We start from the raw sequence: 72,089 nt of genomic DNA, 5'->3' as shown, positions 1-72,089 counted from the left end.
TTCTTAGTTGTTTATTATTTAATTGGAGTTCATTATTCATCTTTTTCTTAGTTGTTTATTATTTAATTGGAGTTCATTATTCATCTTTTTCTTAGTTGTTTATTATTTAATTAGAGTTAATTATTCATCTTTTTCTTAGTTGTTTATTATTTAATTGGAGTTCATTATTCATCTTTTTCTTAGTTGTTTATTATTTAATTGGAGTTTATTATTCATCTTTTTCTAAGTTGTTTATTATTTAATTGGAGTTTATTATTCATCTTTTTCTTAGTTATTTATTATGTAATTAGAGTTTATTATTCATCTTTTTCTTAGTTGTTTATTATTTAATTGGAGTTCATTATTCATCTTTTTCTTAGTTGTTTATTATTTAATTGGAGTTCATTATTCATCTTTTTCTTAGTTATTTATTATTTAATTAGAGTTCATTATTCATCTTTTTCTTAGTTGTTTATTATTTAATTGGAGTTCATTATTCATCTTTTTCTTAGTTGTTTATTATTTAATTGGAGTTCATTATTCATCTTTTTCTTAGTTGTTTATTATTTAATTGGAGTTCATTATTCATCTTTTTCTTAGTTGTTTATTATTTAATTGGAGTTCATTATTCATCTTTTTCTTAGTTGTTTATTATTTAATTGGAGTTTATTATTCATCTTTTTCTAAGTTGTTTATTATTTAATTGGAGTTTATTATTCATCTTTTTCTTAGTTATTTATTATGTAATTAGAGTTTATTATTCATCTTTTTCTTAGTTGTTTATTATTTAATTGGAGTTCATTATTCATCTTTTTCTTAGTTGTTTATTATTTAATTGGAGTTCATTATTCATCTTTTTCTTAGTTATTTATTATTTAATTAGAGTTTATTATTCATCTTTTTCTTAGTTGTTTATTATTTAATTGGAGTTCATTATTCATCTTTTTCTTAGTTATTTATTATTTAATTAGAGTTCATTATTCATCTTTTTCTTAGTTGTTTATTATTTAATTGGAGTTCATTATTCATCTTTTTCTTAGTTGTTTATTATTTAATTGGAGTTCATTATTCATCTTTTTCTTAGTTGTTTATTATTTAATTAGAGTTCATTATTCATCTTTTTCTTAGTTGTTTATTATTTAATTGGAGTTTATTATTCATATTTTTCTAAGTTGTTTATTATTTAATTGGAGTTCATTATTCATCTTTTTCTTAGTTATTTATTATGTAATTAGAGTTTATTATTCATCTTTTTCTTAGTTGTTTATTATTTAATTGGAGTTCATTATTCATCTTTTTCTTAGTTGTTTATTATTTAATTGGAGTTCATTATTCATCTTTTTCTTAGTTATTTATTATTTAATTAGAGTTTATTATTCATCTTTTTCTTAGTTGTTTATTATTTAATTGGAGTTCATTATTCATCTTTTTCTTAGTTGTTTCACGACGTTTCATCCAACTATTCCTTCATTAAACAACTGAGAAAAAGATGATGATAATAGTCCGCAATAAATAAAAAAAACCTTTTTAATTAAAAATCGTATGAGTAATTTTATTTATGTAATTCTTATATTCGAGCTTTGTTGTGATATTGATTGATATTTTGATAAAATTTATATATTGATTGCATCAAGGGACTAGAAAACCGTATCATTAACATTGTAACACCAGCCATAATTGCTGACTTAAATGCTTATTGGAATCATCATATCTTGTCGCTTCATCTCTTCAACCAGTGGCATGCGGTTTCATTACCAACACTTAGGTCTTCGTCCGTGCAGTTGGGCCCCAGTGGGCAAGATGTTAAACTGTGCTCGATGGTCTGAACTTGGGCACCACAGGGGCATTCAGCAGTTGAAGAGTAACCCCACATGAGGAGGTTGTCGCCAGTTTTTGCAACTTTTGCTCTTGCCCTATTCAGAGTGACCCACTCCGAACGGGACAGGTGTATGCCAGGTGGTAAGGTTTCACTGGGCTCTGGCAGTGCTATATTTATAGACTGAGGGTCTACCTCTCCCCACATCTGCAGCCGGTAAGAGGATGTAGGAGTGTCCGGTAGTTCCTCCACTGTGGCAAAGCTTCGTCGGGACACAAGTCGTCTAGCCACCTCTGAGTAGCCATAGAGAGGGTGTCTGGAGTCTTCGAGTTGTTTAGTACGCTCAACTCTCGCAATTATATCCCGGTGGACTTTAGGTGGTGGTATGCGACTTAATCGGTATAGGGCTGGTAGAGGTGTGCTTTTTTAAGTTTCTGGTTATGATCCAGCAAGCTTTGTGGAGATCTGCGTCAATGTGGTGAGCATGGGCTGAGCGAGACAATACTGCAGCGCCATATTCAGCCGTGGAATAACATAGGGCTTATTGGAATAACCATGATGATACTCTTCGTTGATCTGGTCCCTTTGTAACACACTGCCCCCATCTGTCTTAAACTCTTTTCAAACGTTGAAGACTGATCTAAAAAATAATACTATGCTAATAACACGGATAAGGAATTTGAAATACAAGTCATTACTGCATAGCTGCTTCACTAAACCAACAAGGTCGACCTGTTATATTCTTTTCATTCTAAACCTGACGAAATATAACATCACGCTGTGTAAAAGGAAGCTGCTATCGTCGAAGCTTTCCAAAAGTGTCAACACTTTCTACTCGGAAGACACTTCAAAGTCATTACAGACTAGAAGAGCATTAATTTCATGTTTGATAACCGTAGAAAATCAAAAATCAAAAATCAAAAATGATAAGATATGTCGTTGGCGGATTATATAAAATATGTTATATAATATTCAGTATTGTCTACCATCCGGGAACGGAAAATGCAACTGCTGATACATTCACTTGCATCTCTGCTTTAACTCACACTCTACAAGATCTTTGTGATTTTCATGTTAGACTATGCCATCCTGGTGTTTTTTTTTTTTTTTACACAGTGATCACCACTTATCAAGGCCCGGAAGCCACTCAGGGATAAGGGTTATTGCAAGTACATTACGTTAGTGTGGAGATTTGATGAAGTGTTTACTTAAGGGGCAGTGCATTAGGAATTTGTTAACGTTGGACTTGAAGACATCCAAGTGTTTACCCGGCTCAACCACTTCCTCAGAAAAAAGAACCTTCCATCCATACTTTTGGAGACAAGTTAAAAACATTGACTCCTCGTCCTCCTCCTCCTCCTCCTACCAGTATCTTAAGCCCAAATTTGCCAGTTGCAACAAAGGAACACTCGTACAGGCTAATCTTTCTTTTCAACGATTAAACATTGGCTTCAAATGCCCCAACCTACTTCACGCTTTTATTTTGCCTTTCCCAGTAAGGACATGGCAAGCAAAACCGTTACCTGCTGTCTAAACCAGCTATTTTCAGTTTTTGGTATGGCTGATATGATGATACAAACTGACATGGCTGCTGACTTCCTTTCTTGTAAAACTAGACACTGCTTACATGGAAAAGGTATTGCTATCTCGTAAACTAGTAGATATAACCTCGAAGATAATGGGTAGGTTGAGAAACTCAATGGAACTTTATGGAAGGCCATCCAGACAACCTTACACTCTAACAACATGAAGCTGCTCTATAGGGACTGAAACAAAAATGTAGTAGGCAAAAAATAAATAAATAAATGTTCTGTCAGCAACAGTACAACTTCAAAATAGTCAATATCGCCCACCTCCAGAAGAGAGGGAATTCCTGTCCGTGATAACCGTGGTAAAAGAAGACACACTCCAATCGCCAGAAACACCCACACACACAGTTTGCAGGACACTGCCGACTCGTCTCTAGGCTCCTGCTTTTATAGTGGCCGGGAATTATCAATTTGCATAATCACATAAGACAGAAACGTGATTTTCCGAGAGTTGCATGGGGTAAATGCTAATAAAAACCCCCGGAGGCCATCTTCGAATTCTCTTTTTCCCCCCAACTGGTGACAACAGACGTACCCGAGGTAAGCTCTTTTTCCCCTCATTTTAGTTATTGCTACTTCTGCTACACTCCCCCCTGATCTCATGATCACAAATGGGGCAGGGGGGCAGTCGTCTCTGTCTGGTACTTCTCCGAAGAACCGGAGGCAGCACTTCCTCCCTGCCATCCTCCTCATCGCCATTATTGCCACCAGTCTGCTCCATAGGCGGTATTTCACAATCAGGGCAGGGGGGCAGTATTCGTTTCTGTCGGGTACTCCTTCGTAGAGGCAAGACGGGTGGTCCTTCCTCCGCTTCTTCAGTATGTACATTATATGGCTCAAAATCCTCTTCGTCGTCCTGCATCATACTCTCTGTTTTTTCCTCCGATGTAACAACATAATGGCGAGGGCGCAAATCCTTCACGTGACGAGGCACACCGTCCACCAAAATCGACTGAGGGCTGATCACCTTGGTCACCTCACCCTTGCCGAACCTCGTGGTACATCGATTTTGCGGTCTTCTGACCCATACGCGATCTCCAACCTGGTAAAAGCTGTTCTTGGGACCTGGGGACGCAGTTGCGAGATTGGTCTCCTTTACTCGAACTTCGTATTGATAAATCCTGTTGGCAGGCGCAGTGGAGGGAGATGTGTCGTCTCTTGGTGTGATGTTATACCAGTAGACAGCCTCCTGTATGGGACAACACATTCTAGCCGCTATTCGTTTCACTGTACGATGACATCGCTCCGCTATGCCATTCCTGGCTGGAGCGTATGCACAACGGAATCGCAAGTGAACTCCCCATTTACATGCAAATGCTTGGAACATATTACTGCAGAAAGCTGTGTCATTGTCTAAAAGGAGTTCATGCGGCGCGCCACGCTCGAGGAACACTGCCTCCAACTGATGAATCACGCTTGCCGAGTCCTGCCTTGCCAATTTCCTCCAAATGGAGAAACGCGATGGACCACAGTCTGTTAAAGTTAAAAAATGGAAGGTGCCATAATGCGTGATATCCATTCCAATTCTCTGCCAATTCTCATTAACTTCCAGCTTTCCCTTTTCCCACCTGACTGGCGCTGGGTCAATGAACTGACATTCCTCGCATTTCTGTATGACCGTTCTGACAGTTGCTTTTGTCGTGGTTGGACATCTTCTCCTGACAAAGTAGGTAGTGCGTCGCACCCCCGGATGTCCACTATCTTTGTGAATAGCCATGATTTGACTCTCATCCAGCTCGTCTGTGTGGACCGCGCCTATCACTGGGTCAAGACCGTTTTTCTTTTTCATTGCCTCAAACCACCGCTGTGGCACTCGTGTCAGTCGGTCAGCAATGTTTCGTGCTGATGGAACCAGCGTCACATTCACTGTCAGCCCGTACTCTTTCACGAGCTCCTTAAGAGTGCTTAATCACCTCCTAATAAGCATCTCGCTTGCTGCTTTGGTGCGTACTCGCACCTTTCCCGTTAGCGTGTCCGAGACCTAATGGTATACGCAAACAGAATCTGTCTTTATGTGTAGCACCTTGCTCTGCCACTGGAGAGCCAAATTGATGCCTTTCAATACGGCATCCAGTTCAGCCAAGTTGATATGTTGAGAGTCATCTTCAGGTCGCAGCCAACATGCATCTTCCAGCACAGTTTCACACATCTCCAAGGCTGCCCCAATTGCTAGGGAGCTAGCATCGACCCATACATTCAGCTCTTTGCCGTCCACACACCAATTTCCCTGTGCTGGATCGTTCTGCTGTGCAGATTTTAAGGTTTCGAACATCATACGATGTAGTACGGCGTCCCTTGCTTCATCATCCCAGCCCTTCGTTACCGAACTTACTCTCTTTCTGAGTATTCCGCAAGCCACACGAAGCCAACCGCACACCGGAAAGTGCCCGACAAGTCGACCACACAGGGAAAAGATTGTTCGTCGCGTAACAATACTGGGAGCCTCCGGAATTGCATTTCCTCGCTTCCACCGCAGTTCATTGCGTTCCATCCTGACTGCCAATCCCAGCACCCGTGCACCGTCCTTCAACTGCTCCGGGTTCTTGCACTCCAACCCGAACTGCGCGAGGTGTTCTCTCACATGGGTCGCGGGCATCACGTCTTCATTGACAAAAATGTCATCAATGTAAGCAGATGCTGCGCGGCTTATAACTTCTTCCTGAGATAGTACTTCACTGACAATTGCTCTCATTATCAAGGGAGCCACATTCAAACCAAACCCCAGACGGGTCAGACAGTATTTTTTCCCATCGATTTCCACAGTCTGGTATGGCCACAGTGTCTCATGGACCCGGACTTGTAGGTATGCTCTTCTGAGGTCCAGTAGAGACACGTTAGCACCTTTTTGTCTCCACTCACGCAGCTTAGCCGCACAAACATCTGCGTTGGCCGTAAATGCGTATACGTAATGATTTAGCTCCCGGTAGTCCATTACTGGGTGCACTTTGGCTTTGTTCTGCTGTATCACAGCCATCAGGGGAATTAGACCTTTGGGGGGTCCCAATTTATCCTCTGGGTATGGCACGAGCCAACCATTATCTATCCAGGTGTGGAGCTCCTGCGTGTATTCTTCACGAGTTTCTGCTGGCACTGGGTACTCTGACACTCGATTATGCAGCCTTTCAGGGGGGTGGTCCACAGACCATTTCCACGATGCGGTCCACGTTCGGTTTTGATGGTCAAAGGTTGCAGTGAAATCTGGTTCATCGATAGAAATGGCTGCGCATTTAATACTTTTCCTGGCGCCCAGCCGCACTGATCCTGTAGGCTTGACAACGACACCTCCTAGAGCTTTTATGGCGTCGATACCTAGAAGCAAGTCAAATCCCAGTGGCTTGCCATGCACCACCAACACATCGACTCTGGCAGACACACCTTCATCAGTGGATACAGAGACCGTTCCAACACCGCAGCACGCATGGGACATTCCACCAATTGTGTTAACATTTACGTTTGTTTTTCTCCAAGACCGGCACCGGTCTGCATGTAAAATTGTCCTGGAGCATCCTGTATCAATAAGCGCCAAACATCGCGTCCCGTCAACATGGATGCTTATCACCGGGAGCGTCGTGTTCACATCTTGGTTGGGAAGGAGACTGGCGCTTATGCGTCCTCCCCTTGCTCGTTTCCCGAGCAGTTCCGAGCCCAGTGTCCACTCTCACCGCAACGGTAACACCGTGTTCCACGTTTTCGACAGTCCCTTGCAAGGTGGCCTTTAACATTGCATTTGAAACAGGTCACGTTAACAGGATTATTCTGGGCCCTGTTGTTGGGTGAGCGTGTGGCCGCAACCACATCCTGATTTTGTTCGCCAGTCGTCGTCAAAATTCTCGCTCTCGACATTAGCTCCCCCATGGTCAGGGCTTTGATGTTTGGCACCTGTTGAAGAGCAATTGAGATGGTGTCAGGGAATCCTGTGACAAAAATTAATTTTGTGAGTCTCTCTGAGCTTTCTCCTGTGAATCCGGCCAATCCAACCAACTGCCTGATCTTGTTGGCGTACACATCCACACGTTCACCAGCCCATCTAACCATAGTTATTTTTCTATATGCTGCAAACGCGTCATCAGTAAATGCCTCCTTTAATCGAGCCTCAATCTGGTCTATTTTCTTTTGATCGTCCTCCTCCATTTCCATGTAGAGGGCCAGCGCATCGCCTTCCAGGTATAAAGGTAGCAGACTCGCTACGTCATCCACCTGCTGAAGTTGTGCGACAAGTCTCACTTTTTTCAGCCACGCTACAACGTCTCCCTCGCCAGAGAACGGCTTGATAATATCACTGCTTATCCGCACCTTTGCCATATTCGTGCCGAAATAGCTTGAAACAAAAATGTAGTAGGCAAAAAAAAATAAATAAATAAATGTTCTGTCAGCAACAGTACAACTTCAAAATAGTCAATATCGCCCACCTCCAGAAGAGAGGGAATTCCTGTCCGTGATAACCGTGGTAAAAGAAGACACACTTCAATCGCCAGAAACACCCACACACACAGTTTGCAGGACACTGCCGACTCATCTCTAGCCTCCTGCTTTTATAGTGGCCGGGAATTATCCATTTGCATAATCACATGAGACAGAAACGTGATTTTCCAAGAGTTGCATGAGGTAAATGCTAATAAAAAACCCCGGACGCCATCTTGGAATTCTCTTTTTCCCCCCAACTGGTGACAACAGACATACCCGAGGTAAGCTCTTTTTCCCCTCATTTTAGTTATTGCTACTTCTGCTACAGGGATCCCAAAAATAATGTAAAAAACGGAGCGCATGTTCCCGTGACGTCATACTTGTATTAACAATACGAACTATGGAAAAGCAGAAGCGACTTAATGATTTTTTAAAACCTTTGTTTATCTTCTTCAAACTGCAATTGATGATTAATCTTTGTTATAATTTTGTTAGGTTTTAAGATTTACAGTTTAATGATTAATAATATTATGAACATTTGTATATTAAATATGAAATACGGTTTTACTGAATGTTCATTTGGTTACCTACGGGTTTCCATATTTTGTTCGGTAAAAAGAGACGAACAAAATATGAGGGGGGCTACTAAATGCTTAATATTTGTGCAATAATATTTTCAAATCGGTTTTAATCTGACGATAAAATAGCTGACAAAAGCCATGTTTATGTAAAAACTTAATATAAAACAAATTAAACACAATTAATTAAAAATCTATGTTGTAACGGAACATTTTGAAATAATGGAATTTTAATCGTTTTAATCTTTTAAAAATTAATTAATGCTTACGAAGTTTCTTTTTCTTTTTTTTTTTTTGGCAATTCAACTGATTATAGCATATATTAATTCGAAAAACCGCTATTTAAAAAAAAACATAATAATATTAAGTTTATATAATTTTTTTAATTGCAACTTTAAGGTAAATTTTTGTTCAATACGTGTATTTAAACTTTTAAAAAATAAATATTTTTTACTTATTTGAACTCTTATGTTTCATAATAAATAGAAATTTCGATAGATATAAATATTTTTTGTTCAAATTTCGAAAAATTAAATAAATATGGGGGGGGGGGATACGCACTAAAAAAATATTTCCCCTCATATATTTTACGGAAACTGCATTTTATATGCAATTTCATTCTAAAATGGATAAGTATCGAAAATTTCACGAAAATCTGACCATTAGTTGATTTTTGCTAGATGTATTAAACACGGATATGTTTTCACGTTCAGAATGTCTTCTACATGGGAACCTTATTTTAAAGCGCCAATTATGTAAACACGGTTTTCGTCTCGCAATTTCATTATTTTCGTTCGATGAAACAAATTTTTAAAAAATTATTACTGGTTTATTTTGCCCTTCTTCTTTTAAATGGCACAAAAGTTATACTAATAATATTAATTTATAATAAAGTTACATATAGGGTGGGGTAATTCTGTGGTGAATTTTGGCAATCCCTACTGCTCTATTGGGAAGACATACTACCTGACACTCTTCACTCAATCAAATCGCTCTGCACTGCCACTAATATGACTCCTCATGACAGGCTACTCAAATATAGCCGTAAATCCTCCTCTGGTATTTCAACTCTGTCTTGGGCAAAACCTGGCTCAATATATGTAAAAAAATCATGCTAAGTCTAGTAAATTCGACCCTCCTATAAATCCTGCTACCCTATTAGATATCCACCCCTACTACGCTCATGTGCAACTACCTTGCCGTGCCAAAACGTCTGTTAATGTGCGAGACCTAGCTAGTAATGAAGAAAACCTTCGCACTGAAAGCAATCCTACAAGTCCTGACACCTCTAAAGGGCCGCCTCCTGATGGAAACATGACCAATGTGGAGGAAAAGAATCCTTCGCCGATCCTGAAGAAATTAACGCCTTCCAAGAAGTTGAAGCTGGGGATCAAAGTCAGCAGAATATTACGATTCCCAAGTAAATATAAGGACTTTGTAAATTAACGCTGGACAGACTAACTTTAATTATCCTCTTTATAACTCGATACTTAATAATCATTGAAGGGGAAAATGTTATAATTTAAATTAACTTTGATTCGTTAACTGTCATTATTATTGTAGTTATTCCCCTTGGCTGGAAGTAGCTGTTCCACCATATTAACTCGATTATTGTCAGATCACGTGTATTTATTTTAAGCTGATAAAATATTTATCAAAGGCATTCCTGTTTTCTTTTACTTCATTTTTCTTTACACGTCACTACAACTATCGCATTTTAATTTGGGACAAACAAGTAGTTTTCTGGATATGTAGAATTTTTTACTTAATAAATGTTAGTGGCGTTCGTTCACCATTTTCAACATGGGCGTTATATACATCAAGTAACACGAGTGGGATTACTCCCACCATTGCCATTGCCTGCAAACCTCCCACCACACAATCACGTTGCATATCATAGTAGCAAAAACTACTACTCCTTCTTTAGTGTTAATAAAGATTCTGTTCACACGTGTGTCTCTCTCTTCTCTCCATGTTATCGCTAAGCCTTTACTAATGTAGGCCACATAATACAACAATGGGAAAGGGGATGTTATTTTTAACACGCATACGCGTTAGTAATTTTCAGTTGGAAAAACATCGCCTCTATTAAAAACATAATCGATAACAAAGGTTTTAATACCCAGAAAATTACTTGTCTGCCCCAAATTTAAATTTTCAGCATACTTGAAAATTCTTATCCATCAGTAATCACTTTAACGGTTAATGCTGTGGCGAAAAGAAAGTAAAAACTACTTTTTTTATTTAATTATTTTTAATACACAATCATTTATATCGGTGAGAAGCAGCGCATGCCGCATCTCACGAACAAATTTAAAATAGGGCCATCAGCAACCGTCGATTTGCTGGAATTTAACCAAATTTACCGTCAAATAATTGGCCGCTTAAGAATCCGTTTTCAATTTTATCGATATTTAACTTGTTTGAATGAAATTGGTTAACCTAAAATTTTATTTTTAACTTTGCAAATCGAAAATGTCTTTCTTTAAATCAAATTTGTCATCGGAAATAAGAACAAGACTTAAAGTAATATTTTTAAATTACATTTTCATCCCAAACAAGGCACAGTGCTACTTGGATGCAGGGGGCTACTATTAGGAACATAAGTTGCAGGGATACTATGTAGGGAGTTGAGCGCCAAGGCGTCTGGTTACATTACATATGAACTTCTGCATGTCAGTACAGTTTGGGAAGCAGGAGCCTGGTATGGAATTCTATAGTCTAGTAGGTCTGGTGAAGAAACTATTAGAGTAGAAGACTTTCTTCTATCTAGGGATTTCTACTCTGTAGGGGTTGAATTATAAAAGGAAACAAGCTTAGTCTTAGTAGCATTGAACGTTACCATCCATTTTTGTCTTCAGTTCACTACAGACCGGAGGTCTTTCTCTAGGCTTTTCGCACTTGGATATGTGTTCCTTCGTTTTCACTTTGTGCCTATTATTAAGCGTTGGCTCATCAGCAAATATGCTCATCTCAGAGACAATTTTATCAGGGGGTCATTTTTGAATATCAGGAATAATAAATACCCAAGGATCGACCCCTGAGTTACCCCCCGCATTTATATCATATTTTTGACGTACGACCATCAAGGACAACCTGGAATCTTCTCTTATTTAGGAAAGATTTTATTATGTAAAGTATTCGTCTAGTAATATGATAGAACCTGATTTCCAGAAGACCATCGTGCGGTTATAAAACAGAAATACAAATCTCAGGCGATTTACGCGCATTTCCGCAGGCATTGGCAAAATAACATTTATATTTTTCGGCCAATGACAATGCCTCCCGCCTAAATTAAACACAGGCTTTCTCGAGCCACTTTTTCATCGCGCCTCGATATAAAAAAGGTGGCAGCATGTTCAAATCGGCAGTTTAGACAGACCGACCAGTCAAACACATCATGCTTCGCGTTCGTTGCTGCCTCCGCCGTCTTCGTCACCGACGCCGTCATCTTCGCCTCGAACGCTGTCAACATCAGCACCTTCCTTTTCTCCGACGCCGTCAACATCAGCACCTTCCTCTTCTCCGACGCCGTCTTAATCGTCGTCTTCACTGTCGCCACGACTGCTACTTCACCGACGCACGAGTCAAACATCAACCACCTCTCTTCTCACCAACGTCGCCACGGCCGATACCTTATCGTCGTCCCAGTCAACTTCGAGTAAATACTAACAATCCTTTCTTTTTTGTTTTTTTTCTTCTAACATCTCGTTTGTCGAGAATAAATATATGCATATATATGTATATACACAATCTCCGTGTTCACGTTTTTCTTGCTACCATACGCTTCTCTTAATTATAACAGTGCCATACTGTCAAAAGCGTTAGTTATATCTAGGGCTACTTCCCTCCCTTCTTCTGCCTTATCGAATGCATGGAATATAAGTTCAGAGTTACAGTTAGGATATTTGAACTAGAATGGGCTAGCCTAAATTCATATTGTTGGTTGGACACTAGTTTAGCAAAGGTGGTGGACTAGAGCTTGATTAATTATAGACTCAAATATTTTGGTGAAAAGAGAGAGGAGGCTTGTAAGGCGATAATTCCATGGATCAGTTCTTTCGCCTGAATTCTTGGACACTGGTGCCACAGAAGCAGTTTTCCAGCAGTCAGGGAAGCAAGATTCATTAAGGCATTTGTGGCAAAGTTTAGAGAGGACTGAAGCAACGTCAGTGGAGCATCTTTTTAATAGTACAGCCGGGATGCTTTTCAGGTGTCTAGATTTTTCTTTTTAATATCATCTATTTGAGAAAGGGTAACTTTCAGATGCTTTCTTTCCACAAAGGAAAATCAGGGAGGGAGTGTAGAAAGAATAGGAAATGTGTGGTCATCTCAAGTTCGGGTCACTATCGTTTGTTCACGTGTGGGAAGAGAAGTGAGTGTTGTAGTGGAAATTGGAATGATAGTCCAGCGTGTAGACAAAGAAGAGGATAGAGGGTTGACATCAGTTAGCAGTCAGCTACGCGAAGGTGTTCTCAGGGACCAGTAGTAGATAGAGAGAGAAAGAGTGAGAATGTGTACATACGGTCGGTTAGCTCGTGCCCCATACATAGTAGTAAGTGGGTGTGATGCACGTGGTCAGTCTGTAGACTGACCAGCACGAAAGCTGGGCCGAAAAGAAGGAGCCGCTTATTGCTCTCTCTTTTATACTCGTTTCCGGTGGTCTTTTGCGCATGTGTGTATTTCCTTAGAAAGCGGAAGTGACGTCGTCCATGTGTGAGCATGTGTGAGTACATGTGTGTACATTAGCGTGTGTGTATATACACGTGAATGTGAGTGTATGTACGCGAACGTGAATATATGTACGTGTGTGGACGTGGGCGCGTATGTTTGTGTGCGCATATGTATGCGACAAGTAATGTAGTTTGAAATGTGAATGTGTGTTTTTGTGCTAGACTAGAAAGACTCGCAGGAGTGGGTTGCTGGTTGCAAAGTAGAGTTTGAAGCTGTTATATTTTCATTTAAATTGTTTTGTTCTTACTGTTTAAAATATTTTCATTTAAATTGTTTTGTTCTTACTATTAAAAAAAAAATAGATACGCGAATTAAGTTTCCTGCCACGTGATTTTGCACGCGTTCCTTTTTCTTTAAAAGACGGAGTTCTTTCTCTCTTGCTTTTGTAGCTGTGAAATTTGGAAAGATGTTTTGTTTGCGTCTTCATTTACTTACAACACTACATACATACATTTAGTGACAATAAAGCGTTTGACGCAATTTATATATATATATATATATATATATATATATATATATATATATATATATATATATATATATATATATATATATATATATATATATATATAGTTTTGATTTGTGTCACAGCCTTATCCACTTCCTCCATTGGTGGAATTTTATCCATTGTCACGTGGCGAGGCCTGGAAAACGCCGGGGGACGAAAAATAAGATCCAAGAGTGAACTTAAGCGGAGCACTGAGCAGTGGACGTAAGTCCATGGCAGAGCGGAAAGAAACCGAACAACCGTAACGTTGTTAGGGTCATGCTATTTTTAGAACTGACGCCAGCCGGACACCATGCACATAGAGGACATCAGGAGAAAAAGAAGAAAAAAGAGTCTGAGTTCATTATTTGAAAGTGATGGCTATGTTTTTTCTTGACTCCGAATTGGCCTCTCTTGGTGCATAAAATCAGAGGCGATGAAGCGAATGAAACTTTTAAAATATTACGCGATCGAGTCTGAGTTCGCAATGGAAAGCGACGGGTGTTTTTCACTGGGAGCTTAAAGGAAAAACGTGGGGAAGAGAATGGAACTTTTAAAAAGTGTTATGTGGTCGCATCTTACTGCAAAATGGAAATAATATGATCTCCAAATTGGACTCGCATGAGAAACAGGTTTGCGAATTTCTCTTCATCCCCACCAAAACGACTTTTATGTTGTTTGCAACCCAGCAGATAAATCGCCTGCATTTTATCGGCGCAAATGCATCATTCAACAAATTGTTGATTCTATCTCAGAACTAATCCCCCCTCTTTCTCTGGAACTAGCGGTGACCGCCTTTTTCTCTCCATCATCATTGAACTTTTTTTTTTTTCGTTGCAGCTTTCATTTATTGGTTATTGTTTTTGTTGTTTATAAAAAATGAAATAAACCCCCATATATATATATATATATATATATATATATATATATATATATATATATATATATATACACTATATTTCTGCCTCCTGTCTTATTATTATGTGTCGAATGTTTGCCTCATATTTTTCTTTGCATGCTTCGCTTTTAAGTGGAGATCTGGGAAAATTTGATAAACAATTAAATTTGCTTAACTCCGACTGGATTCAGGCGATGAGCTTAATGGGGAACCAGCCGACTGGACGCCTTTGATGGTAACGTCCCTTACCCTTCTCGAAGCCACGGCATGTAGAACGGTGTTATCCTGAAGATATCATATCATACTGGTGCATAAGTGTGTGAGGTGGAGTCAAAATTACTTCTGTGCCTTGAAACCAAGACTAAAGATGTAATACCATTGAGTGCTTTATCTCTAATTGGGGTAAACCTTCAATCACGACCTCATCAACAACAGACGGATTATGGAAGAGGTCATGGGAGTGTTCCTGCCTGCGCTCCAAAATTTTGAACGGGTCCTTGATGAGTGACATATTATCTTTTGACTTCAAAGGAACTAACGAGGACGAAGAGGGGCCAAATACCCAATGAAAAAGTGAAAACATTATTTTTGAATCTTTTCTGTCAGAGGCAGGCTGTATTTCTGATGTAAACACCACTGTCTTAAATGGCCACATGATCTCGCTGATCTGGATCTGTAGGTACACTTTTCTTAGATCCAGCAGGGATACATTGGAACCCTGCTGGTGCCACTCTCGTAGCTTGGTGGCAGAAACGTTACCATCTGCCGCATCAACATGCGCATTTAGTTTGTGGTAGTCCATCACTGGCCTCACCTTTGATTTGTTATGCTGAACAACCGCCATTAGCGGGATTAGGCCATTGGGGAGGGTCCAAGTTTCTCATAAGGGTAAGGAACTAACCAGCCATCCTTGATATATTCTGAGAGTTCCTCTTTGTATGCAGGCCTCATTTGGTTGGGTCACATGGTAGTTGGCTACTCCATTCCGCAGTTTAGCTGGTTCCTGGCTTTCCGACCATTTCCATGAGGTGGTCCAAGCCTTCTGATGCTGGTCAAACTCAACACTAAAGTCTGGCTGGTCAATCCTCAGTGCAGCACACACTGGAGCCTTCTCCTGAAATTGTACCGCCCCATCTGCATTATGTGAACACCACCTAGGGCTCTGACGTGATCATAGCCTCGAAGCAGGTCAAAGCTCAGCGGTTTTCCAAGTACTACCAGTACCTTGATGTTAGCCAAGTTTCCAGTTCTTGTGCGAATGTTCACAGCTGTGACCCAACATCTTAGGAGGGCAAAAATAGCAACATTAAAGGGTGAAATTGGCACTGGATTGAGGCTTTTGTATGAAAGCTCTCCCAGACAGCAGCGGATGACCTGACGCGAATTAATATATCAAATAGAAAAGCGAGTTAATTATGACGAATAACTGGCTGATCGCAGGTGTAGGATTGAAGACAAAACAAAACCAGTTTTGTTTTGTCTTCATCTAAGGCCGGATGTAGCCTGAGATCAGTGGATTAACCTTTATATCATGGGAAAGATATGATTCACACTATTCTTTTGCTTACAGGAGTTAGTTTACTCAGGTTGGGAGCCCTGCCAGAAATATGCATGCCAAATATCACTCAGGCCATCCACTGAACAGCACCGTCAACTTCCTCAGCTCAGCCAGATACACATCAACAGTTACTTCTGGATTATTGCCTCAAATTGCTCCCAAGCAGTGGCCAACGCCTTATATAGTGACTTGATCCTCTCATAATCCTGTTTTTCCTCGGGACTAAGCTGTTGATACACTGTGAAAGCCCTTGCCAGACAGACTTAGAGGAAACACATATTCAATGCTCTTCATGCCAGACAACAGGCAATGCAGTTCCACCTTTTGCACAGAGTCAAGTACCGGGGTCGAGCCATCGAATTCTGGTATTAAGTTTAGGTCGAACTTGTCCCCCATTATCCCAAAATACCTTGCAGTTAAATGGGCTGGTATTTTGAGGGGAAAAAACGTTCACAGATAGAATTCGTCACTGTATTTCCTCCTCCTCCAAATTTTCTCTCTTAAATTCCAGCACATGTTGTTCCCTCTCACCTCTGCCAGTAGGCGTTTTATTTAAAAAAAAAAAAAAAAAAAAATTGACTGCATTTCATTTGCGTATGTGTGTGGTGGGTGGTGTGATCTCGTGCAATTCCATGAGACCACATCTTATAAGGTCACAATCGCCATCTTTAATCTCTCCCCCCCCCCTCTCTCTCTCTCTCTCTCTCTCTCTCTCTCTCTCTCTCTCTCTGTGTTCGATCCCACCTGAAGGTAAGTCACAGAGCCACACAAAGCACACACATGTGGGCGCTTGCTTCTTTGACTATGTGATTCAACTCCACAGTATATATATACATATATGTAGTTTCTCAAAGCTGTGTTTATATAAACATGAGCACGGGTACCAAGATGGTCGCCAGAATTAAGATAAAAAATGACATTAATACCCGGAAAATTTCTTATTTGCGGAAAATTTAAATGTGATATTCGTTTTCAGATCGTCATTTTAAGGAAAGTGTTAAGGTGGAAACCTGATAAAAAAATTTCCAAATAAATAAATAAAAGGGCAATCAATAATATGCAATTGATTATCATCGTCCATTTCCTATGGCATTGTAATGACTCGAGTAAGTTAATATGCGTGATCACCAATAATTTTTAACAATAAAAAATATTTTGCAATTTAACTTAACACACAAAAAACAATAAAATCAAAAATTTTAATTTAATCAACAGAATTTGTAATTTAAAAAATGGTACTTGTACAGTTTAATCAAGATAAAATGAAAATATCAAAAAAGAGTATATTGCACGTATCCGTTATGGAATGAAGTCCTCCGAAAATATTTTTACCAAATTTCATTAGGTAGTTTTCTTTTTTTCTTTTTTTACGCCGAAAAACAAAAGCAATTTGTTATCAGACCGAGCAAATCGTGCGATTTTTTAGGAAGAAAAGGCTAAAAGCTAGTATTAAAGATGGGGTGGGAGTGTCGGCGCTTTGAACTGAGTTATCTCTCATTGGCGTGTTTAAAATATTCAAAGATGGTTACCTACAACGCGCTGTCATAAAAATCTGTTTTTCCACTGGAAAAAAAAAAAATACTCGATTGAGTATTTTTTTCAGTCCAAAACGGATACGTACAATATAACCTTTATTTCGATATTTTCATTTTATTAAATGTATTGATTAAACTGTACAAGTACCAAAATAGAATAAAACAACACTTGAAATCATAAAAAAATTACAAAAAACAAAACAAAAACAAAAAAAAAAATGAAATCACAATAAAATGGAAAAAAAAAAAAAATTTCAATTTTCTGCGAACTTGCTTTTCCGGTCGCCATCTTAAAATGTTGACTTCCACCCGTCAAACTCGTCTCGTTTAAATTAACTAATCTTATAATCGTTTCTTTGTTAAAAACAGATTACCAGACAAAAAGTAAGTATTTATTCATTCAAATATTTTTGAAGCTCTGGGTTTGTATTACTGTACACATAGATTCGAAAAAGTTGTAAAAAAAAGAAATATATAACAAATAAATATTATCAAAGGCAAGATAAATTACTTTTCTACCAAACTGGATATAATTTTCGTGTTTTTATTCAATTTAACATGTTTATTCAGCTAGGAAAGCATACAGTGTTTACCGATGTATTGGAAAATTCAAAATGGCGGCTGACTCTCTCTTTAACACGGTAAGTTCGGGAAAAGGTGTTATAATTAATAAACTAGACAAAATACTATTAAAAAACCACCGAATATATGTCAAGTTATGTCACAGTAACATATATTGAGCGAATTTCTAACAGTATTTTGTCTAGTTTATTATTTATTACACCTTTTTCCGAACTTACCGTGTTAAAGAGAGAGTCGGCCGCCATTTTGAATTTTCCAATACATCGGTAAACACTGTATGCTTTTCGAGCTGAATAAATATGTTAAATTGAATAAAAACACGAAAATTATATCCAGTTTGGTAGAAAAGTAACTTATCTTGCCTTTGATAATATTTATTTGTTATATATTTCTTTTTTAACAACTTTTTCGAATCTATGTGTACAGTAATACAAACCCGAAGCTCTTTTTTATTACATTTTGATTCCCTTTTTTTTTACTACAGAGACGCGTCGAAACCATTATGATTGCCTTTGTTTTAATAGAGAAATGAGTCAACATTCCATGGTTGCATATAAACGAAGAATGGTACTATAGAAATCACTCTAATCGGGTTTTTATTGTTTAATTTTGTTGTTAAAGTTTCTTTCTTTTCTTTTTTTTTTTACGTGCCTTGAAAATTATTTGTAGATTGAAAACCTCGCAATTACCTAACATTATTACGTACTCTAACATAATCCCTAACGGCCCATAATACATGAGACGTGCCTGGTTTGGGGGGGGGGTAAAATGAAAACAAAGCGAAGTCATAACCCTGTTTAAATATTATGAAAACAAACAATTTTAAAACTATTTTTAGAAAAAATACTGTAAAAAAAAAAAACAATTAAAAATAAAATGAACGTGATGCAATACGAACGGTCCGGCGCCGGCGGTGCCGGTGCCCGTGTGTTTGAAAAACCCATAAAAATTTGAAGGTGGGTGGGACTCGAACTCGAATCATTGAGGAGAAAGCGCAAAAAAAAAAAAAAGAAAAGAAAAGAAAACGTGATGAATTAACTAAAAAGTGGGTACTAGTGCACTTATTGATCCATGCTGAAATAATAACATTAGTATTTAAAAAGCCATTCTTAACTTGGAGAGGGTTTTTTGTACCTTGTGGTGTAAATGAAGAAAAAAGAAACAAGAACAACCGACCGCGTTTTTGTGTGGCTTACCTCGTGTTCATAATGAAGAAGAAAGAAACAAAAATGGCTGCCCTGTTTCTTTATATGCCTACAGGGTGACCACAAGGTATGCAAATGAGATGCTCCTGATTGGAGATAAAAGAGGAGTGATTTGGGGAAGAAGGGCATTCTGAAGTTAGATTGACTCTTGTCCTGTGCGTTATTCAACCAGCGATTTCTACCTTTTATTTTTATTACCGTCGGTTTTTTTTCTACACGACGCTTTCTTTTTTCCCTCCTTTGTCTTTACTGTTATTTTTAACAGTTGTTTCTTTTTTCTTGGACTTTTTTTTTAACCGTCTTTTTAACGGTTCGGCTATGGCTGCTTCGGCGAGCCAAACGCCTATTGTCGTCACCATGGAGATGGAGAACGTCGCAGCTGCAACGACGAACCCGTGGACAAAACCCCCAAAAGTCGATATTAACGTCACTGAATTCGTTGAGAAAGCAAAACAATGCCTTGATCAAGTTACTGACTCAGGACTAATTGTCAACATCCCGAAATTGGATGAAATAAGGAAAAGGTGCCTAACAGTTTTCGTGGTAGACAGGAAGACCAAGAAAGTGATAAGAGCAACCGTGGACATAATCATCAATCTACTGGCAACCGCAGGACTTAGACCTTTACGCGTCATGAAGTGCAAAGGTTACAATACCTGGAGTGCACTCTTTAACTCATCACAAGAGTGCCTCACTATTTCCCAAAAGGAAATAATTACCCAGTAATTCATCCTGAGGACGGAATACCTAGGGAAGCGACGCACGACAGTATCGGTCTTCCATGTACCACACCACGTAGATGGCGAACACCTCGGTGCCTTTTTCCTGAAGTTTGGGGAAATGGTACACATTGAAGTTGACGAATTCCACGGGGTCTGGTCATTCGACATACTGCTGAACAAGGAAGATTTCGTAAGCATCCCCTTCTTCCTTGAGGTGGGTGAAGAAAAGTTGCCCATCATAGTGGCCGGCAGGCGACCTACATGCTGGCACTGTGGTGAGATCGGACATCTCACATCAGATTGCCCATCAAAAAAGCCCACTCCTAACACAAAGAAAATAATAGGTGAGCATTTGGGAGCCAGCACACCAAAAAGTGTTCCCAACCAAACTACCAGCGAAACAACCAACACCAAAGACGAGACCCTCAGAGGAGAACCATGGCAGATCGCCCCTGGGAAAAAGACCCCCGGACGTGTTTCCCTCGAGCAGATGAGAGAAGAGGCTATGCTGCAACATGACCCAGGCAGAGAAAAATACATAGAAATAGTAAATCTGAAGAAAAAACTGGACACCAAAAAACAGACACTCCAATCCCCATGCAAGTCACCTCCTTCCAAAAATACCAGACTCATCACTACACAGTCCCCCGCAACATCCAAAACTCCTTCCCCTTTTAAAATGCCTCCTCCAGTCACAACTCCTGTCCCCTCCAAAATGCCTAAACTAATTCCACTAAGTCCTCTTAAAAAACATAAATCCCCCTCTCCTGTACCAGCCACCTCTAAGTCCCCTCATAATACTCCTCCTGTATCTCCAGTAAAAACCCCTACTAACCCTACTAACACATATACTGACATGGACACTACCCCCTCACCTGATCACAAAAAAAAGACCCTCTACCTCCCTGGAAAAGACATTTGCATCTTAAACTCAGCTGCCATAAATAACAACAAGAACTTTAAAGGTGCAGACCTCAGCAAACTAATTGATTTCAGGGAGGTAGGGGGGAAGCTAATAGACATCCCCACCAATTTCCCTAAAGCTAGACGCATACTAACAGTAATTAAAAAAAAAGAAGAGGCAAAAGACCTATGGCAAATGCTGGAGGTGGCAAATAAGGCTTTCAATATTTCCCCTCCCCTAGCCATATTTAAAGACACAGATATTAAAAATCTAAAAAAATGTTTTGTTGGGAGGGTCCCGGTAAAAATGCACCCCTCCCTGTATAGGATAGTAAAACTAACCTATCCCCTGCATGTCGGCGGTATCTCTCGTGACGGACTCATCGATACTGCGATGGGTACTTATTTCCTCACGAGAGCCGTCGGCATGCTCACGACCGCGATCTTCGTTCCTGGTTCTCAACCCTAAGGCACAACCATGGATCTCAAGCTTGCTAGTTTAAATGTCCGAGGGCTAAGGGCCAACTCGCGCAAATGGCGCTTGAGTTTGGACCTGCAGCACCTCGGAGTGGATATCTGTTGTGTGCAGGAAACCCACCTTATTCCTGGTGACCATTTGAGTGCATTGTCTAGGACCTTTGAGGCTTACTCAGCGCACTATAATTCTCGCTCGAGAGGGGTTTCCTGGCTAGTTAAAAGGTCTCTAGATGCGTCGTGTGACCCGTGTTACTTGGATCCGGAGGGAAGACTATGTGTTTTGGATGTTACCATAAAGGGTAGGGCATTACGTCTTATTGGGGTTTATGCGCCCAATAGCCATTCTGAGCTGGCTGTTTTTTTTCGGCGGATCGAGCAGTTCATAGATGTTTCCAGAACGGTTATCTTAGCGGGAGACTGGAACGCCGTCCTGGATCCCGAGTTAGATCGATTTGGGTTAACATCTAGGGGAACTAACAGAGATCGGGATGCTGTTTTATTTCGTGAATTTGTGGATAAGTTTGATCTTATCGACAAATTCCGAAATGAAAAGCCCCGTGACTTAGTGTGGACTTGGACAGGTAGAGGCGGCTCCGATTCGATACAGCTCTCGAGCTATATCGACCGGTTCTTAGTTAGGCGAGTCGACGTAGGAGTATTGGATTGTCCAAGTTTCCACAACATAGTTTACTCGGATCACAGACTTGTTCGTGTACGGGTAAACTTAGATAGACCTAAGCCTAGATTAGCCGGTTACTGGAAGCTCAACACGTCGTTGTTCGATGTGAAGGGCTTCCTTGACGGGCTATTACTAACCCTACAGCGGGAATTGACGAGGGCAATTATTGGGAATAAGTGGTGGGTAAAAGTTAAGGAAGCCATTAGGTCCTTTGCTGCTGACTTTAGCAAAAGACTCAATCTAGATTCTAGGGCAGTTAAAGTGACACTAGAGTCTAGACTAGATCGGGCGGTGGAGGAGGGGGATAGTGCTAGCGTTAATATAATTAGGGCTCGGCTTGCCTCCCTTGCTGAAAAGGAGCACCAAGCCTTAGCGATTAGGGCTAGGTTAAAAAGAATGCCCCAGGAAGCAACAAACATGGCCGCTGAACTGCGTGCAGAGGAGCTTAGGCAAGCGGCTAATAGGCACATCGCTCGTGTCACATTGCCGGACGGGCGTACCGTGACCACAAAGCAGGGTATTCTGGAGGCGTTTAGATCCCATTTCCAGGAGCTTTTTTCCATGGAACCCGGTCTGTCATTAGAACAATTTGACACCTATTTGGCTGACTTTTCTCGTCTTTCGACGACCGAAGCGGCTAGGTGCGAAGGTGGCATAACGGAGGATGAAGTCATTGAAGCCTTAAAGCAGGTCGGCCTTAATAAGTCACCGGGGATCGATGGTCTTCCCTACGAAGTGTATTTGAGGTTGTCGCACATCTTTGTCCCTCTACTTACGGTTTTGTTTAACTCATGGTTTAGGAACGGCTCAATCCCCAAGTACTTTATCATGGGTGTGATAAAACTTGTCCGTAAAAGCAAAGATGGTGGGGATGGGTAAGGTAATTTCAGGCCCTTAACAATGCTTAACGCTGAGTTAAAGATTTTGGCCAAGATTCTCGCAAATCGTCTGCAGCTTGTCCTGGCGCATCTTATTAGCCCCGAGCAAACGTGTGCCGTGAAGGGCAGGACAATCCAGGATAACTTGCACTCGATACACCTGATGATAGAAAAAGTCGACACTGAGGCCGCGCTGATCAATTTAGGTCAGTCCAAAGCCTTCGATAGGGTTGACCATCGGTACTTGGGGGCTGTTTTATCGGCGGCCGGTTTTGGCCCGCAATTTCGCTCTTGGGTTCATCTTCTCTATGCTAACCCCGCGGTGATGGTGGAAGTAAATGGGAAGAGGTCGAGACCCTTCAGTTTGTCACGTTCTATTCGTCAAGGGTGCCCGTTATCACCCATGCTATATGTGCTTGCGATCGAGCCATTTTTGCGCAGGCTAAGGGTGAATCTAGTCCTAAGCGGAATCACTTTGTCAGGTGTGGATGCCCAGGCGAAGTACTCCGCCTATGCCGACGACGTAACTGTGCTTGTAACGAGCAGTGCTGAGATTAGTGTCGTCGGTGTAGAAATCAGATTGTATGAAACGGTAACAGGGGCCAAAATTAACTGCGACAAGTCTTCGGGTTTGCGCATTGGTGCCTGGAGGGGTATGCCCCTTCAGGGGCCCTTTAGTTGGAGCGATGGGCCTTGCAAGATACTTGGCGTCTGGTTTGGTCCTGACCTCCAGCTGGAGAAAAATTGGTCGGAGGTTCTGAAAGCGGTACGGTCTGCAGCTTCACGGTGGATCAGTAGAAACCTTTCATTAAAGGGGCGAGCGGAGGTGTGTAATACTCACATCTATCCAATCGCTATTTATCGTCTATCAGTGCTTCCAATCCTGTCAGATACACTGCTATATTTGCAGAGGGCTCTTTTCAACTTCTTATGGCTTGGAAGGGCCCCTAAGGTCTGTCGCGATGTCTGCTACCTACATCCTTCTGAAGGCGGTCTAGGTATGCCAAACGTGGAGATTCGGCTATACACGCTACGGCTCTACTACCTAGATCGAATATGCACATAAGATAGGGAAAACGGTGGCCTCTGGATGGAGGACACCAAGAAAGCCTTCCCGGCTTTGAGAGGGGTGCACTACTCCGAGGGGGAGGCACACAGGTTGCCCCGAGGTGAATGTCCCTTCTATCGCGAGTGCCGGCGCGCACTGAAGTCCCTCTTAAGAGTGAAGGAAAGCCTCTCTAACACTCTGCTGTTGTCCCGAAAGGCATTATATCGGGTTTTAGTGAGGGGATCCGTAACGGATGTCATCGGTGGGAGGCTCCCTTTGATGAAGGAGCAGCTCCGCTCAATCTGGCCTTGGGCGCCTGGGTCAGGATGCCTCACTAACGACGAGGCTTCCCTGACCTGGCTGGTAATTCGGGATGCTCTATGGGTCGGTAAGAGACTCCACTCAGCTGGCTTGGTGGATTCGCCTGTTTGTAAACGGTGCGGCGATGAGAACAAGACTTTATGTCACGCCTTCGTTTATTGTCGCATCGTGGCGCCGCTGATTGAGTTTGTTACAGGTCTCATGGTCCGCATACTAAACACATCCTCATTAACCTTGGTTCCTATTAATGTCTGTAGCAATTGGGCTCCGACAACGGATAGGCTCAGAAAAGATTTGTGTTTGACCTTGCTAGCTGTGATGAGAGGTGTTATCTGGAACACACGTATGAAAGTGGTCTATGGATCTGAGGACTTCGCTCCCCTCGACCTTATACGACTCTTCCGTCATTATTTAAAGGATCGTATCAAGGCCGAGAGAGTTAGACTCTCTCCGTCAGACTTTGTTGAAAGGTGGGTGTCAGTTGCGCGTGTGTGTCGGGTGAGAGAAGCAAGTCTTTACTGGTTCTTGGATGTTCCTTAGGAAAAAGAATTTTGGGTGACAGGAACGAACGTCAGCCCTGACTCGTTTTTAGTCCAGAGTAGGTCAGGATATAGGCAAGAGTAGGACCATTATTTAGGCTTCTTTGTTCATAACCTAGCTAGTGTGTGATAGCGATCATTAGGCCCCTTTTAAGTTTGTCCCTGCGTTTTTTTTTTTTTGTTTTTTTTTTAACCCCACTCCCCTCCCAAATTAGGTGACAGGTCGCTTGATTCGCCAGAGATGCGGGTTCCCTTTCGAAGTTTTCGTAAGAGGTTTTTTAAATAAAGCGTTCGGACCCGCATCACCCTTTCGACTGGCGAATCGGTGCATCTGCCATAGTTTAACAACGGGGGGTCTTTTGTTACTAACATTGTAAATACCTCATTTGTATCTTGTATATAAAAATTTTATCTTCCCAAACCCCCCCTTTCTTATGGGTTTTAATTAGGTTATCATGGTATGATGTTCTTATGGTGATTGATGAAGGATGTATACGCTGATGGATGTATAGTATGAATGTGGTATTATGGTGTAAGTAGAGTGAAAGTAGGAACTAGTTAGGTTAGATCAGTTAGCACTAGTCAGAGAAGACCGTCCTTTTCCCTCCCCCATCTTCGGCCTTGTGCCAAATTTTTCTGTAAATTTTCTGAAAATAAATACCATTCTGAAGTTAGATTGCGAGCAGAGAAGTTGTATTTGTAGAAGAGAAAAGTCGGATTCGGGGAGAGAAAAGCTAAAGTTGCAGAAGTTCGTTTTGGAGTGGAGAGAAGACGCGTCAAGTGGTAACCAGAAAGTGAAAGTTCAGACAGCAGTGTCACGCAACCGACATACCTATTCTATACTTTAACCCTACAATTGAATAAAAATACATATAAAACTTTTATTAAACTTGAAAATACGATTTATAAAATAGCGCGGATCAGTAAGTGCACTAGCACCAAAAAGGAAATTCGGTCAAATATCAATGCCGCTTCCACATTGAAGTTGGTTTTGGTTTAGTTTCAGTAGTCACATCACTAAGTGTGTCAGAAATTTCGTGAAAATAGTGAATGATTCGACCCCGTCTTTCCAAGCTTATAACTCCTCGAAAAATGTCATTCAAGCCCTATTTTTTTTTCAATTAAAGGAGCAAGGTTGCATTAAAAAAAGCAAAAACAAAAAAAAACGGGGTTTAAAAAAAAAAAAAAGGTTTTAAACTTCTGACTTTACAGGTAAATTTCTAAAAAAAAAATACTTTTTTTTTGTTTTAAATTTGAATATATTATTTATTGACCTTTTCTCTTCAATTTGTGATATATAACACTTTGGTGAGTAAATTAATTATGTACTTTTTAATAGACATTTCAAAATTGGAGGCGTGAATTATTCGACCCCCCCCCTGTCTTTCCAAGCTTATAACTACTCGAAAAATGTAATTCAAGCCCTAATTTTTTTTTTGCAATTAAAGGAGCAAGGACCAAGGTTTCATTTCAAAAAAAAAAACAAAAGAAAAAACAAACAACGTGGTTTAAAAAAAAAAGGTTTTGAACTTCGGACTTTACAGGTAAATTTCTAAAAAACACTACTTTTTTTGTTTTAAATTTGAATATATTATTTATTGACCTTTTCTCTTCAATTTGTGATATATAAAACTTTGGTGAGTAAATTGATTATTTACTTTTTAATAGAAATTTGAAAATGGGGGGGGGGCGTGAATTTAAAAAAAAACGTTTGTCTAAAATATTATATTCGGTTTATTGGAAAGAGCATAAAATTTCACATTGACCCTGAAAATATCGTAAAAATAGAATCAATAGAAAAATATTGATAGATTTTTAAAGTTTAAAAATTGAAAAATATTGAGTTCGTAAAATTCATTACTGTTTTGTTAAAAAATAAAAAAAATATTTCTATTACTTTTAAAACAACTTTAAAAGTTTATTTTGGAAGTATAATCCATAAAGAAAATAAACAACCCACTTTTAAAAGAGAAATTACGAGTTTTTTTATATTTTATTCGCAGTTTCGTGTTAGGGGTGTCAAAAGTACCTACAAAAATTCTGATACACCTTATCACATCACACTAAATGAATGTTTTTTTCTCGAATTCTAAATGAATTTATTTGTTTTAATTTTAATTTAAGTGTAATGCAAGTGAATTCACGATATCGTTGCGTTGTAATCTTTGTGTAAAAATAAATGTTGAGTTGAAAATACTACGAAATAAAGGTCATAGTTAGATTTCACGGTTAGAGCCGTTAAAACCGGAAGTAAAAGCATCCTACACTAACGAAAAGAAAACAATAGTAATCACGTTTTTGTGTTTTCTTGTAATTTTTTTTATTTCTATTTTATTATGGAAAAAACAGAAAGCGTAAATCAGGGGAAAAAGATTGAAAAAAAAACGGCATAAGTAACCTTGTACGATTCCAAACCAGTGTGTTTCCTCGTACTGTTCCTTGTAAACGCATCTGCTGCGGTGTAAATGGGGAGAGGAGAAAGGAGGATTCTAATAGAGAAAAAAAGACGTTGCAACTTCCATTGAATCTAAGCGATTTTGGCAGTGGACTCTCACTGGAAAAAATATAGGAATATACCATGTGCGACAGTCTGTATGCATTATATTTGCATGTAATCTCATGATTTTTAATCCTATTAAGGTCAAAGTCGGAGGGGAAAAAATGAGTTCATTTTATTTATATAGATAGAATAGAGATCACAGGATATAATAAACATTTTCTAAAGATCTATTTTAAGTACTAAAAACGCAATCTATTTGTTCCAATTCATGTTGCCTGTTGATGTTATGCTGATAGTTTAAACGAAACCAGTTCAGCAATACATGTTACCAGCTATTTATGCCTCATTCCACCATAGACTACCAGTAATTTTCTAAGGTTTTGTACATTGCAGCTATTTATGCCTCATTCCACCATAGACTACCAGTAATTTTCTAAGGTTTTGTACATTGCATGTATATGTGGAAATTAGTTTTCCTATCATGTCTATAATAACTATGGTGTCCACGGTAAATATATTAATTTCAGACACAATTTTATCAAGTTCCTAATGAATATCAGAAATAATAAAAGTCTAAGGGTCGAACTCTGAAGCACACCTCTGTTTATATCATGTTGTGTAGACGTACAACTGTCGAGAAGAAGGAGCTGATTATGTTAATGATTCACCCAGTTACAATGTACGATTTAATTTTCATGAGAAAACTTTCATCCCAGACTCCATCAAACGCTTTGAATTTATCAAGGCCTACTGCCTTAGCTTCCCCTATGTAGCAAAATATAGTCGGCAAAAATCACGAACAAAGATAGGAAATAGTCTGTTTCGCCCTGCACCGGCCACCTCTAAAAAGAGGGATTTCTTGGCTGTAATGACCGTAGAGAAAGAAGAAGGGGACAAAAAAGGAGGCAGAAGAAAACTTGCTTCTCACAGATTCGTGGTTCGTCACAAAGAAAAATCCAACCGCCAGAACCACCTACACACAATCTGCAGGACACTGCCTGACTGCTTCCCAGCATCTTGCCTTTATAGCGGCAGGAAATTATATATTTGTATAATCGCGCGAGAGCAGACATAATTCTGCAAGAATTGCATGGGGTCAATGCCAATAAAAACCCATGGACGCCATCTTGAAACTCTCTCTTCCGCTCAGCCCACAACACAACAGATGTATCTGAAGTAAGCTCTTTATTTCTCCCCATTTTGGTTATTGCTAATTCTGCTACACCCTACCTTATTCAATGCATGATATATGCATTCAGAGATGACTATTAGAATACCTGCAGTTGAATAACTTTACGTTAATCTACCATTTGTCAAAAAATATTCAGCATTTATTAACCACTATTAACCTGTTCCTTTTTATTGTGATTCTCTTACTACATGCCTAAGGATTATTCACTTGAAAACTACTGTGAACCGGTTTTTTGTTTTTACAAAGGAGTCACCACTTATCAAGGCCCAGAGGTCACTCGAGGATAAGGGTTATATGTATGCAGTGGTCAATGGGATAGTAAGGTAGTAATTGTAAGTAGTGGAAATTTGGTAAATTGGATTACTTAAGAGAACTTGTTTTAATTGGACTTGAAGACGACCATATTATAGTCAGCCGGAAAGCAGGCAAATGGAAGTGAGTTCCACAGGTGTGCAGATCTAAAAAAAAAAAAGCTTTGTTCATGGATTCTATGTTTAGATTTAGGCATGGATAAAGAGTGGGGGAAATTATTGATAGTGTTTTCAGCTAGACGAGTGTTTCCTGTGAAAGTTTGGCGATGAGGGGCCATAGATTGGAGCTCAGACGAACACTTGCTATGAAAGTAACGATAAAGCTGAGGCAGGCCACAATTTCTCTTCTGTGAGAAAGACGTTGCAGGGAAGAGAAAAGGGCATTCCTCATTAGGTTACGAAGTCTATTTTGAACTCTGTCAAGGCAGGATAAGCTCTTTATAGCAGCTCCTGCCCAGATGTGGCAACAGTACTCTATCCTTGGACGTACCTGGCTCTTATATAGGTAGAGAATTGCATCAGCAGTAAGATATCTACTGGATCGATAGACGGATCCAACCATTTTTCCAGCAACCTTGGCAACAGATTTCATGTACGTTTCCATTTCAGATTAGGAGTAATAGTCTAGCCCAGGAACTTGTCAAAACATGGAGCCTCCCCAAGACGAGAGCCATTCATTTCAATTGATGCTAGATGGGCATCAGAGAGTTGATGATGTAAAGACAAAAGCTTGGTTTTAGATGCATTAAAAGTAAGCAACTACCTCTTTCCGCATTCAAGATCAAGATCAGAAGAGAGAGAATCAGAGAGAACTTGGTCGTTTACAGTCTTTGATGTACTGTCGTCGATGGTAGTGCCATCAGTATAAATATCTCCAGATGATCTAAGGATATGATTTGGAAGATCATTGATGTAGAGTAGGAAGAAAGTTGGGCCCAGAATGGAACCCTGAGGGACTCCAGCATTAATACTTCGAGCTTCTGATTTCTGATAGAAATGATTTAATAATTGAAAAAACATTTCCAGCTATCCCATAACTGGAGATCTTGTGAAGTAGACTTTTATGCAATACTCTATCAACAGCCTTTGATATGTCAAGAGCAATTGCCCTAGAAAGGAAGCTCTGTCAAGATATTCCCTAATCCTATGCGATATAACCGTAAACACATCTGCTGTAGATCTAGCAGAACAGAAACCATATTGTATGTCACTAAGAAGTTGTTATTTGCTGAAATGGTTGACTACTTCTCTATCAAACATAGATTCCAGCAATTTACTCATGACACACAGGAGACTTATAAGTCTATACTGAGAGGGAGATGACTGATCACCTGAATTCTTAAATATTTGGCATACTGACGAGGTTTTCCAGGGTGTTAAGAAGCAATTTTCCTTAAGATAGCGCTTAAACAGCTTTGTAAGTATGGGAGCAAGTTCAGGTTGAAGCTTTTTTAACACTATAATTGGGATGCTGTCAGGGCAAGTTGCTTTACTGGAATCCAGGTTCTTGATTACCTTGGCGACCTCATGCACAGATATTTGTATGTTACCTAGCGTGTTCTGTGTTATAGAAGGAAATATGGGGAGTTGATAGCCTTCGTTGCATAGGGTAGGATTAGCTGTAAAGTTCTTGGCAAATAGTTTGGCCATGTCTGATGCTGATGAGATGAGCTCAGGTCTATTGATAATGGTTGGGATAGAACGCACACTTCTGTTCAGGATCCTATTTGTTATTTGCCGAAACTTGTGGGAACCAAACCCCTGATCAGCTACTTTGGATTTAACGGACTGAGCATATAGCTCTCTTACATTTTTTATTACTCTTTTACAGTTCTGGTGGAAGCTTTTTTAGCACTATAATAGGAATGCCGTCAGGGTCAGTTGCTTTACTGGAATCAAGATATTTGATTAGCTTGTTTCTGCTATTATGACTTTAAGTTGATCCTTTCAGTGCTAACTCTACCCAATCTCATCTGACCATTTTCCTGCCATGCAAACGATTAAGTTTATTGAGACCAATATTATCTATCCTATCAATTTGTGGAAAATGCAGTTTGTCAACAGCAAATTTAAGTGTTTATATGCAATATTTGCTTTTTTATTATTAAAGTTTGTTGTGGAAAAAAGGTGACAGGAAAACAGCAAAAATTATAAAAGAAATTGAGCAGCTTTCTTTTAGTAATTTATAGTTTTTTACGACCCTTCTTTACAAGCATAATCATTCAAATCAGCATTGCACCCCATCTGTCAGGTATGCAGCATGAATAATATTTCATCATCTAAGCCGTAATTGACTACATCTGAATATTCAAACAAATTGAAATGATGTCTCCATCTTCATTTTTATTATTTTTATTCTTTAAATGACATAACGATTGATTATTTCTATCAGGAGCAGATACCAAGATGAACAGCTTTAAATACTGAGGCTACTGAAGGAGATTGTTGTTCGTCATTTTCTACTAACGATCTTTTAATAACTTATTGGTAATATGAAGATGTCACCAGCACAATTAACGATACACAATTAATGTAGACTGTTCGAAACTTCTACTATAAACAATTCATCTCCTAATGTTTTGCAGATGTTTTCGGACAAGAAATCTGTAAAAGTTTAATTGATTTTATTTCATGTTAAATTGATTTTTTAACGTTAAATTGATTTTATTTTATGTTAAATTGATTTTATTTCATGTTAAATTGATTTTTTAACGTTAAATTGATTTTATTTCATGTTAAATTGATATTATTTCATGTTAAATTGATTTTTTAACGTTAAATTGGTTTTATTTTATGTTAAATTGATATTATTTCATGTTAAATTGATTTTATTTCATGTTAAATTGATTTTATTTCTTGTTAAATTGATTTTGTTTCTTGTTAAATTGATTTTATTTCTTGTTAAATTGATTTTATTTCTAGTTAAATTGATTTTTAACGTTAAATTAATTTTATTTCTGTTAAATTGATTTTTTAACGTTAAATTAATTTTATTTCTGTTAAATTGATATTATTTCATGTTACATTGATTTTATTTCCTGTTAAATTAATTTTATTTCATGTTAAATTGATTTTATTTCCTGTTAAATTGATTCTATTTCTTGTTAAATTAATTTTATTTCATGTTATTTTTATAACGTTAAATTGATTCTATTTCCTGTTAAATTGATTTTATTTCCTGTTACATTGATTCTATTACTTGTTAAATTGATTTTTATAACATTAAATAGATTCTATTTCCTGTTAAATTGGTTTTATTTCCTGTTAAATTGGTTTTATTTCCTGTTAAATTGATTCTATTTCTTGTTAAATTAATTTTTATAACGTTAAATAGATTCTATTTCCTGTTAAATTGGTTTTATTTCCTGTTAAATTAATTTTATTTCTTGTTAAATTGATTTTTATAACGTTAAATAGATTCTATTTCCTGTTAAATTGGTTTTATTTCCTGTTAAATTGGTTTTATTTCCTGTTAACTTGATTCTATTTCTTGTTAGTTTATTAGATTTTATGTTAAATGAGATTGTAAGTAGTTTAAGTGATAGACGTTCACGTAAGCTGCTATTAGCAATGATAATAGCTTGTAAAAATAATTTCTCATAGCTTTTAAAGGAAAGTAGCTTTTTCTCTTAAGCAATAAATCTCATCTATTTATCGGCTCATTCAACTAAAAACTAGACGTAATTATTGAGTATTTGGTCATCATTGCGGCCTGCTAGTATTTTTTATAATCATCATTAATGAATTTTAAAAAAGCTAACATATTTCCTACGCATTTATTGATGTCCGAGGCTTTTAATTACTTGCTGTAGTGTTGGTCAAGTCATCAGTCAATTTTCGTCCACAACTAAAATCTCAATTCGATCATTCAGGTTCCAATAAAGAACAACCTACATTTTCTCCTTGATATCAGAGTCACAGAATCAAATGTTTCTTAAAATCATCTTTCAATTGGCTGAGATGGTTGTTGCAAATACTGTCCTCCCCATCCCCAAATGAACTATACCGCTCATGAAATCCTTAATAAAATTCACAATCGGTTCTGAAATCCAACCATATTTTCTAAAACTGAACTTTAGTCTAAACCTGCCTTGTCCACCAAAATGTTCAACAGTCTATTTGATTTGTATCAAATACGGTTGGATTGCAGAAAGGATTGCAAATGCTATTAACTATTCTAAGAGTGGCATATTTTGGAGTCACCCTATACTTCCAATTTCTTTGTAAAGACAGAATTTTATAGAGATTTTATGCAAATACCGGGTAATATTAGTAATTATGCAATTTTAATAGAATTTGTATAAACTAGATGTCAAGTTATAACCTATTAGTGTGAGTGTTTTATGTGTGAATTTCTTTTCCCCACATGTCGAGAATACAACATGGAGTAATTAGTAAATATTTATCTGAAACTCAATTGCATCAAGGAATTCGTTAATAAAAATCTGGAAAAATAAATATCCAAAGATGAACACTTTGGGTTCACTTGCATTAATGTCATGTTGTTTATATATATGGTCAGCAACAACACCCTGGATTATTGTTTTGTCTAAGAATAATTTAATTATATGGAATATTTTTTAGTAATACTGTAGTAATTAATTTGTATAATACTTTTATACTAGACATTTTTTAATATAGTTTTTACATAATTCCTCACATCTTATATTAAAATTATTTGATTTATTACTTTTACACACTTATTTACAAGTAAATTTTAACTGCATATAAATTTCAACTGCATATAAATTTCAACTGCATATAAATTTCAACTGCATATAAATTTTATCTGCATATAAATTTAAACTGCATATAAATTTCAACTGCATATAAATTTCAACTGCATATAAATTTTACCTGCATATAAATTTCAACTGCATATAAATTTCAACTGCATATAAATTTCAACTGCATATAAATTTCAACTGCATATAAATTTTACCTGCATATAAATTTTACCCGCATATAAATTTCAACTGCATATAAATTTTACCTGCATATAAATTTCAACTGCATATAAATTTCAACTGCATATAAATTTTATCTGCATATAAATTTCAACTGCATATAAATTTTACCTGCATATAAATTTTACCTGCATATAAATTTCAACTGCATATAAATTTCAACTGCATATAAATTTCAACTGCATATAAATTTTACCTGCATATAAATTTCAACTGCATATAAATTTCAACTGCATATAAATTTTACTTGCATATAAATTTCAACTGCATATAAATTTCAACTGCATATATCTATAGCCCAAATGTTAAAGCATATTTTTGTACCTTTTAAAGAAAAGAGACTGCTTAATGTTCAAATAGTTTTTGAATATCAGTTGATTATTTTTATTTTAAAAAATGTTTAGTGTTCTTTAAGTTTTTAATGATTATTTTAATTGGGTGTGTTTATTTAATTGTTTTCAGTTATAGATTATTGTAAGGCAATTAATTTGATCACCATAATTTTTATGAATGTTCTTATCAGTTGCAACATGAACAATGTAGCATTTATTGTTTTGGTGTTAAAAATACAATAAAAAATTTAAATGTTTTGAATACATTTATAACAATGAGAAATTAGAATGATTCACAACATTTTATTGCATTACACTAAAATAATTTGATTGATTATTTTTTTCAGACCTATTCCACAAAATTTGAACTGCCTATATCTATGGTCAAAATCCTCAAGTGTAGGTTCGTAACCTTTAAAAAAAACATACTGCTTAAGTTTCCCAGATTTTATAAATATCTGGTAATTATTTTCTATTTGTAAAAATGTTTAGTTTTCATTATTTCTTTAAAGATTATTTTAATTGTGTGAATTTTATTTTTTTTAATTATAAATTTTTGTAAAGTCAATTAATTTGAGCACCACAAACTTTATGAATGTTCTGCTCAGAAATTATTAATTTCTGTAATATTTTTTAAACAAAAAAAAAGAGGGAACCTTAAAGTTTTTATAATATAAATTATAAAAAATAATAATAAGGTTATATTTCTAAATTTTTGAAATATGGATTGATACTTTATACTTAGTTCTATTTTTGGAAATACTGTTTTCATTTTAAGTATTTTAACAACTTTTGGGAGATCTTACCTTTAAAATTATTTAGGTTTATCTTGAACTTGAAAATTTGTACTGATGTTGGTTGGTTGTTTTTGTTTTACGGCATATCAACCCTTTTCGGGTTATTTAATGCCGAATCTAAAGATTTGGAAGAATAATTTTTAATAGAATATATTTGTTGTTTTCAAATCAGTTTCTATTTAACCCATAGTTGGGACCCTAACAGGTACTACCACTCCGGGTCAGAGTGGACCTGGGAGTAATGGTAATTAAAGGGTGGCTCCACACTCCCCAAAGCTCGCAAGCTGGGGCCTCACCACTGGATATAGTTTAAGGTCATATCCAGGGCCAAAATTTGTACTGAATTTCATGAAATCTCCATAGTTCATTCTATAGAAAGAAAATCAAAGAAACCACAATTGACTTTATTGAGATAGTTTTAACTTCTACAGGACGATAGTGTATTATAATGCTACATCAACAGACCATAAAATCTGTAAAGTTGCAGTGTTTGTTCTATAATATAAAATCATTAAATCATCAGTGTTTCTTCCATAATCATGAAATTCCTTGTGTTTTTATCTTTAGTCAACAGTATTGCAAATGATACACAAAAATTTATTTTCATGAAAAAATTGAATTTCATCAACTAAAATAATATATAAAATTAAATGATAATCAACTTGTATAATGGAGACAGACACACACACATAGTGAGATTTATATATTAGATTAAATGGTAATCAACTTGAATATGTTTATAAATAAAGCTAATTTTAATAAAGTAATCAAGTCATAAAACTACAAATAGTATAACTTATGTTTCTTTAATATTTTATTAAAGTATGCTAAAATATTTCTCATCAATAATGATTGTTTATTACATTTTTAATTTTTCACTTAATCTTATTATTAATACGGATAAAACTTACATAAATTTGAGACGTTTTCATTATTTCTTCAAAATTATTCTTATTCTTTTTTGAGTTAAGTGAAAATCATTTAAAAATTATTTAGTACAGGTAAATATATGAACTAATGAAATATATTATGACATGAAAAGATTGAATAAAACATGAGAAAAGAGTTTTCATATTTATTACATGCATATTAGATATTTATATTTTTTCTATATTCTTCACTTTCTTAGAATTTGCAACCATTCGCATTGATGAACCAAAAGCATTGAAAAAATTGCTAGATTTTTTTCATGTATCGAGAAACATTAATCAAAAAGTGTTTCAAGCTTTTGTTGATATTTAGTTTAATATTTATGAAAATTGTATAAAAGTCAAATATTATAACTTTTATTTCTTTGTCTCATCATTCGGTTTATTACATTTTTAATCTTCCACTTAATGTTGTTATTATTAATACGGATAAAACTGTTGCATTAATTTGAAACGGTTTTATTGTTTCTTCAAAATCATTTTATTCATTTTTTATTTAAGTGAAAACCATTTAAAAAATTATTTAGCACAGGTAAATATATGACATAGTGAAACATGAAAAAGGTATGAGAAGAAAATTACCAGATTTTTCCAGTTTTAAAAAATAAAACACGTGGAAAGAGTTTTCAGATTTATTACATGCATATTAGACATTTCCATTTTTTCTGTGAAATTTTTTCTTGTCAATACAGGAGCTCAGAGCTTAGTTTATGGTAAAAAGCCACCCAACAATAATGTATCATTTTAATTGGATCGTCGTCTGTTGATATAGATGATTGTTCAGCTTGCTTGGTGCATTTGATCCTGAAACTGTTTATTCACTAAATTTAATTTCCTATAACTTAGAGGTAGAGAATCTGCTTTTATTTTCATCAGGTGATCCAAGCTAAGCAGGGCTTTTACAATTATCAGTTTATAACTTATAGCCTTACTTTCATTTGCCAACTGTATATGAGTGCATTGTAATGCCAAGAGTAATCATGTGAACAGTTTGATTTTGTCAAGTCCAACATATTCTCTTGCTTAATATGGTGTAGAAGCATTAAAAATAACGATAGTGTTTCAGCATGTTCTACTTAGCGGAGAAATATGGCTGCAATTCTTCTCCTTTTCATTCCACTACATGTCGCTAATGAATGCTGCAAATCTGACTTTTGTTTAAAGGCAAAACTCCATTATTTTTATTTTATTGAAGAAGTTTAATAAAGCATGGGAAAAGAATTCCCAGATTTATTACATGCATATTAGATATTTCTATTTTTTACTTTGAAAGAGATGAATTTTTATTTGGTTATGTTTTATATCAGAGAAATTATGGTGATTTATATATTCTTCAGTTTGTTCGAATTTTCAAACATTTCAGATTGAAACATTTATTTGCGACAAAAAAACTACTAGATTCATCAAGAAACATTAGTCAAAATGTTTTTCAAAATAAAGAGTATGAATAAAAAATTGTGGCTTCTCCAAAAGAATCATATTTTTTTTACACAGTGATCACCACTTATCAAGGCCCGGAAGCCACTCAGGTATAAGGGTTTTTGCAAGTACATTACGTTAGTGTGGAGATTTGATGAAGTGTTTACTTAAGGGGGCGGTTCATTAGGAATTTGTTAACGTTGGACTTGAACACATCCAAGTTGTAGTCAGGTGGGAATCAGGCAGACGTAACAGAGTTCCACAGGCGTGCAGTTCTAAGAAAGAAGCTTTGTTCATGGAATCCACGTTTTGATTTTGGCACAGATAAAGAGTGGGGGACATTTTTCACAGTGGATTCAGCTAGACGGGTGTTTTTCGTGAAAGATTAGCAGGGGTGGACCAGAGATTGGAGTTCAGACGAGCACCTGCCATGGAAATAATGATAAAACAAGGATAGGCTCGCAACGTCTCTTCTGTGGGAGAGAGGTTGCAGGGTAGATAAAAGGGCATCCCCCACTAAGCCATATTTTATAAACTATGAAATTTTCTTAAAAACAAATTTTCAAAATCACTAAGGAAGATTTTGTGGATATTAAGTTTAATATCTATGAAAAAGAATTCATTTTCTTTATGGATAATTATTGCAACAAATGTCCTGATTATATTTTTAATTTAATCAAAAATAGATGGGAGGACTTCTTAAAAACAATTGTGCATGATTTTTTAATTGTGCTTTTAGCTCACAATGTGGATCTCTTTCTCTAATTTATCCATTTAAAAAGCAGCCGTGTATACACATAAACATCTTAGTATTTTTCAAAAAAACATGTATAAAATTATATTATTTAAGGAAATTTTTTTTCATTTTATTTTGCAGAACATCCAGCAATCAATACAATGCAAATTGCACAAGGTTAAAAGCCAGAAAACAAGAAAAATAATATCCTTCTGAACTATACGAGTTTTTTTTTTTATAAAATAGACTTGTATGAAAATACATGGAAAAAATCTTGACAACTGAGTATGCATTTCTTTTATTCTTAGGCTTATTAAATATGGTACTAGTTGAAGTAATTATTGCAACTGCATATAATTATTGGACTGATTGACAGTTTAATAAATGCAGTGAATAGTACAATAATAAAAACTTTAATAAGGAGCTGCAAAAATTGTTGATTTGTAAGAACAATCCATTAAAATACACAGAAAATGATTTATATATAAACGAATTGTGAAAATCTATGTATATATATATATTTCTCCTAGACTTGACAAACGGAACACTCGTTGGAATAATTGTCCCGAATGCATAGAACATATGTACTTTTGGTTGCATGTGACTAATACACTTGGAGCATTTTAATAAATTCAGTATTTCAGGCATCCAAATTATTAAAAAGAAAACATATATGAACTTCTGAATTTGAACTCTAAAATTGTCGGTTATGTAGAATTATTACACAAAAAATAGTTTAACTGAAGTTTTAGATATTTATATGCATTCTGTTTATTATATTATACGTTGCATCATTTGTGTTAGCTGTAAATATCTTATAAAATAAACAGTCACAGATTTATCAGATATTTTCTGTTTTAATTGATCTGTAGACATGAAGTTCGTAGACCTAACCATGTGTGCACACAATTCATATATATATTATATTATATTAAAGATATTTCTATTTTAACATGACAAATATATAAATTGTAAATATTATGAAATTTAAACAGAAATCGTTATATTCATTCTGCTGATTCAAAAACAAAAAACATAAAGAGACTAATTAAACTAAAAAATCAAATATTTAAAATGAACACTAAATCATTTATTGGAGAAAACTCTTACTCTTGTAAAGTATGTGGTTCTTCCTTTACAAGAAAACAATGTTTAGCCATTCATATGCGAACACATACTGGAGAGAAACCATATTCTTGTGAAGTATGTGGCTCTTCTTTTACACATAAAGAGACTATGGTCAATCATATGCGAATACATACTGGAGAGAAGCCATATTCTTGTGAAATATGTTGCTCTTCTTTCACACATAGACAGACTATGGTGCAACATATGCGAACACATACTGGGGAGAAACCATATTCTTGTGAAATATGTGGTTATTCATTTACAAGGAAACCACAATTGGTCATTCATATGCGAACACATACTGGAGAGAAACCATATTCTTGTGAAGTATGTGGCTCTTCTTTTACAGAGAAAAGATCTATGTTGCGACATATGCGAACACATACTGGAAATAAACAATATTCGTGTGAAATATGTGGCTCTTCTTTTAAAAATAAAAATGATTTAGCCATTCATATGCGGACACATCCGGAAGAGAAACCATACTCTTGTGAAGTATGTGGCTCTTCCTTTACACGGAGAAATAATATGTTGCAACATATGCGAATACATACTGGAGAGAAACCATATTCTTGTGAGCTATGTAAGTCTTCTTTTACAAGGAAACCTGGATTGGTCAGTCATATGCGAACACATACTGGAGAGAAACCATATTCTTGTGAAGTATGTGGCTCTTCTTTTACACAGAGAATTAATATGTTGCAACATGTGCAAACACATACTGGAGAGAAACCATATTCTTGTGAAGTATGTGGCTCTTCTTTTATAAGGAAACCGGGATTGGTCGTTCATATGCGAACACATACTGGAGAGAAACCATATTCTTGTGAAGTATGTGGCTCTTCTTTTACACAGAAATCGCACATGTTGCAACACATGCGAACGCATACTGGAGAGAAACCATATTCTTGTGAAGTATGTGGGTCTTCTTTTACACAGAAGCATCACATGGTGCAACATGTGCGAACGCATACTGGAAATAAACCATATTCTTGTGAAGTATGTAGCACTTCTTTTACAGATAAACAGACTATGGTCATCCATATGCGAACACATACTGGAGAGAAACCGTATTCATGTGAAATATGTGGCTCTTCTTTTACAAAGAAAATTAATATGTTACGACATGTGCGAACACATACTGGAGAAAAACCATATTCTTGCGAAATATGTGGCACTTCTTTTACAAAGAAAACATATTTGTTACGACATGTGCAAACACATACTGAAAAGAAACCATATTCTTGTTAAGTCTGAAAATATGAAATACCAAGGTCTCGTGTATGGAATTAAAAGTAACTGCAATCTTAGGAAGATCTCTATCATTCCAGTAAGCGATTCATATTGAAGAGAAACCATATAGTAGGAACCCAGCTAGGTTATTCAGGTGCGGACGCATACTGGTTAGAAATCATATTGTGAAATATGTTACTCTTATAAACAGAAACAAAATATATTGAAATATTTACAAGGAAAGAACATGTCACGACATATACATGTGTATACTAAAATGAAAACATATTCTTATGAATTATCTTTCTCGTCTCTTATAAGAAATCCAATATGTTTTTGTTGTTTTTACACAGTGGTCACCACTTATCAAGGCCCGGAAGCAACTCAGGTATAAGGGTTATTGCAAGTACATTACGTTAGTGTGGAGATTTGATGAAGTGTTTACTTAAGGGGGCAGTTCATTAGGAATTTGTTGACGTTGGACTTTAACACATCCAAGTTGTAGTCAGGTGGGAAGCAGGCAGACGGAACAGAGTTCCACAGGCGTGCAGTTCTAAGAAAGAAGCTTTGTTCATGGAATCCACGTTTTGATTTTGTTGCATGTGGATACTTATTATAAACAAAATCATATATTATTTTATTATCTTTATGTTTCAATACAGTTAAAAGGATATTTTTGCTATTATTATAAAAATAAAGTCCAGTCTATTCATATTGACTGGAAAACTTTTATTTTTCATTTTATTTTATTTTCGAAATATATTGTTGGTTTATTTTATTTAATAAAAGAAAATAATTTTAATAAAATTCTAGATTTTTACAATATACTCTGGTAATGAAATATTGTATTTCATCAGTTTTTACTAAGATCACGTCAGTGATAACCAAAAACACTTTTCTGTTCTAACAGATTTTGTAAAATATACTTTCATTTAAAAAACACAGCATTTGTGATATGTTGACTTTCTTTTTGTGTGAGGTTTTGTTAAATATAGAAAATAAATCTGTTTTATTTTATGTTCTTTTCAAAAATTATTTGACAATATAAAACTATTAAAAATATTTTTGCTTTCCATCCGAATAAGAAATCCAATATGCTGCACGTAAATACTTATTGTAAACAAAATCATATAATTTTATAAAACTTTTACCTTTTACAGAAATTATGTTGTTCTTTCTATCAAATGAATTAAATATTCTGATGTTACAAACAATCTTATATTATTTTAGTAATTTCATGTTGCAATAATTATATATTTTATGTTGGAAATAAATAATCGATTAAAAAATAATTTCATTGTAAACATTTGGAACAATTTGTTGGTGCATATGTTTTAACACATTTTGTAGTAATTAAATCAATACATGAGCTAAATAACTTTAGGAATGAAATGAAAATATGGTATTTTTTTATAAAATCGTTTTTTATAAGAAAAATGCTGTAATTTCAACATTTTCTAAAATTTATTACTGAAATTTATAAGAAATCAATTTTCATTTGATGTGAGTTAAATTATTTTTTAAAAATCATATTTGTTATTATCTTTTCCTACTTTAATAGAACAATAATATCACCCAAACTATGTAGAAAATTTGTGCAAATTTTCTGTATTTGTATATTTGTCAATTTTCTTTCAGACATTTATAATTACAATAATGTAACTTTTATAATTACAATAATGAAACCTTTTAATAAAATTCGTGATTTACACAATATACTCTGAAAATGGATTATTAGTCAGAAGAAAATATTTTCTAATCAAAAAACGATTTGAAACAGTGTCATGTCAAAAACGTTCTTCCTATGATAGTTTTATATTGAATCCTAATTTGTGTATGAAATATTGTATTTCATTAGTTTTTTTTTGTTTTTTTACATAGTCATCACCACATTATCAAGGCCCAGAGGCCACTCAAGGATAAGGGTTAAAGAGTGTACAGTAGAAATTGGACAATATAGTAATCATTAGTAATGAAAATTTGGAAAATTTGATAACTTATATGGAACGGCTCATCAAGAACTTATTTACTTTAGACTTGAACACAACCATATTGTAGTCCGCCGGAAAGCAGGAAAACGGAAGACAATTCCACAGGCGTGCAGTTCTAAGAAAGAAGCTCTGTTCATGGAATCTACGTTTAGGTTTAGGTACAGATAAAGAGTGGGGGAATTATTGATACTGTTTTCAGCTGGACGAGTGTTTCTTGTGAAAGTTTTGCGAGGGGGGACCATAAATTGAAGCTCAGTCGAACACTTTCCATGAAAATAACGATACATCAGAGACAAACTCGCAACATCTCTTCTGTGAGATAGAGGTTGCAGCGAAGAGAAAAGGAAATCTCCTACGAGGTTGATTTGTTGACTGCATTTTGTATGAGGTTTTGTTAAAATATAGAAAATAAATCCACGTTTTATTTTATGTTCTTTTCAAAAATTATTTGACAATATAAAAAAAATTATTAAAAGTATTTTTGCTTTTCTATAAAAATTCTATTGTATATTTTGTGTTATTCTCTCAAACAAAACTCGTTTCAGGAAAAAAAAGTAATTCTAGCTGAGTCGGTGATGGTGAAGGTAATGTTTGGGAGGAAGAAGTAATTTCTTTGGTGAAATGCGTTGTCAGAATTTGTTAGTGAAAAAACTAAAATTTTTCAGTGTAAGACAACAAACAAGTAATATTGCAGTCAAAATGAAGATTGAAAAATAAATTGAAAGAGAAAATGATTTAAAGGAACAACTGGGATAGAAGTAGAAACAATGTTTACAAAACTGAATAATCTTTTAAGAAAAACTCATTACACTGACCTCATTGTGAGATTGAGAATGAAAAGCGATTAATGGAATTTTATTGGCTGAAGTGAAATGTCTTGGTGGAATTATTTATTGAAAGAAAATATGCATATTGTAGTTTATAAATTGTCTGGATTTTCCTCTAAGCCCCCTAGAATGGATTGTACTATTCGCGGTCGTTGCTGGACTTAACTATAAGTTAAATGTTGTACCTATTTACTATGCCTCCCCACGGGACAGAGTTAGACACCAGGGTCGTTTTTTAACGTGGAGAAGAGGTACAAAAATAAAAATTGTCTCAGTCGTGAAGGATTTCTCCTCCACCGAACGAGAACAAGAAATAGAAGTGCAGCATCTGAAGAACAGATACTACACTTTGATCTTGTCCCGAAGTTAAATGTTGTAATCCATATTGCATAAGTGTCTGTGTGTTTCCATTAGTTGTCCAATACTGAGTTAATGGATTTCGTATGTCATCGAACCTAGCTTGGTCTCACTTGTTTGTATCAGTTAACGTCATACCAATCCTCATAACGAATTCATCTCATTCAGCTGCAAAACAAAATAGGTACAAATAATCATCAATTAACTTACACAGATGATAAGAAAGAGAAAATTATTTTTTTAAAAAACTGGAGTAGGAGAAGTAGAAAATGCAAGAAACAAAAGTCATTTTAAAAAACCAGGGAAATTATTGTTCGGTTTTTACATGTCATAAGCAAAATTGTATTTGTAATATAGATAAGGTAAGCACTTGCAGTTTGAACAATGTTTACTAAACTGAATAATCTTTTAAGAAAAAGTCATTACACTGACCTCATTGTGAGATTGAGAATGAAAAGCGATTCATGGAATTTTATTGGCTGAAATGAAATGTCTTGGTAGAATTATTTATTTAAAGAAAATCTGCATATTGTAGTTTATAAATTGTCTGAATTTCTTCTAAGCTTCCTAGAATTGAATGTACTATTTGCGGTCGTTGATGGACTGAACTTTTGAATGAAACGCGATATTGCATATTGCATAAAATGCCTAATGAATTTAATGCTATATTGCATATCGTATAAGTGACTGTATTTTCACTAGTTTCCAATCCCGAGATTGTGGATTTCCTATGCCATCAAACCTGTGTTGGTCTGCTTGTTCATCCTCACTTCTTTGTATCAGTTACCGTCATAGCAACCCTCTCCTGATACTTATTATATGAGGCAACATGTGTTATTCTAACTTGTTCACTATAAAGAAACATATAACATTAATAATCCTACATAATCACAAACACAACAAAGCATGTAAGGAAATACATGTGACTTTCATAAATATTTTTTCACGATAAAAGATATACAAAAAATTATTCAATAATGAAGAACTATAATTGAGATAATAACAGGTTAAACTACAAAACCGATGGCTTTGATCCAGGACCACTTTTTGAACATTAATAATATTATCGATCTCTTTTATTTAAGTTGAAATGTTTATTGAATTTTATAAAATAAAAAAAGCTAATAGAATGATTTAAAACATGTATAGCCATTTGTGATCGTCTGAGATGATCTGGTGATATAGTGGACAAGATAATAAGAACAGGGCGAATCTAAAACTGTCTCAGAAATACTATATAAAACGACTAAAACCTGAAATTTTGGGGAAGCTTGTAGCAACCCCCCCCCCATGAACTATACTCTCTGGCGGATCAATGCTTCCCTGTAAGTTCTTCGGCCATAGACTGGCCAATCGACAGGCAGGGCGCATTGATCCTACTGTCCCCAAAAAGAGTGCGGGGGACATGCAACAGTCAGCACAGAGCCGTGAGCGAAGACACACCTTCCTCTCCTCCTCGCCCAGCACCGACAGTCCGACGTGGACCTGACTCAAGAACTTCGAGCTCCACCACTATTATCTCGTGGAATAAAGACTTGCAAAGGTTTAATGTTAAAAGGAGTTTGTCATTTTTTATCGAGGGTTCTATAAGATAAAAGATTAGCTGGGGTACAACTACCCCACTAAAAGCTTATATACTGAATTACTTCATGAAATACAACAACAACAAGGATTTTATAGTCGTTAACTCAGAAAATATGAAAGCCATCAACATGTTTCCAAAAATCCTCATATCTCATAGTAGATTTTCTAGCAAAAATAACTCATGTAAAGACGCTTATAAAGCAGGTTGTAGGGGACTAAAGATTAGAGGACACCGGGGAGGAGTAATCTGCCCCTTATATATTGCTTGTGTCTTTTACTTTTGGTCACGGGCAGACGTGTTGATTTTCCCTCTCAAGGAGAGGAGAACCTTTTTCCACCACGAGGTGAGCTCTAAGGACTTATTCCACCAGCCGGTGAGTCTTATTGAACTGTCTCCATTGTACTGTGTTGTGTTGTTCTTTAAATGTCAGTGTACAATAAATGTGTAAATGTAATTGGGCTATTATATTTTATTTGTATTTTTCTGTTTAATTTAAACTAACAAGGTTTTTGTGAATTTTACATTTAAACAGAATATTGTATCGTTTTATATAGAATTTGAAAATCTGTATGAATGGATGCAGTTTGCTCTTGTTTTGTATGTGCATGCTGATGATTGAAACAAAAACGTATTTTAAAATGTTTTTATAAAACATAAAGAGTTCTACTTATATGTCTTACATTACAGGTCCTTGATTACCTGTTACAAATGAGTTGATATTAACAATATTTCTTCTGTAATCTGGGGAATTCTGTTTTCAAAGTTTGTATTAATAAACTGTCACCGCTCTCATAGATGAATGTGTTGCTATGATGACAAAATTATTACAGATTATTGTTCACATTTTTTTTTTTTTGTTCCTTCCTTGGGGTATAGATCAGTTTCAACAAATTGCGTGTTTAAATTGAATGGTCATGGGACTAACTTTTTCTGTGGGATCAACATAAATATGACAAGGCTGTAAAGAAGCCCCGAGTTTTTATTATACACGGCCGGCAGGTGAATTATAGCAAATATTATTTTACGATTATTGTTAATTAGCAATGAAAGAATTTAAATCGATTCCACACTTACTTCCTTTCTTAAATCGTCATTTAATCATTTTGCTTGTGTCTGTCTCTTTCGTTATGAAGTTTTCACTGTGTAATAATGATGTTAAGCTGTAAAATAAAAATTCATTAAAGCATCTGTATGAAAGCTTTAAGCCTTGTCATTCAAACGTAATAGACTTCGTAGCCTTGTGGGGAGGGGGGTCGTTTCCTCTTCCCTGCAACCTCCTTCTCACAGAAGAGATGTTGCGAGTTTGTCTCTGCTTTATCGTTATTTTCATGGCAAGTGCTCGGCTGAGCTCCATTCTATGGTCCCCCATCGCCAAACTTTCACAAGAAACACCCGTCTAGCAGAAAACACTATCACTAATTTCCCCCACTCTTTAGCTGTGCCTAAACCTAAACGCAGATTCCATGAGCAAAGCTTCTTTCTTAGAACTGCACGCCTATAGAATTGTCTTCCGTTTTTCTGCTTTCCAGCTGACTACAATATAGTTGTCTTCAACTCTAACGTAAACAAGTTTTTGATGAGCCGTTCCATATAAGTTAACAAATTTACCGAATCTATATTGTAATTTCAACTGTACACTCTTTTTTTCTTATAATCTCAAGTTTTGCTTTTGAATTCGTCTCTTGTGCCATGTAGCCGTCGAATCGTTTAAGTCTATTAATCGTCTATCAAACGTCCTGCATCTGTTTACAGTGATGTGTCTTTTAAGTCATGTTGAGTTATGGTTTGGCATTGAACATGCGCAAAAATAACGAACATAAATATGTAATAATTTTTGTGTAATTTGAAATGTTTGCATTATTCAAGGCATAGTGATTTTAAAAATTAAAAGCTTGCCTGAAGTTGGCGTACAAGAGTATCAGTACGCTTGAATACCTCCTCAGTGACACTCGAGAGTAACAGAAATTCTTCAGTTTGTTGCTGAATATTAGTCAGACAATGTAAACTCTCTGTCAGAGATGAGTGTTTTTATGCAGCAGAGATGACACGTTCTTCCAAGAAAGCTGGGTTGATAATTTATTAGATAGATTTGCTCATAAAAACACGCATTATTCTTTTTTTATTTTTCTTTTTTTTTTGTCCTTCGCTAGCAGCGGCCAGGTGAAATGGAACTCCAAGATACCACATTCACTTTCGACAAACGAATCTCCACCAAACAACTCTTTTATATCCAAGAGTTTGAATAAAATTGACTGTTACTTCAACGGTAATCTCTAGTCTTTTTTTTTTTTTACATAGACGTCACCACTTATCAAGGCTGATAGGCCACTCAAGGATAAGGGTTAAAGAGTGTACAGTAGTCAAAAGGACAATATAGTAATCGATAGTAATGGAAGTTCGGTAAATTTGTTAACTTAAGTGGAACGGCTCATCAGAAACTTGTTCACGTTGGACTTGAAGACAACCATATTATAGACAGCTGGAAAGCAGGAAAACGGAAGACAATTCCACAGGCGTGCAGTTCTAAGAAAGAAGCTTTGATCATGGAATCTATGTTTAGGTTTAGGTACAGATAAAGAGTGGGGAAAATTATTGATAATGTTTTCAGCTAGTCTAGTGTTTTTTGTGAAAGATTGAAGCTCAGTTGAACACTTTCCATGAAAATAACGATAAAACAGAGACAAACTCGCAACATCTCTTCTGTGAGATAGAGGTTGCAGCGAAGAGAAAAGGACATCTCCCACCAGGCCACGAAGTCTATTTTGAACCCTATTAAGGCAGGACAAGTCTTTTCTAGCAGCTCATGCCCATATGTGGCAATAGTATTCCATCTTTGGACGTATCTGGCTCTTATATAGATAGAGAATTGCATCAGCAGTGAGATTATTATTAATGGAACTCATGAACATAAAGCCAGAGATGATTAACGCTAAAACTTGATAATCACAACATAAGTAAAAACATGTTGTCTTGTCAACACCAAAAAATATTAATGGAATTTTTCTTAATCAAAACTTCTATTCTTTTATATGCGAACAAAATGACTACACCTACAGATATGACAAATATCTTTTTAAAAGTGAACGCTTAGTAGACGCTTTCCGCTCTATTCTTCACTTTAAAGAGGATAAAACTTTTTTTTTAAGAGAATTTAAAAAATAGCGTTTGTGCACAACCAAATTTTTAATTCTACTGTAAAAGTATTGTCTAATTTAAAGCGTAATTTATTTTGCAAAATCGGATACTTCCATAAAAAATGAAAATTCAACACATCCAGCCACACTTTAGTGTTGACTTTCAAGCCAGCTACGAAAGTGTAAGATGACTGGATGTAGTCCTGACTTGAAATCACACCAAAGACCAAAACCATAGCCGAAAACTTTGTTGAGCTGTGCCTTAACGTGTTTAACCGTTCAGATTTACATTTTGATGGTGCTAACAATGGTTATGTTATCATAACTTTGATCGGTAGAGAACATGAGTTGTAGAGCGGCACATCTCCAATCCTGCTTGTTAAACATTGTGTTGCTTTCAGACATGATAGAAGGCTGCTATCGATCTTTGGATTTGTGTACAACTGGCCAACTTGTAGATGGCATGATGCAAAAAACAACAATTTTAATCAAACGGAACTGGAATAATTTAGTCTTTTCCAGAGCGACAATATCGCTGTTGCACTCAGTACCCATGCGAAGTTGTGTATAAGGTTACCATCATAGATTACTCCCCGTAAATAATCAGCTTTGTTTTCTCGAACCTGGATGACATTAGTTAATAATGAAGACAACAAAAAGAAGTCTCATTTTGACATTTAATAAACAACTTTATTTGTTATCCTCGTTAGTAGCGTTAGTAGATGATTAACACTAGAAATTGATAATTACAGCATAAGTAAAAATATGTTATCTTGTCAACTCCAAAAGAACATTAATGGAAACGCCAAAGCCATTTTTTTTTCTATTCAAAACTTCTATTCTTTTATATGCGAACAAAATGACTACACCTACAGATATGATAAATATATTTTTAAAAGTGAACGTTTAGTAGATGCTTTCCGCTCTATTCTTCCTTTTAAAGAGGATAAAACTTTTTTAAAAAGAGAATTTAAAAAATAGCGTTTGTGCACAATCAAATTTTGAATTTTACTGTAAAAGTATAATCTAATTGAAAGCATAATTTATTTTGCAAAGTCTGATACTTCCATAAATAAATTTAAGTTAATAAGGAAAACAACAAAAGGAAGTCTCATTTAAACATTTTATAAACAACTTTATTTGTTATCTTCGTCGGTAGCGTTGGTAGAAGAGAGAAACGGATTAATGCATGCACGTGTTTATAGTAGTCATGAAAAGAGTACCTGATGTGGAGACGAAGATTAGACATTTGTCTGGTCTGTTGAGGAAGAACATTGTTCCGTTTACACATGTTTATAGCTAGTAGTCGTCAGGACAAAGGAGGCTGCTTTAAGGAGAAAGAAAGGGAAAGGCCTCCAGTGTATTTACGTGTTGTCGTGTGTGTGTGTGTGTGTGTGTGTGTGTGTGTGTGTGTGTGTGTGTGTGTGTGTGTGTGTGTGTGTGTGTGTGTGTGTCGGTGTCGGTGTCGCATGTGTGTATATACGTGAACGTGAATATATGTACGTGTGGACGTGGGCACATATGTTTGTGTGCACGTATGTATATGACAAGTAATATAGCTTGAAATGTGAACGCGTGTTTTTGTGTGAGACTAGAAAAGGCTCGTGCAGAGGTCGTCTTTGACATCCAGGTGGCTATGGAGAGTTTCTCTTAGTTGTATAAACTGATGATGTTAAAGTGTGCAGGAATGGAAACAAACAAAAGTCCATCAGAAAGCAATATGGAGAGCAGCCGATCTCAGTCGAATATCTGCAGTGACTTTAAAAAAATGAAGACGTGGAGGACAGGGTCTCGAGAATGACGTCAATGATTAGGTAGAAAGACTCAGACTTAAAAAAAAAACAACAATGATTAAAAGAGGAAGCAGCAAAAAATGTGGAGTACGGGTTGTTGAGAGTACGTCCTGCACAGGCTATTGATGACATCTCAGAGCCAGACGCTGATATCACAAACTGGGAACAACACAAAAACACACAAATACTTTGAAAGAAGAATGGGAGGGACTGGAATCAGAATGATGGCTAAGACGCTGACATCGCATACCTACAAAGAAACAGCAATTATTGATTGAGATTGTCGGACTGACTTCCTCATCTTGGTTGTTATAGTCACAACGTTTCGACCGTTTTGCCCTCCGGCCTTCATCAGGTGTTTTGTATCGAACTGGGGAACCGTTTGTTAGAAGTCTCGAACCCAACCATTTAATATTATTACGGGGGTACCGTGTTCGGACTCCAGCTAGGCTCTGGGACATAGTTGCTGATTCTCTGTTCCTAAGGACATATGGCCGAGTGGTCCTAGACGTTGTATCAAAGTTTACAGTTACCCAAAAGGTGCTGAGTACAATCCTGAACGAAGGCAGTGAAAAGTAACATTCCAAACAGAGAATCAGCAACTATGTCCCATAATTTACCTTATATGTGCTTTTATATTTGCCCTCTATCTCCCCACAACAGTGGGTTTATTATCTTTAAGAGTATATCTGAGAAAATTGACCACATCCTGTCAGCTCATCCTTCGGCTAACATTCACATTTGCGGTGACTTCAACTCTCTTCCTGATCTACATCAATGATGTCCCAAAACACATACTTAAATCATTCGTTGACATCTATGCTGATGACACTACTATCTATAGCAACACATCAAAGGCCGTAAATGACAAAGTTCTCTCTGATTCTCTCTCCTCTGATCTTGAGCGCGTGGTACAGTGGGGGAAGAGGTGGCTGGTTACTTTTAATGCATCCAAAACCAAGCTTCTATCTTTGCATCATCAACGCTCTGATCCCCATCTGGCATCAATTGAAATGGATGGCTCTCGTCTTGGGAAGGCTCCATGTTTTGACAAGCTTCTGGGTTTGACCTTTACTCCTGATCTGAAATGGAACACGTACATCACGTCTGTTGCCAAGGTCGCTGGGAAAATGGTAGGATCCTTCTACCGCTTCAGACGATATCTCACTACTGATGCAATTCTCTATCTGTATAAAAGCCAAGTATGTCTAAGAATGGAGTACTGCTGCCACATCTGGGCAGGATCTGCTAAAAACAGCCTATCCTGCCTTGACAGAGTACAAAATAGACTTTGTGGCTTAGTGGATGATGCCTTTGTCTCTTCCCTGCAACCTCTCTCCCACAGAAGAGACTTTGCAAGCCTGTCTTTGTTTTATCGTTATTTCCATGGCAAGTGCTCGTCTGAGCTCCAATCTCTGGTCCCCTCTCGCCAATCTTTTACGAAAAACACTCGTCTAGCTGAAACCCTTATCCCTGAGAGGGTTCCGGGCCTTGATAAGTGGTGACCACCTTGTAAAAAGTAACTACTGTCATTAATTTTCCCCACTCTTTATTTGTTACTAAATCCAAGCGTAGATTCCATGAACAAAACTTCTTTCTTAGAAGTACACAACTGTGGAACTCTTTTCCGTTCGCCTGTTTCCCACCTGACTACAACTTTGATGTCTTCAAGTCCAACATAAACAAATTCCTGACAAACCGCCCCCTTAAGTAAGACATCCTATCAAATCTCCAATGCTAATGATTACTACGATACTATCCCATTGATTACTGTACACGCAATAACCCTTATCCCCGAGTGGCTTCCGGGCCTTGATAAATGGTGACCTCCATGTAAAAAAAGGAAAATTATTGTCTAATTACTTTTAAAAATATTTTCTCTAAAAGCAATATTTTTATTTTATTGATAAAATTTTTTGTCTAATTATTTTTAAAATATTTTGTCTAAAAGTAATATTTTTATTTTATTAATGAGAAAATAATTGTCTAATTATTTTTTTTAAATTACATTTAAGGTAATATTTTTATTTTATTAATGAGAAAATGATTGTCTAATTATTTTTTTAAAAATTACATTTAAAGTAATATTTCTATTTTATTAATGAGAAAATAATTGTCTAATTATTTTTTAAAAATTACATTTAAAGTAATATTTCTTATTTTATTAATGAGAAAATGATTGTCTAATTATTTTTTTAAAAATTACATTTAAAGTAATATTTTTATTTTATTAATGAGAAAATAATTGTCTAATTATATTTTTAAAAATTACATTTAAAGTAATATTTTTATTTTATTAATGAGAAAATGATTGTCTAATTATTTTTAAAAAATTACATTTAAAGTAATATTTTTATTTTATTAATGAGAAAATAATTGTCTAATTATTTTTTTAAAAATTACATTTAAAGTAATATTTTATTTCATTAATAAGAAAATGATTGTATAATTATTTTTTAAAAATATTTTATCTAAAGTAATATTTTTATTTCATTAATAAAAAAATGATTGGCTAATTATTTTTTTAATTTATTTAATTTATTAATTATTAATTATATTTTTAATAATTTTAAAAAATATTTTATCTAAAAGAAAAAGGCAAGTTTAAAACAATAAAGCCACCCAATAACTGCCACCGTCACATTTATTCAGTTGATTTCTATCAGAATTTTATATTATTATTTTTTTATTTTTGAACCATTAACGAGGCTCTAAAAGTGATTAACTCATATCGGCTATTTTATTGTAAATCTAAATTAGCAACTCATCATTACTACTAAATAAACTCTTTAAAATAAATTGCAACACAAAATTACTTATCCAGGTAGGTACAGAGCAATTTATTTCTTCTTTTTGGTAACAATTATTTATTATATATTTCTGTATTGACTAATAATTCAATACCTCGAGTGTTATTTCTTCTGCCCTTCACATCTACAATTTCTTGGGTAAGTTTAACACTGTTGTCCAAACTTCCAACTTCCAAACTTCTGTATACGTAACGCACCGTCTCTCAACTGCAAACGCACTTCTGCTGAGTGAACTTACTTCTTCAAAATCCTACTTCAAAATGAACGAATGAACGTGCCCTCTGAAAAATCAGCCCTCTTTTATCTCCAACCAGGAGCATCTCATCTGCATATCAGGTGGTAAAATTGCAGGCATATAAAGAGATAAGGCAGCCATTTTTGTTTCTTTCTTTTTCATTCATTTCGCTCCATGACCGACCAGTTGAATTACGCACACGTAGGTGTGTCAGAAACTTTGTGAAAAATATTGAATAATTCGACCCCTGTCTTTCCAAGCTTATAACTACTCGAAAAATGTAATTCAAGCCCTATTTTATTTTTCAATTAAAGGAGCAAGGACCAAGGTTTTATTTAAAAAAAAAAAGCAAAAACAAAAAAAAAAAACATGATTTAAAAAAAAAGAAGTTTTAAAATTCGGACTTTACAGGTAAATTTCTAAAAAACAGTATTCTTTTTCTGTTGTTTTAAATTTGAATATATTACTTATTGATCTGTTATCTTCAATTTGTGATATATAAAACTTTGGTGAATAAATTAATTATTTACTTTTTAATAGAAATTCAAAATGGGGGCGTGAATTAATTCGACCCCCTGTCTTTCCAAGCTTATAACTACTCGAAAAATGTAATTCAAACCCTAATATTTTTTTCAATTAAAGGAGCAAGTACCAAGGTTTCATTTAAAAAAAATACAAACAACGTGGTTTTAAAAAAAAGTTTTAAACTTCAGACTTTACGGGTAAATTTAAAAAAAAAGAAGCTATTCTTGTTTTGCTGTTTTAAATTAGAATATATTATTTATTGGTCGTTTATCTTCAATTTGTGATATATAAAACTTTGGTACATAAATTAATTATTTACTTTTTAATAGACATTTCAAAATAGGGGGGGCGTGAATTTAACAAAAACGTTTGTCTAAAATATTATATTCGGTTTATTGGAAAGAGCATAAAATTTCACATTGACCCTGAAAATATTGTAAAAATAGAATCAATAGAAAAATTTTGATAGATTTTTAAAGTTTAAAAATTGAAAAATACTGAACTCGTAGAATTCAATTAATTTCATTACTGTTTTTTTTTGTTTTTTTTTAATAAAAAATAATATTTCTATTACTTTTTATACAACTTTAATAGTTTATTTTGGAAGTATAATCCATAAAGAAAATAAACAACCCACTTTTAAAAGAGAAATTACGAGTTTTTTTTTATATTTTATTCGCAGTTTCGTGTTAGGGGTGTCAAAAATTCCTGCAAAAATTCTGATACAATTGCACACGTGCTAGGGCCTGCTAGGCACCCGTTTCCCTACAGTTGTCTATAATAAATTATACCCATAAAAATTTTATCCATGTATTTTGGCGCTTCTTTGTTATTCGAACAAAAATCGAAATATTGGAGTAGAATATTAATTATTAATGAAAATAGTTTTCGGAATAATCTGCAAGTTTTGTTTAAACAGCAATCAGAATAGGTCGCATGGTTACAAGGGAGGTAATTAATACCAAACTATGGGTTATTTCCCTTGGGTTTATGTCACGTGCCACAAACAACTATTGCACAATCGCCCTTCCGTTAAGTAAAAAAAAAAATGTTTTATGAAATAATGAAGTAATATTTTATTAATTCTAGCATGATAACTAACATTGCTTTTAAGTTGAAATTAAGATTTAAAAAAAAACAAAAAACAGATAACATTGGTTTTTAATGGAAAAAAAAATAACTAAGAAGCACCGGCAGTTTATTTATTTATTTAGATATTTATTTATTTTCAGAGTTATAAAAAAGTAAACGCGTTTAAACAATTTCTCGTAAAATGAATAAATGAAAAAAGTCAGTATTCTTTAAAAAGTATGGTTGACCAGAAAGGAAATATTAAAAAAAATCTATAACGAAATAGAAAAGCGATAATCAAGGGAGTTAATTTTGTTCAAAAAGTACAAAAACCAAAAACCGGTTGTAATTTGGTCGATACGACGTGACTTTTTCATTTTTTATTTTTTTTTTTTTTTTTTACAAAAAAAGAAAACTGATTGACAGAAAATATTTTTGTATTTTATTTATCGAAAATTAATTTGAATTTCTTTAAATAAAAAAATATTATTGGAAAGAAGAAAAAAAAACTGGACAGAAAAGTAAGTAATGTTCAGACTTTTACGATATTATTTGTAATGTAAAAAGAATTGATCACAAATTTATGAAATTATTTTTTTACTTGAATATTTTATTTTATAATCTAAAAAAAATACGTTCTATTATGTTAAAATATATGTTTAAATGGAGTTTAGACATTTTTACGGCATTCAAATTTAGAAACATATTTGAATAATTTCTTGAATAGGAATGAACAAAAGCGTTGGTATTTTTTGTAATGTGCTTTTTTTTCTTTTTTTCTTTTCTTTTTTTTCTTTTTTTTTCTTTCTTTTTTTCTTTTTTTTTTTTTAACTGTATGGTGGACCAGTAGTGTAATAAATCCAGATTTGTCAGAAACACAGTTTTTAATTCTAATAAACTTTTAGGCTCTATTTTTGGAATCTATTAATATTTATTTTCAATTAATTTTTTTTAATCAAAACCAATCAATGACCTTTTTCTTTTTTATTAATCTTTATATTTTTTATTTGATTAATACGAGTGCATAGAATCTATTTATATTTATTTTCAATTAATTTTTTATCAATTTAAAAGAAAAACATCAATTTATGACATTTCTTTTTATTAATCTTCATATTTTTTTATTTAGATTAATGCGCTAAAAACCTTTAATTTTTTTTTTAAATAACAATATTTTATAAATTAAATAATTATTAAAACTTGGTATACCCTACTCAAATTCCACGGCAAACGGTGTTTTGAAAGATGTGCTTCCTGATAATAAATACTTTCTGTTTTTGTTCTATTTAGTTGTGTTTTGTCAACTTTTTTATTTTAATTTTTATTTAATTATGTATTTTAGGTACCTCCAATGCGCGCCACAGTTTTACCCCCCCTTATATGTAACACGATGTAACTGTAATTTGATTTAATATTATCATCCTAACTTTTTTACCATTTAAAAAAAAAAGCTTCAAATAAACTGCTAATAAATATTTTTTAAATTTTTACAGCACACAAAAATAATGAAAATGCGAGACAAAAATCGTGTTTACATTATCAACGCTTTAAAACAATGTTCCTATGTAGTGACGTTTTTTAAGCTGTAGACACACCCATGTTTACAAAATCTATCAAAAATCAAATAATTATCATATTTTCCTGAAATTTTCGATATTTATTCATTATTAAATAAACTTACATAATAAAAGCAGGTTTCGTTAAATATATTAGAGGAAATATTTTTATGTGTTCGACCCCTTATATTTCATGTTACAAAAATTAAACAAAATAAATGTAGGTCGATAAAAAATTTCAGCATTTTTTAAAGCTGAGAAACTCAAATAATTAATATATATATATATATATATATATATATATATATATATATATATATATATATATATATATAGTAAGTTATAAAATGTACATGGCGGTTAAGCTACACTAAATATTCCGCATTTCATCCACTCTAGGACTCTTCAGGCTTATATCCTAGAGTGGATGAAACGCGGAATATTCAGTGAAGCTTAACCGCCATGTATATTTTATAACTTACTAACTAGCTCTACCTACGTATTGAACACTTTTGAAGTAAATACTTAAAGTTTACACATAAATGTATACTTTTGTATGTTAATTTTATGTGAGTAAATTAGGTAGTTATATATATATATATATATATATATATATATATATATATATATATATATATCATAATTTTACCATATAAATAATTGACCATATAAATAACTTTTTGGTTGACCATATAAATAAAAGAAATAAAAAGTTTTTAAGCAAACCAGAAAAACGATCGATTCAAATCTGCAGCAAATGATGTTTTGTCAGATTCAGTTCCTGATGTTAAACTACATTCATAATATAACTTCCAGGAAGAGTTCAGTTTCACAAATTTATCTTTTAGCTTGTTATGTTAAAGTTTAAAAAAGTTAGCAAAGCCTTCCTAACGATAGCTTACGAAATAATAGCGCCAATATGTCAGCATGGTCAGTAACTGCATTAGATTATTTAGAAAGCCATTATTCATAGGACGGAGTGGGGGTTGTTAACTAATCTTAAAATTTACTAGTTTTGGTTAATTTCTATGCAAGATAGTTATTAGTCTTTCTCTACATAGGAACCACCCAGAGTTGTGCATTTCTCCCATCGTTTAATGCAGCTCTGGAGACCGTTTTTGAAGAACACCCCAGGTTGGTCCTTGAACCACAATGTGACTTCAGAAATCAAGGCTGCATCATCTGGGAAACGCTTTCCTTCCAAAAACAACTTCATGGCTGGGAAGAGGTGAAAGTCAGAGGTTGCAAGGTCAGGAGAGTAGGGAGGATGGGCGAGGATTTCATAACCACATGCCCGTGTTTCTGATCTGGCGATATGCGAGTTGTGGACCGGAGCGTTGTTCTGCAGGAGGAAGGTACCTTTGCTGATCTTGTCCCGCCACTTCATTTTGATAGCTTCCCTTAATTTCCTCAAAAGTCAAGCATAATAGGCTCCTGTAATTGTGGTACCCTTTGCCAGGAAATCTGTCATCACTACTCCATCCTGGTCCCAGAAGACTGTGAGCATGACCTGGCCAGTGAAGGGCTGTACCCATGCCTTCTTTGGAGGTGGTGAGTCCAAGTGCTTCCACTGCATTGACTGGGCTTTGGTCTCTAGATCATAGTGATGGACCCAGGTTTCATCCTGTGTAATCAGTCTTTTGAAAAACTTTGACTCATCTTCTTGGCACAGCTCTGGGAGCTGTTTCGACAGACTTCCGTCCATATTTGAATTCACGATGCCAGCGTTTTACAAGATCATATGATGGGGCATTATCACCATAAGTTTCTTTCATTTCCTCAAAAGTCTCCTGTGGTGTGCGTTCTTTCAAATACAAAAACCGGATCACTGTTTGACATTCAACAGGCTCCATTTCACACCTTAGTTCCAACACCTGTAAAACAGAAACCACAATTCGTTCGGAGCTGCAACTTGCCACATAACCTGTAGAGATATAAATCATTGCACATGCAAAATTTCAGCTAGATCAGACAACTTGAACTGGGTCAGGGGCATTACTTATTGCACGCCCCTCGTATAATGTGTCAGGCTAGTATATATATATATATATATATATATGTATATATATATATATATATACAAATTTTATAATTAGTTTCGTATAAAAATATACATGAGCACATACATTTAAGATTTGACAGTTATCAATATTATCTGAGTAAATAAATATAGACTAATCACAAATAGTAAATGAATAATAAAATATTTTTATGTCAATATCAATATGAATACAATTCATTAATACGTGTATTTAATGTTGATGACTCTACATTTACAATTGAACATGCTGGAATAAATTAAAAAATAATTGACATTAATTAATAATTACATGAATGATTCTGCGCTGCAAAACAATTGCTAAGAATTGTGCATCTAAATGTATTTAAAGAATAAATATTTTATACTTCAAAGCTTAGATTATCACTTCCTTTGCTTTAAAAATATTTATGAATCAACTTGCAGAAATGGAACACAAACTGGATAATACTTGTTGATTACATGATTAGAAAATTCCGTTTATGAAGAACAAAAATAAGATGTTAGAATATAAATATAAATTACAATATTCTTAATCATAATTGTTTAAATGATACAAGTAATTTTGTTTTTAATTGCAGGAACCAGAAAAAATTTTATGAATAATAAATGTATTTATTTATATATGAGTTTTTAAAACTGATATTTTTTAATGGTATGCAATTTGTAATGACATGGTTGCATAGTAATGAGGTTGGAATTTTTGGTTATGTCGTTACAGATTTTAGAGTCGCACAATATTGAAGATGAGTATGACACAGATTTCAAGAATGAAAAGAAAGAAACCTTATGTAAAACGTGTAATAAATCAGTTGTAACTCATAAGATCACAGTACGTGAAGTATGTGGAAAAGCATTTACACAAAACACATGATAAGAACACACGCTGTGTTAAAGCATTTACAACTAATGAAGAGAAATCTTTTTCATGTAACGTGTGTAAGAAATATATAATTCTCGTGAAGTGTGTGGCAAAACATTTACAAATCAATCTGATGCGGTGGCACATGAATGACACATTTTCTCTAAGTTGTATTATCTTAAGTATGATAGAGGAAACTCCACCAGACTAGATAGAAATTCTTTTCGTAGAATCTAGTAAGATAAATAGACTACAATACATGTATACTATAACACATTTAAATGTTGAATTGGGGAATATGGATGTTGTTTTTCTATGGACCAAGAAAATCACTTGATAAAGGTGTGCTGATAAGTTTTTAATTTTATTATATCGTGTAATAATCTGATTTTTAATTTGATTATATATAATTTTAATTTGATTATATCGTGTAATTTTAATTTTGATTATATCGTGTAATTTTTAATTTTGATTATATCGTGTAATTTTAATTTTGAAATTGTAATTTTTAATTTTGTAATTGTAATTTTGTAATTGTAATTTTAATTTTGTAATTGTAATTTTTAATTTTTAATTTTGATTATATCGTGTAATTTTAATTTTTTAATTTTGATTATATCGTGTAATTTTTAATTTTGATTATATCGTGTAATTTTAATTTTGTAATTGTAATTTTTAATTTTGTAATTGTAATTTTAATTTTGTAATTGTAATTTTAATTTTGTAATTGTAATTTTTAATTTTTAATTTTGATTATATCGTGTAATTTTAATTTTTTTGATTATATCGTGTAATTTTAATTTTGATTATATCGTGTAATTTTAATTTTTAATTTTGATTATATCGTGTAATTTTAATTTTTTAATTTTGATTATATATAATTTTAATTTGATTATATATAATTTTTAATTTGATTATATCGTGTAATAATCAGTAAATAGTATCAGATGATTTTTTTTATTGATTGACTGAATGCATATCAGTTATTTTTATGTAAAATTTGTATAAATATTTTATTCACGGGTAGCAGTTACAATGTGCAACTTATATAATTAACTCGAAAAATTACTGTTAATATCGTAAGAAAGTAAATCACTTGATGAAGATGTGATTATTATAATTTTTTATTATTAAACGTTTGATAATTACTAAAATATATCAGAGGATTTTAGTTTTTTACTTGATTTAATGCATATCAGTTATTTTTTAAATAAAATTTCTATAATTTTACTTTTTTGACAGGTAAAATTTACAGTGGAGAAAAACTTACATTAAAAATATTTTATTCTTCTGAACTGAGTTGATCATTTCTTTTTCATTAAAGAATATTCATGAATCAACATGCAGAAATGAAACACAAACTGGAGAACATATGTTGAAGTACACATAATTATAGAAAATGAACTTGTCATAAAATTTGTTGCATTTTTATTTCCAAAAACATTTGACAACATTGAAAACAAATGATATTACTGTGAAATTCTTTTCACATTTTCAGTGAGAAAAGTTTAGTGTGTGGCAATTTGTTTTTTAACAATTTCAATTTGTGTTTTCAAACATGTTTGTGTAAAACACTGGAGAGAAACTTATTCTTGTGAAGCTTGGAATCTGGAGTTTTTTATTACTGTTTTAACAAAATTTAAACGAATGTGAAACAAAAAACTAAATTATTATAAATTCCGCAAAATTATTGCAAAATATTTAGCTTAAACAGAAGTGAAACTTAGTTGTTGAAAAGTGTGTTACAAATGTTTTACAGTATTTCTCCTATAACTACTGGAAAAATAAAAGTGCGAAAAGGAATCTTCAAACAATTCTAAATCAACAAAGAAACCTTATTGTTGTGAAATGTGTGGCAAAGCATTTTAAAAAATTTTGATAGGCCACATGCAGATGGAGAGAAACATTATTTAGTAAAGCCTGTGATCCAACATTTTTTAACCAATCATCGTTTTGAAAGACACTTTGCAACACACGAAACATAAACCTCATTCTTATGAAGTGTACTTTATGGCATCTTTAAATAATCCTGTAGCTAAGGAGCACCTGAGAAGACACATGGAAGAAAAACATTCTTGTGAAGCATGTGGCAAAACATTTGCAAGCAAATCTTATGTTGTGATACACATGCGAAGAATACACACTGGAGAGAAACCTTTTTCATGTAAAGTTTGTGATAAAGCATTTCCAATTAATGCAGATCTAAAACTACATGTTAGAACACACACTGGAATAATAAAACCTAATTCATGTGAAGTGCGCAGTAAAGCATTTACAACTAATACTGAGGTAGAATCACACATGAGAACACATGCAGAACAGAAACGTTTTTCTTGTAAAAAATGTGGTAAAACATTTGCAACCAGAACTGAGTTAAAAGTCCACTTAGGAACACACACTGGAGAAAACCCATATGCATGTAAAGTGTGTGGTAAGACATTTACAACTAATTCTGAGTTAAAATCACACAGGAGAACTCACACTGGAAACAAAACTTATTCATGTGAAGTGTGTGGCAAAATATTTACTACATCATCTAATGCTATAAAACACATGCGAAGAATACACACAGGAGAAAAACGTTTTCATTGTGAAGTGTGTGGTAAAACATTTGTAACCAATGCTGAGCTAACATCACACATGCAAACACACACTAAGAAGAAAAATTATTCATGTGAAGTGTGCGGAAAAGCATTTAACCACCAATCTAGTGTTACAATGCACTTGCAAAAAACACACATTGGAGACAAATCTTTTTCCTGTAAAATGTGTGATAAAGCATTTCCAACTGATACTGATTTAAAACTACACGTAAGAACACACAATGGGGAAAAACCTTATTCATGTGAAGTGTGTGGTAAAGAATTTAGACAACACTCGGCGGCTGTGATACACATTCGAGTAAAACATACTGGGGAGAAACCTTTTCCTTGTAATGTGTGTGATAAGACATTTGCAACCAGTACTGATTTTAAAGCTCACATGAGAAAACACACTGGAGAAAAACCTTATGCATGTGAAGTGTGCGGCAAAGCATTTACAACTAATGCTCAGGTAATATTACACATGAGAACTCACACTGGAGAGAAACCATATTCCTGTGAAGTATGCGGTATAGCATTTACAGCATCATCTAATGCTATAAGGCACATGCGAAGAATACACACAGGCGACAGACGTTTTTCTTGTAAAACATGTGGTAAAACATTTGTAACCAATGCTGAGGTAACATCACACATGCGAACACACACTAAGGGCAAACCTTATTCTTGTGAAGAATGTGGAAAAACATTTACAAAACAATCTCTTGCTGTGAAACACATGCGAAGAATTCACAGTTGAGTAACTATGTCTTGTAAAATGTGCGATAAATTATTAGTAATAATATTAGCTTAAAATTATACATGAGAACACAAACGATAAATTATTAGTAATAATATTAGCTTAAAATTATACATGAGAACACAAACGATAAATTATTAGTAAATGGTATAACTTTAAACTACACATGAGACTATACTAGGGCTGGCATCAAACTGGAGAATACCGCCGGGGTATATGACAAACCAGCGACACAGATTTCAAGAATGAAAAGAAAGAAACCTTATGTAAAACGTGTAATAAATCAGTTGTAACTCATAAGATCACAGTACGTGAAGTATGTGGAAAAGCATTTACACAAAACACATGATAAGAACACATGCTGTGTTAAAGCATTTGCAACTAATGAAGAGAAACCTTTTTCATGTAACGTGTGTTAGAAATATATAATTCTCGTGAAGTGTGTGGCAAAACATTTACAAATCAATCTGATCACAGTACGTGAAGTATGTGGAAAAGCATTTACACAAAACACATGATAAGAACACATGCTGTGTTAAAGCATTTACAACTAATGAAGAGAAATCTTTTTCATGTAACGTGTGTTAGAAATATATAATTCTCGTGAAGTGTGTGGCAAAACATTTACAAATCAATCTGATGCGGTGGCACATGAATGACACATTTTCTCTAAGTTGTATTATCTTAAGTATCACTATGATAGAGGAAACTCCACCAGACTAGGTAAAAATTCTTTTCGTAGAATCTAGTAAGATAAATAGACTACAATATATGTATACTATAACACATTTAAATGTTGAATTGGGGAAAGAAATTATTTTAATAACTTTTTGCTAAGCTTGTTTAAAAAGAAGTTTACTGGAATATTAGCACCAGTTAAGGGGTCTTTTTATTTCGGAAGAACGTCGTTATTTGTATGAAATATGTGGTAAAGCAATTACATTTTAATCTTTAATTATTAAAAATATGAGAACAGATAACTCTAACAATATCAACTACATGACAAAGGGATAATATCACCACATACGAGCGTCTCAATGTATGACATTAAAAGAAACTAAAATTTCAAGATCTTTATCACAAAGTTCATGATAAGACGTCATCGTCTTTTCCAACTATTCTTCAGCTAATTAACATATGAGAATACACACTGGAGAGAAACTTTTTCTTGTGATGTGTGTGAAAAAGTCATATATCATCTATATTATAAATCTCACATGTCTCTTTAAATGTATGTGTGTGTATTTCCGCATAAAACTTTCGACAGAAGCAACGGATTTTCACGAAATCTGTATAATTTTGAAGCGTGACCCTTCGGACAAGAAATATCCAAAAATTGGACAAAAGCATTCATTTCTTCACCCTCAACTGAGCACCTTTCTACAGGAAGGGGTCGGTTTTTTCACCAATATTTTCGAAAGTCATCTCTTTTTGAATGTCTAGCCTTAATTTAACTTACGTAACTTCCGGTTCAGCGATGGGTGTTATTTTGAGTTTGTGCTATGTTTTTTTTCTTTTAACACATATATATATATATATATATATATATATATATATATATGTGTGTGTGTGTGTGTGTGTGTGTGATCAATTGATATTTTTTTTCATTCAATTTTCACCCCAAACAAGGCACAGTGCCACTTTGAAGCAGGGGGCTACTATTAGGGAATTAATTAGCGGGGTCATTATGAGGGGAGAAGAGTAGAAAGATGTTTGTTAACATTACACTTGAACTTCTGCATATCATTGCAGTTGGGAAAGCAAAATCCCGGAAGGGAGTTCCAAAGACCCGCAGTTCTGGGGAAGAAACTATTGGAGTAAAAGGCTTTCTTGCACATAGGGATCTCTACTGTAAAGGGATGAGACTTAGTAGCTTGTCGGGTTTGTCGGGGGTAGTTACGTCGAGGAGGTACAAGTGTTTGCCGTTCGTCAGAGCATTCACCATTAAAGTATTTGTAGAACAGGCAGAGGGATGCAACATCTCGTCGATGGGACAGAGGTTGAAGCCTAGATGACAGTTCAGGACCTATCAGGTTGGCGACTCTTTTTTGTACCCTGTCCAGGAGCGAGAGACAAGCAGCAGATGCACATGCCCAGATGTGACAACAGTACTCCATACATGGGCGAATGGTTGCCTTATAGAGGTATAGGATGCTGGCATTCATGGATCAATTGATATTCATGAAACAGCATCATCAGACGGAGTGAGAAAAGAGCATATAGAAAGACTTATATCCAATGACTTTCATAAAATAGATGGAGGTTGATATTTTGATCAGACATGTAAAAATAAAAAAAATCTCTAGTAAAAAAAACATTCTTAAGCACAGGATCATCTTATCACCTGCGTTTTGGAGGCCTCAACTTCTTCCCGAAGACTAAATAGAGATAGCGTATCATCCTCAAATGTGGGTAACAACTGTAAGTCTTACCAACATATTAAAATATTCGATTTTATTCTGCGACAATTGGATGTGACTTGAACTAATAGTTCCACTGATGAAATCATTAAAAAGAATTTCAGTAAAGCAAAGTCTATTTTTATTATTGATTTTGCTACTGGATGCGAATCTGTCGACGATGGCGCATCTGGTGTTTTTTTTAGCATATTTTTAATCTTTTCAATGATAAAATATGTTATGTTGTTAGTCTACCAGGAGTAAAATAGTCGATTATTATAATGAGATTCAATATATGTGTCTTTTGTTGGTGTTTCACCGACAATGATGTTCGTCTCTAGTTTAAAACTTGTTGATAAACTGTCAATATTTGCATACACATGTCAACTCAGATTAGAGAACATTCGACAATCACAAATTACAACACCTTAAAAATGATTATATATGTTGCACGTACTGTTATAAATATACACTAAAACAATCACATATTACAACACGTTTGACACTCATAAGTTAACAGAGACTCGTTAAAGATACACTGACAATGTTGTTATACACGTCGGCTATATAATACACATACTACTTCCAACTAATGGGACAAGCAGCAAAATCTCACCCTAGAATGTAGACAAATTAGATACCAGAAAACCTACTCTATTAGATTCAATGTGCATTTCATTTAAACATTTCTATAAGCCAGGTTTATTCTACTCCAGTGATGATTTACAAAAAGCTCTACTTGTGAAAAATTAATCTCACAAACTCAATATAGGAAAAAATAATTTCACAGTTACAAAACCATACCTTTAAACTCAAATTTTGTTCAGTTATAACATCAAAGAAAGGTTATCGGTCCGGGTACAGTACTTGCAAAACGGTGGATCAGTTTTGCCTCCCTAATTGGGAGGCAGTAGTTAACTCCTTGTTGGGGTGGTAGTGTGGTTTTCCTTCGAAAAGGTCCATGATAATTCATCGTGTTCTCGGCAAGAGTTCTGGTGCCTTTAATTAGCCATAAATCGAGTCCCTTGTTACCCTAATTGAATTGAAAAAAGTTCAAACCTTTAGGTGATATAAACATCATGAAAATGTTCAAACTATGCCATCCTCTAATTGGAATATCTTCGGCACAATATAAAGGTGTCTCTGCTTGTAGAGATCTCAAGTCCTCTTTCACCAAACATTTAGGTGATATAACATGAAGAAATTGTTGCAGCTCCATTCTCGATAAGGCATTCTTCTTGAAGCTGAATTTTGGTGAGTTTTTCTTGCCAGGTGTTTTATCGTAGACTGAAAACAAAATGGATGCTTACAAAAAGGGCGCCAAGTAATTATCTCGGTCCATACAAATTAACCAATCACAGGTTGCCTAGTAGACTTGTGTGTAGGCGACTTAAAACAATGAAACATGGCATTGTAACTGGAATTTCTCACATTATATATAAAAGACACGTTGTGTCTGTCTGTGAATTCGTTCGCTATGAACTCCAAAACAGCTAGCACAATTTAAAAAAAATCCCACAAATGTACTTTATCTATCTGGGAGTTTTTTTTTAAATCGGGTTTGAATTGGAATGTCTCCAGTGGGTATCAAAAAATCGATAATCGAACATATCTGATTAGAGTAGCAACATTTCGATTTTGATTAAACCTAACATAAAGCTTTACATCAAGTGCATTTTATCAAACGAAAGGGTCCGGTATATAAAATCAACAGTAAGTTCTTTGATAAGATAGAGGCGCGTTCTTAACCAATATTTCTCTTTAATATCTAATTTGATTATGATACTTGACTTTTGCATTTAAAATTTAATTTCATGAAATAATCAGTACATTCTTTTATATGACAGGGATGTTTGAAATGATTATCTTTTTTATAGCACAATTGAAAAATACTTTTTAAAAATAAAGAAAAGGTTCTCTACAGTGCAATGTAGACTTCAATGTATTCTGGACTAAATCACTGTGTTTGATCTGTGTTGTTTCACTGATTATTTTTCGTCTTTTCTAACTTTTTTCTTTCCCCTTGTCGTTACCCTTGCTGATGCCTTATCCTTTATTAAGCTGGTCTCGATCCTCGATTGGTTTGAATTTGGTTGCTTGATTCAGCCCTCTGCAATGTCGTTACCTAATATCATCCCTATTCCCTTCATAGGTAAGCTACCGATTGCCCCTACTGTGATCTCTCCTGACTTCCAAACCGATTCTAAGCGAACCCTGAACAAGGGAATGTTCCTGGGTTTACCCTCTGTGTCCCTAATCGTAACTGTTTCATTGCCGTCTGGTTTTGCTCCCGCCGGCAGGTAATTTTTCAATATTAAGGATTGGGATGCACCCGTGTCCCTTAGAATGCTGATGGTCTTTTTCCGGCTCCTCTTGTCTCAAGAAATATATCCTCTTGGCGTAGAGGGTTTGTACCCCTCTTCTCCTTTCTTACCATTAGTTGTTGTTTAGTTGGGGTATCCTGCATAGGTTCTGGGTCTCGCTTCACCCAGCAGTTTGCAGCCATGTGACCCAGCTTCTTACAGTTGAAGCAAGTCAGGGGTCTGGGTTCCTGCTTGAATGGCGGTCATTTGGCTGAGAATGACGGATTCCTCATCAGTGTCTGTGGGCTGTCCCGTTTCTCATTAGGCAGGTAAATCTCGCTACAACATGGGCGAGTGGGTTTATGAGTTTGTATTCTCTCTTTGTGCGTAAGGACATATTCGTCCGCTAATTTGGCCATGTCGAGAACCGTCTTTATTTTTTTCTCGGCCAGGTGTAGCCTCATATCCTCGGGAATGCAGTTCTGAAACTCCTCTATTAACAAGCGTTGCCTCAACTTGTCATAATTTCCCTCCACGTTTTTTAGAGCTACATCATCGGTCAAAATGCCCCTCCTTTTACCTAAAAAAGTCAATATAGGTCTGGCCTTCTTGTTTCCTTAGGCCCCTAAACTTTTGCTGGTAAGCTCGTGGGACTAATTCATAAGTTTTTAGGGTGGCTGCCTTAACTGTTTCGTAGACTGCACAATTCTCTGCTGGGAGCGCTACATATGTTTTCTGTGCTTTGCCGCTCTATGCAGTTTGCAGTATTCTTTTTGCACGTCATTAAACGAATGCAGAGAAGATATGTTTTATAATTTTCATATTCATCTTTATGAGTTTTTATATGCATACATACACACACACATACACACACACACACACACACACACACATATATATATATATATATATATATATATATATATATATATATATATATATATATATATATATATATATATAAAAGTTAAAAGAAAACCATAACACAAAGTTAACCTAATCTCAATTAACGGAATTTTGGGTTCGTCACCAAAATCCGTTTTTCATGGTAACAAAAAGGAAAGAAAAAAGGGGGAAAAAGCATTTAAAGCAAATTTATCGGAAATGAGTAACTAATGGAAATGAGCAAAAGAAATACAAACCCGAATATGTTTAAAATGATCCAAGTTTATTAAAACAAAAAGTTATCAATTGCCTTTATTTCCCAAGGCTGGGGTTAAAAAATAAGCCTTAAGCAACATTAAAAATAAACAAAAAAATAATACAAAAAAGACGACAATTCTTACTTGTAAGAAAGGCTGAAAGAAAAGAACATATAAAAACGGAAAACAGTCTTGTTTTGAATTCAGTTCTTTTTAACGAAATGTTCAGTTTTTCTTTGACAAAATGTTGTTTTTTCTTTTCCGAAAGGAATCACAAACAAAAAATTTCTTTGACCTAAAATGGGAGAAAGAAGTAAATATTTTCCCTTTGTGAAGGCTCAAGTACCTTTTAATTCAAAGGGGAGAAACAGAAGACCATAAAGCCGCTTTTGTACAAATACGGGGTAAATTCTTGTATCATGGAAGATTTCCTTTCTGAGGGAAACTTCGGTTGAATAATCTTTCAAGTTCCTAGAACAAAGAGGGAATTTTCTTTCTAGGGCTGATATTCTGCTCGTCTCGTCGGCGAAATTAATTTTTGTTCTTTACAGAAAAGAACTCCTCAACACACTGCTGTTGCCTTTGTTAATACTTTGAGAATAATAATTTACCAGTTGTAAGACTCCTGTTTGCTTTTAATAACTGGTATTAATTTTTCCAGCCATAAGACCTTGTTGTCTTATAATGACTGAGAATAAAATATCGTTGACAGTTTAGTACTTCCTAATGGAGTTCTGAACAAACGTCTTTCTCCAAAAGAGGAGAGAAAAAAAACATAAGAATTTAATGTAAAAAAAAAAAATAGACACAAGGTCGTTTTTTAATGTGGGGAATATCCAGCTCCAAAAATGGGGCACTCTATAACAAAAAAAAATTGCCTCAGTCTAGAAGGATTTTTCCTTCATTGAACGAGGAGGAAATAGTTGAAGTGTAGCATCAGAACAGAGACCAGATTTTGTTAACGTTTCAATCAATGTAATCTCCGACTGAAATTTTATTATGCAGATTCTCGAGTTCGACAGAAAATTTCTCGAGTTTATGGGATATCGAAGTGGGTTTATCAGGTTTGTGTTTTTAACGTATAACTATCTGACTCCATAGAAATAAATAAAACAGACATTGTATTTTAAGAGTAAAAAAAAAGCAGCTTTATTTATTGGTGGGATATATGTAGAGAGAGTTTGTTTTAGTGGCAGAAGAGAATGTTCATGAATGTGTGAGAGAAAAGTGGCGTGGAGAGAAATCAACAAAATGAATGTTCATTAGGTAGTACTTATCAGTTTAGGTATAAAAGACAACAGTAGTAAAAGGAAAGTGTTAAGCCCGTAACGTGGGAGCAGAGTTGCCCCAGTTCACTCCGGTGTCTTCTTTCTTCTGGTTTACGTCTGAGTTAGGCAGCGTTTAGTAATTGAAGGCGTTTGCCCCATAATATGAGAGCGTAATCGGCTTCAGTTCACTGGTGCCTTATTTCTTCCTTTTTTTCTTCATTATATCCCTTAAGGTCGGGTGACAGAATCCGTCTGTACGTTCACTGACGCAGCGGGGAAAATCCTCTTCTTGAATCTCCTTTTTTTTAACCGGAAGTCCCACGCTTTCTTCCGGTGCGCACAAGAGCTCCTTCCCTCATCTCCGACTGTCAATTTCTCCACCTCCGGTTTACAATCAACTCTCACTAATCCCCACAAGTTCTAGAATATAAAACAGAGCCGTCGAATTCCGGTATTAATTTAAGGTCGTATTTGTCCCCCATTATGCTGAAATAGCTTGGCGTTAAATGGGCTGGTAAACAACAAAACAAAATACATCAAATACAATACGCAAAAGTTCAGCTAGAATTCGTCACTGACAACTTTCTCTCTCAACTTCCAGCACGTCTCTCGCCACTGCCTCTGCCAACAGACATTTTATCGGAAAACTGACCACATTCCATTTGCATACATGTGCAGTGGAAGATGAGATCTCATGAGATTCCACGAGACTACACCTTATAAATCCATGGCTGCCATCTTTAATTTCTCTTTCTCTCAGATCCCATCCGAAGGTAAGTTGTATGACCACACACACACGCACACACACACACCGGAGCGCTTTCCTCTTTGATTATTACATTCAACTCTACAAAAACAGAACAATTAGTATATTAATATTTTTTTTTAATTGGATTGAGAGATGGGGACCTTTTTCTTAAAACCATATCTCCCACAAGAACTGTTATAAAATTTATTTTCAATCGAATTAAACTACAATTTTATCGTTATTTTTGATATTATTTATTTATTATTTATCATTATTTTTATATTATTTATTCATTATTTATTATTATTTTTTATATTATTTATTTATTATCATTATTATTATTTTATTTTTATTTTATTTTTTTTTTTTTTGCATTTCGATTTTGTTCTTCTTTACAGCGAATTAAAATCTATTAAAATCCATTAAAATTAAATTAAAAACTATTAAAATCCATTATTCTTGATCCAAGAAAAATCAAAACCTGAATTTTATAATAGGAAAAGCAGAATAATATAAAACTTTTTCTACTATTTTCAATAGAATTTTAAATTTTCCAAAACCTCACCGTTATTTTGTCTCCATTGATAAACATTTAAATATTTGTTAAAAAGTTTTTTGAACCAATTATTATTTATTTATTTATTTATTTATCTTGTCTAAATAAGATTTAGAATTATTTGCTATAAGAATAGGCAAAAATAATATAATATGAGTACCTGAATTTCAAATAAAAAAAACAACTTTTCCCCCCATTTTTCGGTCGTGCCTACAAGGGGTGTAATTTGTACTAAAATATTTGCGAACGTACACGAGTGAGCCCCCCCCCCCCAATAGCGAAATACGCATCGGTTCGATGTTGTCCGCACGCACGCACGCAGCGCGTTTCAGGGGGCGTGGATTCTTTTGTTATTTCATTTTTTTTTAAATTTATTTATTTATTTTTTTTTTTTTGCTGAATATTTTTTTTTATTTTATTTTTTTTTTTTGTCGGAAATTATAGTTATAGGTAATTATTAACAGGAAAATCGGCGCAAGTCCAGAATAGCACTTGTGGTAATAAACACTAAAATACATATCGGGATCAGTAGGAGAAATGAAATGGTCTCATGTCGGTGAGACGCCGGTGAGGTCTTGTATAGAGAGGCTTATAACATGAAAAGCGAAAAAAAAAAAAAGAAAAAAAGATAATTGTGAAACATTTTTAGAGCATGTTCATGAAAAATATGGAAATTAAAAAAATTCACAATAAGCTTTGAGAAATAATATTTCTTGATCAATTGAAATTTTATTTTTTGTTTTTGTTTTTTTTAATAAAAAATAAGTAAAACAAAAACAGTCGTGTCCTCGTCGAGTAGGTTTTTATTATTCAAGAAAATAAAACGTATTCATCCACTTATTGATCTGTGCTTAAATAAAAACGTTATTTCGAAAGCCAGTCTTAACATGGGGAGGAGAGTGTGTTGTGAACCTAGTTTATACTTTCACCTGACAATTTAATAAAAAACAGACATCGTAAAACTTTAATTAAACTTGAAAATATTAATTAATTAAAAATATTAATTAATTAAAAATACTAATTAATTAAAAACTAGCGTGGAAGTAAGTGCATTAGCACCAAATAAAATTT

General features: G+C 34.7%; 1 protein-coding gene across 2 annotated transcripts; it reads left to right on the top strand.

Moving 5' to 3' along the window:
* The first annotated feature begins 17,474 nt into the window (after positions 1-17,474).
* On the top strand, positions 17,475-41,469 carry LOC145269741 (uncharacterized). 2 transcript variants are annotated; one of them, XM_080125466.1, is made up of 2 exons: positions 17,475-17,962; positions 38,257-41,469. In XM_080125466.1, the coding sequence occupies exon 2, from the start codon at positions 39,190-39,192 to the stop codon at positions 40,492-40,494; it is 1,305 nt and encodes a 434-aa protein (XP_079981592.1). In that variant the 5' UTR covers positions 17,475-17,962; positions 38,257-39,189; the 3' UTR covers positions 40,495-41,469. The 2 variants fall into 2 exon arrangements, with proteins under 2 accessions (XP_079981592.1, XP_079981593.1); XM_080125467.1 differs by lacking the exon at positions 17,475-17,962 and adding an exon at positions 34,580-34,637.
* The last annotated feature ends 30,620 nt before the right edge of the window (positions 41,470-72,089 follow it).

The sequence above is a fragment of the Euprymna scolopes genome, chromosome 45 (genome assembly GCF_053919585.1).
Source record: "Euprymna scolopes isolate OS-2025 chromosome 45, ASM5391958v1, whole genome shotgun sequence".
Classification (NCBI taxonomy): domain Eukaryota; kingdom Metazoa; phylum Mollusca; class Cephalopoda; order Sepiida; family Sepiolidae; genus Euprymna; species Euprymna scolopes.
The sequence above is the reverse complement of the archived record's forward strand: the minus strand, read 5'-3'. Positions and strand labels throughout refer to the sequence as shown.

Excerpts from the sequence above, each read along its gene's own strand:
- LOC145269741 (XM_080125466.1), top strand. The coding sequence starts at position 39,190 with ATGAACACTAAATCATTTATTGGAGAAAACTCTTACTCTTGTAAAGTA.